We start from the raw sequence: 60,948 nt of genomic DNA on the forward strand, positions 1-60,948 counted from the left end.
AGACATTGATGAGAGCAGCCTGGTATTCCTTAGTCAGTCCTGACTGCTAGTTGACTTAGTAATGTTTCAGGCCTAAAACCACACCTCCAGGTACCCCCCCCTTAGGCTCTTTCTCAGTGAACTCTGGGTAAAATACCTGTGCAGTAGATACCAAAAGTGCATGTTCCTTTAAGAAATAATCACTCCTTAACCACTCCCTAATCCTACCCTGAACCACCTAATTAGCATATTTGGCACATGTTTCACTACAGAATATCCTATATAAACTTTACATGTACCCCTCTAAGGTTGCAGGTTCCCTAAGAACTCTTACTTGCTGAAAAGTGTAATAAATCTTTACCTTGACCTCAACAATGCTTGAGTCCATGAATTCTTCTCCAGATGTTCCATGCAGGGAGTTCCAGTCTTTGAGTCCCTGTACCCCTACCTCTCCAGCCCTTATAACCATCATGGGTCATAAGATTTCCTCATCTCCCTTATCTTGTGTCATTCATTGTCCTCATCCTGTGTCCTTATCTTGCAAGGATCTTACCCTGTCCCTAAATCTTCAACCCCCATAAGAAACCCTAAAACCATCCTACAGGCTGTATAGCTTTCTGTCTGTCTGTATAAAAGTCTGGTTCTTCTCCTATATCAGTGCCTTTTATTTAGATCCTTGCTAAATCTCAGGCCCACTTCTTTGCATCAATAAAGCTCCCAAAGGCTACAGAAAATTCTTTCAACTTAAGCCAGCTCTAACCATCTAAATCTTGTCATTTTGGTGGTCTATATGGGGAATCCAAATATTAATTAGATTCAATGATCTTCTAGTCACTGGGATAAGAGGTAAGCACTCTTTTCTTTGTCCTCTTCCCCAGACCTTTCTGCTCCTACTGTCTCCCTAGTAGTGAGACCCCCGGAGTGCCCAGATATTGCCAGAGGTGTCTGAGGCTCCATTGGGAGCCTGGGTGGTCAATAAGACTGTGGACCCTTGTAGAGGGGGATACCCTTGTCTTGGGTCAGTCACATTTTTTTTCTCCCCTCTGTCCTGGGAAGCTGGGTCAAGTGGCAAGAGGTTGCTAGGAGAATGCTAGGAGGGAAATTTGGAGAGGAGATCTTAAGGAAAAGTGACTAGTGTTACATTGTAACACAGCCTGACTTCAATATAATCTAGAAAAGTAACTTGTGAAGAGAATGTCTAAACAAAACAAGCTTAGTCAGAAATTTGGTCTCTAAATTAAAGAAAAGGCACCTTGCTCTGCTTAAACAGACTTTTTACCCTGGGTTGTTCTCCCTATACCTTAGTTTCCCCTGTATTATTCTTTCTATTCTACCATGGTATGTTGGAGAGGCAGGAAGTAGGCCTCTTTACTTGGTTTTATTTGGGGGTCCCTGTGCCCCAGTTTCTAGGTCTCTGTACCCTGTGTTGCTGACTTAAAACTTTATATGCATTTTCTAGTACATGCAGCTTGAAATTCCTGGGAGAATGGGAATGGAGAGCTGAATGCTCTTTATCTGATATATAAGCTCATGGGAGTAAAAGGTTATTTGGAGTTGGGAACTGTCATCATATGTCTTCAACAAAATGTGAATTTGTAGATAATAATCTTTTCTTTTAAAATGCTAAGAATATTGGGGCTTAGAAATTGAAATGTTACCACTAGTGATTATGAATCCAGATTTTATTTGCTCATCCAACTAAGTTACATTCACCTGATTGGTAATTAATTGATTCTGTTTCAAGTTTTAAATACATGATAATTGCTTGTGGTATGGTTACATTTCTAAATTTTCTTATATTGCATAATCTGGTTAACAATTATATTACCTATGTTATTAGAAAAGCAATTTCTCATAATCTAGATGTTGTTAGATTAAGAATTGTACTAGCAGATTATAAATTGTAAGGTTTTTTTTTAGAAAGGAAAATACTTTTTCCAAAGAAATGTTTTGCAAAATCTTTTTTGTGTGATTTTAAAAGGCTACTAAATTTGCATTTGCAAGCTAATTTGTTGCAACAATTTGATACTGATAACAATTATATCCAAACCTACTGTGAATTTTCTAAATTTCGCTCCTAGGTTTATTGTGTCTTTGGATGATCTTAAATAGGTGCTTTCAGAGAAAGTCATTGGTTTGCACTTCAGGTATTCTGTAGGGCACTAATCTCATGAATGTCTGTCTTAATTGGTTTAAGTCCCACTCTAAATTTTAGGGGTGGACATAGAAGTAAAAAAAAAAAAGCCCCCCCAAAAATCTTAGCAGACTCTGGAAGTTCAGTGATTAAGGAGTTTTGAAACACCTCATTACAACCCTGCTCACTCTCTTCCCTTGAGTCAAGAGCGTATCTCAGTGTGACTATAGACAGTCCTGGAGGTTTTTATTAACTCCTCTCATCCCGGATGAGATTAGGAAAAAAGAATTTTACCCTTTTCCCCAACCTACAAATTTACCTTCCTCCACCTGGAAAAAGGAAGAAGGGGAAGGGGTAGCAGTTACAGCCTGGAAGTATCCAGGTTCAGCACACAACCACAGCCCTGGGCAGAGGGTGAAGGGGGATGGGTCAAGATAAAGAAGCTAGCTAGTCATCTGCACTTGGTAAGATAGCCCATCCTTCTATCAATGATTTTTATTTATGATATGAAAATGCAAGTGATTTCATCTGACGTTTATGGTTTGTATTACAGCTAAAACAATTTGTTATCACTTGTGAAAATTGTAAGATTGCTGGTTATGTTTTAATACTAAAACCTAAAGCTGGTAATTGATTACTGTGTGTTTTGTATGGAAAGGAGGGTTCTGCCTATTCTGAGCAGTCCTCTGGGCTAATGAAAAAGTATAGCCCCCAGCAGCAATAAGGAGCTTGTTTGAGTCATGAAGTTCCTAAACAAAGAACTTGCTTTGGTGATAATTTGCAAATATATAGAAATGATGTCTAGTGACTAGCTTTTGCATGAGAATAAGTTTAAATTGGAGATGTAAGTCCTGATAAAATTTTTGATTAGTGAAACTTGCCATCTGAGATAAAAGCTCTTGGGACTATAATGAACTGTGTTTTGAGTTATCTGATGGTTCATAAAAACCCATCACTAGTCGATAATCCACCATCTAAAAGAAGTGCCACAAGCTATTCAGAGAAAATGTGATTATTACAGGTGGAAATCTTCCTCTAGAAAAGCTGAAAGGACAATCCTAGTCTCAGCCTATGATGGGATCCTCTTGGCTCGGTTTTGTCTTTGTGTTCCTTTGAAAAGGAATGTTTCTCACCTGACTATTCCTGGGTCTGGCTATGAGGTGGAATTGATATTACATTTGCAAAACTATGATGTTTTATCTAGTTACATCCTTGCTTTTCCATTTTATGGCAAAATTTCTGTAATCAAGGCAAGTAGTCAGTCTGAATGGGTAGTTATTCTATACCCCAGTTGGGTAAATTAGTACTCCTGCAGAGCCAAGTAGAAGATTAAATCCCTGGAACAGAACATTCTTTCTGAATGATATGGAAATAATTAGACAAAGGGAAAAGAATTTTGTGAAACAAAAGTACACACACAATGTTGTATCATTATCCCATAGACTAAGGTTGGGATACATCTGAGTTACTATATTAAAGTTTGTGTTTAAGATCTGAGATGTTCAGCCTAAGATAATATTCCTTTTTATATCTTAAACAACTTAGTAAATAGGTATTTGGCCTAGTCATCTGCCTGTTACTAGATACAGGTCTATATGGAATGAGATCCATAAATGTTTCAAAATGACGTTAGAATAATTGGGTTTTGGTACAACTGATTGAGGGACCTAGCTACTCTTCTATTAATTACTGAAACTAGATCAGAAACATCTTCCATTTGAGGAAAAGAATTTCAGTGCAATTTTCTTTAGAGGGAGATAATTTATGGAATCTGCAGTACAAACACATTTTATTATAAGCAACTTATTGATATGCACTGTTTGGGAATTAATTACTTATGGATCCTCCCAGATCTTTTATAACTGAAGTAAAAGTCTCTTATAAGTAAATACTTCTGTATAACAACTGAACTAGAGGGTAGAAAGCTTCTACCTGCAAAGTGTTGTTACTTTTACTTACATGTATATAGTTGGATCCTCAATAGCATCTGATCCTCCCATAGTAACTGGAATCAGAGTGGAAACTTTTGAGAAAATAACAAGATCCGAAAATCCTCTATGTCAAAAGTAAATAATAACATCACGGGGCTCTTGGCTTCTTTTTTTTGTTGTTTTTCTTTTCTGACATCACTTTCGATGTTCATCTACTTGAGCCTTGCATATTGAAATTGTTTGTCAGATTTGTGTCTCCGAGACTATCGGCTGTACACCTGCAGATGGTCATGTAACGAGGATACCTGTTCCACACTCTCCTCATCCCCAGGATGCTCCTTCAGTCTCATTTTACCCTCCTCTCCACCCCCACTCAGGCAGGGACAGCTCCTTTGTCCCTCTCTCCAAAGCATTTTGGTGGATGGTGAAGCAGACAGGAGTGCTGAGGCAGACGAAGCAAGCAGAAGGAAGGATGTGAGATGTGAGATAAGATGCAGGGCGTGACAAGCCAGAAAAGTGTCCAAGAAGACTATACATTGAAGCCACTCTCTGTGGGGACTTGCCTGTGTGCTTTCTAGCTATGCTGCGTTCTGGGTCCCACCTTGAATCACTTCTATTTCTAACCCACTGATTCCCAATTCCCACCCTGTGCCTGGGGCTAAACCTGCTTCCTCAGGACTGGAAGAATAATGCCTTAATTCAAATGGGGAACTCTGTGGGACTAGGCAGAGTACAAAGACTGCTGGGTGTGTCACCATCATTCCAAGGATACTAGCTTACTTACTCCCCATAGCTCTCCCTCCATTCCCTGAAAACTCTGCATGCAATTTATTTGAGCACTCAAAGGATATTACAGGCAGCTTCCTGGATGCAAGACATCCACTCCAGCCTGACATCTCCCCCTACCTCCTCTTGGGGGTCGTGGTTCTTCTCCCTTATTTCCCCCATTCTGACCCCGTTATTGATCATTTCACTCACTCTTTGATTTGGTCTGTGCTCGTTTAACCACTTGGTTCATTTTGTATCTTCTTGCCCGCAGAAATTCCACTTTCAACTTTTAGGATCCCAACCCCTACCCTTGGTGTCCCAAGTAGTTTGCCTCTTTCTACCCTGTACTCAGCTGGCACCGCATTCTGCATTCCCTTGATGATCACCCTCCTCAACCTATTCTTGGCCCCTGAAGTAGACTCTTCGCCCCTGTTCAGCAGGAAGCAGCTACTGAAGACAATTACTTTCGCCCCTTTTTCCCCAAAGATTTTTCCTGACTAGTGGTTGAGTGGAGAAATGATGTGGATACAAAGGTGCTCTACAGGTCAATATTAAGGGTAGCTTTTTCAGTACCTTATGAGTCCCCTCCTAAGCTTGAGGGCATCCTGGAGTCTCTTTCCCTTATCTTGAAATACCATAGAATTTCCCCCTTATCCTGGACCATAAAATCCTTGTCTCCCTCCCATCATAGGTCACAAGATTTCCTCATCTCCTTTATCTTGTGTTATTCATAGTCCTCATCCTGTGTCCTTATCTTGTAAGACTTATCCTGTTCCTAAATCTCTAACCCCCCATAAGAAACCCTAAAATCATCCCACAGGCTGTATAACTTTCTGTCTATCTATGAATATGTTTGATTCTTTTCCTATATCAGTGCCTTTTATTTAGCTGCTTGCTAAATCTCAGGTCCAATGCTTTTGCATCAATAAAGCTTCCAATGGCTATAGATAGGGCCTAAATGAATTCTTTTCTGTGTCGTGGCATTCCTATTGAGTAAATGGGAATCATTGTACAAAATAGGGGTGATTCTTTTTTAAGATATAGAGTGAGTTTCATCTAAGGATATATTTATATATATATTAATTTGGAGTTTTACAATCATTAGCTAGTATTGTTTTTCTAGGGGTGTAAGTGAACTATCATATATTCATTATCTATGTAGGATTCCAGAAGGCAATTATTTTCTCTGTGTCTCGTGATATATTTTATGACAAGGAAGAAAAAAGATATAAATAAAATTTTTAAAGGCTTGGTAAACTTTGTTATTATGATAAGGCTAATTTAATTGGGTCCCAGCATACCCCTGAATTTTCGTCCAATGATCAAAGTACTTCAGTCTTCTCCAGAAGAGTAAAGACTTGTTCAAGCCTAGTTTACAGTTTGGATTGACTGATTCAACAGAAATCTCTAAGCCTTGTTCACTCTTCGTTTATGCTTTTGATTGATAAAATAGGGATTTCTAGGTCTTCTATAATTACATTAATTAGTGTGGGGGTGTATTAAATATTGTTCTGTGATCAATACAATTAATTATGCTAATATTTTTCCTAATGTTAAATCATCTTTACATTAATAGCATAAATATAATTTGATCTTAATGAATAACTTTTAGATATATTGCTATCGCCCTTTTGCTAATATTTCACTTAATTTCTTTGTATCAATATTCATTAGTGATAATGGGTTCTCTTTCTGTGCTTTATGATTCGCTAGTTTTGGTCACAGAATCATATTTATCTCACAGAAAGAGTCTGCTAAGGTACCTTATTTATTCCTCATGATAGTTTATAGTATGTATTATGGGTATTATTTGTTCTTTAGATGTTTGATGGAACATCTGGAACAGATAATGTTTCTTTGGGAGTTTATTTATGGTTTGCCCAAATTTTGTTTCTGAAATTGGGTTGTTTAGGTCCGTCTGCTCTGTATTTATCTTCTATGTTCGGATTTATAAACAGTGAGTCCCCAAAGTCTTAGTGCACTCGCAGCAACTCAGTGCAGTTACACTAAGGCTTTTGGAACAAGCCTTTTGATCTCATGTCACTACATGTGCCTTGAGGGCAGAGACAGTTTTTACCTTTCCTTTGTATCCTAGAGCATTGCATAGTGTCTAGCACATTAAGGAAAATACTTTAAAAGTACTTTTGCTTTTTTGGTTGATTTTTATTTTTTTCATGTGGGTACATATTTGTAGGTATTAATATTTTTTTTTGTAGATTTCATTTACATTTTCAGTTGTCAGTATATCATTAAGCAGGGGTATTTCACATAACTTTATTTTCTAACCATTTATTTTATTTCCTTTAAATTTTAATATTTCTGCTTGATTTTAAATTAATTTGTTGATTACAAGTTTTAAATTTTATGTTAGATCCCTTAATCCTCTTCTTTTTTTTTTGAGAATAAATATACAGATATAACAAGTGCTTTAGTTTCATCCTCCATATATTCTAGGTTGTTGTCTCATTATTATTGCCTTTAATGTAATTATTTTTGTTGTCATAATCTTATTTAATTGTCCTTTAATTAATCTTATTTCATTGATATTTAGGTTTTTTTTGTTCACATTTCTTGATAACAATTGCTATTATAATTATGTTCTATAAAGTATGAATTTGAGCAGCTAGCTGGAATCAGGAGTTCATATCAGGCCTCAGACACTTACTAGTTGTGTGACACTAGGTAAATAAGTCACTTAGCCCTGTCTCTCTCAGTTCTTTATCTACAAAATGAGGTGGAGAAGGAAATGGCAAAATTTCAGTATCTTTGCCAAGAAAACCTCAAATGGGGTCATGGAGAATGGGACAGGACTGAAACAACTCAACAACAAAGTATGAATTTAATCTTTTTACATTTATTTATCAATTCTTTCTAAGGTACCTTGATAAGATGAAAAATAAGCATAGCCTTTAATATCTCTACTCAATTACCAAAGATATAGTGGATTTAATATTTAAAATGTCATTTTTTGGACCTATATATTTTTTCTTGTTTGTCTTTATGTTTTATTTGTTAAGAAACAATCTGCTATAATGTATAGGGAGCTAGACTTTGACTTAGGAAGACCTGGTTTCAAATTCCAACTTGGATGAGTATCCTAGCTTTGTGTGACTCTGGTCAAGTCACTCAACCCAAATCCCTAGGATGTTTTTACTACCTAATAGATGCATTGGGATCTGAAGACCATTGTTAGCTGAGCTCAATTTTATAGGTTACTGCTCTTGGGTGTGGGTGTAACCCATACTCCTTCACTTTCTCATACATTATATTCCACATTTCTCATTAATAACAAGTAATCTCTTGTGATCTGAATCAGTGTTGACTGATATATGAACTTCCTGCCCCCTCCTGGTTATAATGGAGTTTGATGAATACTTATCTGAGTGGGCTAGAAGTAAATAAAGGATCTGGGGGAGGTGGGGGAAAGATTATGCAATAGACTTTTAAGGTTAATCTGCACTTAAAAAACTTCATCTGCTTTACTAATACTTTCTTAAGTTTAGACAATCAACAAATCAATAAACCAAAGCCTGATTTGTTTAGACTGCTAATTGTAAATTACTCTGAAAATTTAAGAATGGGCTCTAGAAAGCCAGCTAGATCAGGTTCCAGTACATCCCTGCTACACCTATAGTTGCTTTAAACCTGTGGCTCCTCTCTGACATCCTCCTGTTTATTCTATTCATCTCTATTTTGCCTTCTAATGTCTCTGAGTGATTTTATTAAAAAATGGGCTGACCCACTCTGTTTCATTATATTTCCTGAGAGACTGAAGATTCATAGAGTTTTTTCTTGCTTATCAGTTTCTTTGGTATGTCCAGAATTCTTCTTTATATGAGAGGCAACGTTGCTCAGAAACTTCCCTTTTAATTTAAGAAAGTGTAATCTTTGAATTCTCAGATTTGGGGTTACTTTCGAGAAACTCCCTAAGACTAGCACTTCCCAAGAAATCTTCCTCTTTTGCTAAAAGTATGGACTCCAGGGTCACATTGCCTGGGAAATAGAAATCTTTTTCTAGTAGCTGTTATCTACCAATACTTATGACACTCTCCTTTCTTTCTCAGTTAATTCAGCTACTGACTTATAGTCCCTAAGTAAGGAGGATTTTGTTATTCTTTTTTAAAGTATAATTCTCAGGATACATGGCCATAACAATCTCTAGTTCCTAGGTGCTAGATAATAACTCTCAGAATAGCTCCAAGGATCCTTGATAATTCCTAGAATCATAGTGATAGGCAGTCCTACTGAGGCTATACAGTGAGATATGGAATGACATAAGTAACATTTACCACACGTGCTGAATGACAATCCTACTAAAGTTAACCTGTGGGCTTAATGTTGACAAGATGCCTTCTTTGTCTGTTGCCCTATAAAGTAAGTGGACACTGGTCAGTAAGTGGGGAACCAATAGGAGATTTGCGATTTGGATAATGCATAGAGGAATGCATGTACCTGCCTCAATGAGCCCCCATTGAGTCTTGGGGGATATAGGGGAGTGTACAAGCTGGAAAGCTGTGCCTGTCTTGACTGGTCCCATTGAGACATAGAAGTCACTGACTCTGCTTCTCGATAGCACCTGCAAGAAGTATGATCAGGGAAGCTGTAGGAGTTGGTACTTCCATTATCAGCAACCCTCTTGAGAAGAATAAACTAGAATAAAATCTATTAAAGTTGATTAAAGTCTACTAAAATAAAGCTAGCTTTTTAAACCCCTTATTGTGTCTCCATTCCTGTCTTCCTGTCTGCCTAGATCAAGAGTGAACCTGTGCTAATACTAGGACACCTGCTAGAAGAGCCCTCCCATGTGTTTACCTGTTAAAGGCTGGATTCCAAAAAAACTAGCATGTTCTCCTGCCCAACATAGTCTCTCCACTCTAACCTTTGTTTTCATACTAGGGGACATCAACAGATATACTAATACTCCCTCAAGCACTCCATCTTCCTAGTTCCTCAATGTAATCATTCCTATTGTAAGGGATGATTGAATTTTGTTTCCATAGAAATCATATGAAACATAATTTGCCAAACCTAAGGAGTCATACATATTTATGGCTAATGTAAGAGATAAACTGATTGTAGTAGAAAGCAATGGGGGAATGTAGCCTAGAAGTTGAGAGCAGATACTATCTTTTGTTCTGAGAAGGTTTTTTCCTGTATATTAAAGAAACTGCCAGACCTGTGTAGCTCACTAAGGACAGGGGCCCATTAACCCAGAAGCAATCTTAGATAACAGGTCTTATGAATATCCTGGGTTGAATCTTCAGTTCACACTTTTGTCAACTCTCTTAGCAATTGAGAAAATTCCTTTCTCATGCTATGGAAATCATAAAATCTGAGTGATGTAGACATCCCAAGATAACCTTAAAAATATTTATGGCTTGTTATTACTCAATAAAATATTAAGAGCATAAGAATGAAAGAGGGAAGTGAATTGAAATGTGGAAATGAGAGATGTAAGCAGAGGTATAGACCCACATGGGATTGGGGTTCAGGTGTTTTCAGATAGTCTGTGAACCCTGAAATGCCTGACCAATGGGATATGGGGGAAATGTAAATTGAAATAGAAATAATAAAAGGGTTTGCAATTATAAGTGTGTCTGCACCTGTTAGGTTACCCTTTTCCACAAGGAGATTTTGGCCAAGTTACCCATCTAAAATGACATAAAATAAAAATGTTTCTTTAATTCACTGAGGCCATGTGGAGATTTTTGGTAAGAAGATTATTTCTCACATTTTTACCTACTCTTTTACTCTACCTGAGCTAAACACAAAAAGGTCACAATCTTGACATTACCATCACCCACAAATGTTCAACTTCCATCATCATGAACTCTAAAATTCCTTTATCTAATTAAGTATCACTTATCTTTCACTTTGCCTTATAGTCCCTAACCCTGTTCCTCACATCCTTTAGGTCTTTCCCAGCCCATTACCCCCTCACTGGCTATAATGCCTTGCCTTCCCTGTCTCAACCTCTTGGTGAATCAGTTAAATTCTATACTATCCTCTACACTGAAGTCTCTTGCCAATAGGTCTCATCACCAATCATGTCTATCAAATGTCCAACTTTCTTATTCCCACTGTCCACTGCCTACTTATATGCTGGTGAAAGGAGATAAAGAAAATCACTAAACCATGCTGGGTGCCCTACAAATTTATGTTACATAATCTTGATTGGGCCCTCATTGAGCAAAGCAATCTTTTTATACCTCCCTAATCAAATCAACATCTCACTCACTACAGTGACTTTTCCAAACCTTTTTGTCCCTTTTCAAGCCATTCATAGCATTCCACTTTCATACCCCAGTGTTTGCACCCCATAATTTTGTCTCATATTTCCCTGAAAAAAAAATGAGGCCATTAACTGAGAGCAGTTCCTTCTCCTCATCTTACATCACTAAGATGTCTTCTCCCACAATTTTTACCTTTGTGAGAGGTTGAAGATTCTAGGCCAGGGGTGGACAACCTGAAGTCTTGAGGCCACATGTGACCTTCTTGGTCTTTGTGTGAGGTCTTTTAACTGAGTCCAGGTTTTATAGGACACATCCTTTTATTAAGGGGATGTGTTCTGTGAAGCTTGGATTCTGTCAAAGGGTTGGACTTGAGGACCTAGTGGGCCACATGTGGCCTCCAGGCTGCAGGCTCCCCACCCCTGTAATCTAGCCCTTCTTCTTGAAGCATGTCTTTTCTTTCCAAGACAAACCCTTATATATGCTTGCTTGATCCAATTCTATCCCATATTTTCCAGTAGGTTGCCTCCTCTATGATCCCCACTTTCTCACCGAACTTCAATTTCTCCCAATCTATTGCTTATTTCTGAGCTGCCTAAAAACATGCACATGTCTTCTCCAACCTCAAAACAAAACAAATACTGATTTATTCATTCCACCTCTACTAGCTAGCATCTTCTCTTTCATGGTTAACCTCTTTAAGAAAGCTTTCTACAACTGAAGCCTCCATTTTTCTCACTTTTTTTTTTTTGACTGAGTCTCTTATCTCACCCATACTGCAAGTTCAGCAGCCACTCATGAGCCTGACCCCACTGCTGATTGCACTGAAGATTTAATATCCTATTTCAGACCTGGACTGTTTCAACTTTGCTTAGGTGTCATGGTGACCCCCCAACTTCTAAGGTCTTGTCATGTTGGGACTGGAATTATTACAGATACATGATCTACTTTATCCCTATTTTGAACTCCTGAACTTCAATGTACCAGCCTCAGGGACTGTAGTAGCAAGGACTACTGTCTCACTGTCTTATGAACCCTCTGCAATATGGTTTCTTGACTTTATCATTCAACTAAACTCTCTGAAGTCACCAATGATCTCTTAATCACCAAATCTTCTCCACCATCATCCTTCTTGATCACTTTCTAACCTTAGATACTGGCCATTTTTTTTTTCTAGACTACTCTCTCCACTCTAGGTTTAGACAGTGTCTCTAGACACTGCTCTCTCCTCTTCTCCTTCTTGTCCAACTGCTTCTTAGTATCTTTTGCTGGATTATCTGCCAGGTCATGTCCACTATCCATGGATGTTCCCCCAGTGTCTGTCCTGAGCCCTCTACCCTTCTTTCTCTAGACTTTCTTACTTAGACATTTTATCAGGTCCCCCTGGTTTAATTATCCCTGTGCAGATGATTCTCCAGGGCTATGTATCCATTTTTAAGCTCTCCCATCACAAACTGCTTATTGGACATTTCAAACTAGAAACTGCCTTTTTCATTATTTGTTTTCTGAAGTTAATTACACAGTATTCAATGGGTCTGGAGCAGAAGGGAAGTAGGTCTTTATGTTCATGGGATATTCTAGTCAGTTCATTGCTGGGCCTGTGGTATTGATCATGGCAATTCAAAGAACTGGACTGGGTAATAGTTGGTCTTAGTGATGGGGTATGGTCCCTGGAAATCCCCCCTTGAACTTTCCTAGAACTTTCCCATATGGCTAAGTCTCTAGTGATGATCTGAGGCATCGACCCACCCTAGTATTGCTTTCAACTGGCATTTCATTCTGGTCCTACCCCAGAATGCCACTCCTTAATTCCTTGTAGACTCTTCAAAGTGGCCCAGGTCTTTGGCATTCACTTGGGGCACCCAGTCCTTTTCTGTTACCTCCCGGTCACCCCAGACTACTTGGCCACTCCTAGATACCTTCCCACAATCTTTCCGTATGTAAGGTCCATCTTGTCCCCCATTAAAATGTGCAGATTCCTTAAGAGTCTGGCCCATTTGTAGTAACAAATATGCTCAGATTCTGTCTGGCCTGCTTGTCAATACAAGTGTCACAAATACGAGTCTGGTCAAAAGGATGGATTCTTAAAATCTTGTCCACCTAGACTGGAGTTCTAATAAACCTTATCTCTGGCTGAAAGAAAGCTTGAGTCTTATTCAAGGCAGGATCCATGAATTGTTTGCCCTTGAATTTGGGGGTCCCAGTACGCCTAGAACTCAACATTAGGATACATCTATCAGTGGTATCAAATAATAATGAGGCTACTAAACCATACATAAGATTCCCTGCTGCAGAAATCCACATATTAACATTAATCTATGTCCTAATGTATTTTTATTTGCCAAATATTTCCCAATTATATTTGTCTGGGTGCTTGCCTTTGACCTAGACTTTGTCAGAGATCTGAGTGAACTTAAAGATTTCCGCGGGGAAAATGTCAAGCTAGGAAATTGTTTCTAAAAAATCATGTACTGTTGGTTCTCTACTTAAAATAGAAAAGATTTCAAGCCATAGTCTCGTTATTTACAAGAAAGATTGAATACTGTTCATGCATGCGGGTGTTCACGAACTATCAATTAGAGATAAAAGGTTAAATTCAGAAAAACCCTTACAGAAAGCATGTAAATCTCTAACATATTTTTAAAAGGTTCACTAATTTCGAGCGTGCAAACAAAACTCTCATTCAGCAAGGTCATCAGCACTAATCAAGGGCAAAAAGAGGTATCATGTAAAAAAGCAACACTGAGTAAAGTGGAGTAGAAAGAACCATTTCCGCCTCCCCCATTTATTTTATGGAAGATGCTGGATAAGATTCCCTTCCTAAAAGATTCAAGTATAGACGTTCCATTCCAAAGACGGAGTATAGGACACGTTTGAGACGATGGGCGCGGCATTTTCCTCTGGACTTCACCCTTGGGCTTCTCTCTTCTACCTACCCTGACGTTTGTCTCCTCCTCCACTTTTACCCAGGGGTCCGCCCAGGCCCACTCTTCCTGCCCTCCTCGGCTGGTAAAGAACGCGGGGCACAGGAGATACTTGGCTGCCTTTACCTCGTTTAAACCCAACAGATTCGGAGATCGCAGGGGACCAATCCCCGTCGAGAACTCCCGTGACAGACAGCGGCGTGCACCAAAGAGAGAGCGCAGAAGTGGAAATAATGAATTCTCGGGCAGCAGCATTCCAGAGAAGGAATCCGGGGACCAGTTCGGGAGTTCGATCCCCATTGTGACGCTAACCCTGGGGCGGGCAGATCAGTCAGATTGACAGATCCTTCCAAACCAATGGCCTAACGATAGCGGCTGAGTGACAGCCATCGCCACCCGTGGAGACACTGGAAAGGTAGAGCGGGGCGGGCAGAGGACAGCAGGGTAGGAGAGGCAAGGAGGTGGCATAATTTATTTATTTTCCTGGAGGAGAAGTTCCGGAGGTGCAGGTGGGGCCCGCAGGTGAGTGTCTCCTGCAAGGGGGAAATTCTTGTGTGCAGGTGGAGGCCAGGGAGGGGCGCGGCTTTGCTTAGCAGGTGAGGCAGCAGCTCCAGCCCGAGCCCGTGCTCCGTGCGCAGTGCATGGCCGTGGAGCTCCTCCTCTCTAAATGGAGGGTAACCTCGCTGCAGAGAGAGAGGGGCGGGGGTGGGGGGGGCCCAGTCACGGGAGACATCATAACCTCTCCGGGAGAAAGAACCAGATAGCTAGCTGGGGCCCCCTAGGATCTCCCTGGCCCGGCCCTGGTCCTATCCCCTCAGCCGGCCGGCCCTGGGGCTGAGAGATGGAGCAAAACGCCAGAGAAGCACTCAGAACACCATTCATCTCCTCCCATCTGAGGAAAAAGGGCAGGAGGTGGGGGAGGGGCGTGCAAGGAAGAGGGGGATGGGAGGAGATCCAAGCAGCCTAGAAAACGAGGCACTTCTTTCTAACCTACAACAACGGCGGGCCACTGTACCGGAAAGTGGATGGGAGAGGATGCGTAATCAGATCTCCTTTCCTGGCACTACCCATGTAACCCCTGCGCAAATAAATCACTGGTCCTCATCTGTAAGGGTGACCTGTAAGATTTCTTCCAGCTCTAAGCCCTGACTTTGTGCTGTACTCCCCCATCTCGGCTTTCTCCTCGGCACCAGGCTCCCCAGATTGCCCGTGGCCCTGCAACCCTTTACAAAGTAAGAAATGAACAAAAACAACTCCCCCTCCAAAAAAATAAACTGGACCGAAATGTCCATCTCCTGTTGAATTCATTCCAGTCACCTTTCCCTGGGATATGAAGGTTGTGGCCTAGCCAGCAGCGTAGCCGGGGTTAGATTGTTTCTAGTTAGAAACTAGGCGGAGAAAACCTGATGCAAAAACACCTTACTCTTTTCCAGCGCATCCCTACATGTTTGGGCCAGTACCTCAAGTTTTAGTGAAGATAAACTGCATCAGTTTGTTTTTCCCCTTGGAATCAATCTTATGTAAAAAATGCAGAAATGAGCAAAATTTAGTTTGGCCATGCATTTACTTTGGGGTTTTCCTTCCTCCTGAATGTAATGTTTGTAGTTGTTCTTTTGTAACTACAGTTCAACTAATGCCTTTTAAAAATCTTTTCCAAGAAATGTTACCAGTCAGAATAAACTTTTGTTTCTCCCAGTTATCTAATTCTCTGTCATCCATTCTTCGTTTTCAAGTAATTGTATCTCCAAAAATTGCCCCAGGATGAAAGTGCTAGTGCTTTTCTTTCACCTTTCAGAACAACAAAGTCGTTGTGTTTCAGTAAAGGACAAATGGTAGATAATCCCTTGCCATCTTTTGTAACTTGGATGAGGTTTCAGAGTAAGCTCTGTGTTTTTCGGGATGGGAGTGAGAAAGTAGTTACTGGGGAGGCAGAGGCAGAAAGTACTGATTCTTTTCCCTTTCAGTTAGGTATTAGAATTTAGAAACAGATTAATGGCATATGAATCTGTATCCAAAAGTGTTTCATCTTGTCACATTTTTAAAAATTAGTGGGCAAGAGACTCAGTGGCAGAATTTATCCCACCTAGGCAACTAACTATTGGGAAGAGAGCTGGAATGGGACAGCCAGAGATGGCAGGATAAGTGTACTGAAGCAGAATTTCAGACAATGGTTGGGGCTTGTAGCCAAGTTTCCAATGCCACGTGAAGGAGCAGGTTAGATCATTTTCTTCAAAGGCTTTGGGCCAAAACTTTCAGGAGGCTGAGCTGTCAGCAGGTTCTGCAAATGGTAAGTACTTGACAAATCAGAAAATAATATTCAAAAATGTGTAGTATTGTCCTAGGTAGCAGCAATCCTATCACTATTCAACTTTGAATACAAAAAACAAACAACAGGGCATGCAAAACATATTCACACACACACATATATATCACAAATAGGAACAACTCTTAGTAAATTAATTAGGGGTATATTTACATTTCTATTGCCAATTCTGATGATTTATTTGAACTGAGGTTTTGAAATTTTAGTATATTGAAGTCATCATTGGCTGTCAGAACATGATAAAATACTTGAATTTTAAAAAATGTGAACATTTATGGACCTCAGCCTTGGGCAACTGACGATCTTAGTATTTTCAAGTAATGAATTTTGAGCTGATTTTTAGAAGCTAACATATTAGCTTCCACAGCCTGGCTCCAAACTAGTTCCAGCCTTATGACTCTCATTATTTCACCTCCAACCAAATTTTACATCTGCAGCTGTTCTCTTTTTCTGACATCATACTCTACTTTCCCAATACATTTTACCCATGCCATCCCACCAGTTTGGAATCCTCTCTCTTTCTCACCCCCAACCCCCACTTTCCATCGTTCCTAGCTCCACCTATCAAAATCCTATTAATTGCTCAAAGCAGATATCCCCTCTTGTACAAAGATGTATTGATCTAGTGATAAGGATGAGGGTCAACCAATGGGCAGCCTATTTGTTCTTCTGCCATCCTGGAAATGTCCTGAGCAGACAAAGAAGACTCCTAGCACATTAGGTGAAGCCTCTGTGGCAAATTTACAGGAAGATTTAGACAAAAATCTCAAAGGATGGAAAGACATGGATGCCCTGTAATCTACATTATTAGAGGTATTGTTTGCAGATCTGTTTGGGTATTTTGAGTGCAGAGATGAGCACATGACCAAGAATCTTTCTCATACTATAAAAACTAAAATTGTCCTATAGCTTAGAATCATTTAGGGTTTATTTCTTTATTCGTTCATTTGTTCATTTGTTTGTTTGTTTATTTAGGGAGCCTGTTGATAATCAGAGACTTTATGTCATAGTGGATAGATTACCAGCCTTAGAGTTAGGAAGACCTGGGTTCAAGGCCTACGTTTGGCACCTACTGGACTTTTGACCTGGGGCAAGTCTTTTAGTCTTCCAGTGTGACCCATACAACTTTCTGACAGTAAAGTTGCAGAGTAGTTATTGATTTGTATCTGCATTTTTAGAATTTTCTACCGTGATAAGTCACAGATTTGGACACCTTATACCCCGTTCAGACAATCAGGACTCTACTTCATCTCATGGTCAGCCTTGTTTGAAAAGAATAAGCCTGAAGTTCATGGCTGGTTGAGACACTAATCTGTTTGTTGCTGTGGTTTCCCATATACGCATATTATACTGATGTTTTATTAACTGTATCCTAGATTTCCTTCTTTCATGTATCCAACCCAATGATGACATCATATCAGCATCACTAGTTACATTTTCAGTCTCTTCCGGCTAGATAGCTTATCTTACTATTTTACTTAAAACAGTACTGTTTAATGTAAAGCATGATATATCAGAATGTGTGTTGGCTTTCATTATGGGCTTTCTCAAGTTAGGAGAGACCCCGGCTGAACAAGACAGCTAACCTTTTCAGATTTATTTCAACATCTGTTAGATTTGGGATAATAATTTTTAAGAGTATTCTTTCTACAACAACATTATGAGATCAATTTTTATATACTTTCAAATACTATATGTTAGCTGTTTAATATCTGTAAGTGATATGAACTAAGAGCTGGGGATAACAAATGTATAGTTCATCTCTGTTCTAGTACCCAACATCACATGGGAATGGGTAGCTCTTTGGAGGACTTATGGGAGGACATAGATGAATTGCAAAGGATTAGGTTCTATGCCCAACATTATTGGATTCATTGAAGCATTGGAAGGACAAAGATTAAAAACAGTTCAGGAAGCCAGTTTTGCTGTTTGTAAGAGGTTCTGTAACCCTAAAAATGGAGTGATAAACTTCATTTTGATGTCTAACAGATGTCCTATCAGGGATAAATTAAAGAGTGGCTTATTGATTTGATTTTCTATTTATTGGTGCAGCGTTATGTTAGATACCATTTAGGTAATTATAATCAGCAGACTTTCTCAATACAGTCATTATATTGCTTTGCTGAAAATGGTTATTCATCTTCAGTATGAGATCTGTTGGATTTTGTAATGTCTCTTTCCTAGCATAGAGGCAAAGTGTTGTATTGGATATCTGAGTTCAGAGTCAGGAAGATCTGTATTCAAATGCTGCCTCTGATGCCTATTAGACAAGTCAACTATTCATGCTTTGCCTTTGGCAAAACTCTAGGAGTCATCTACTGAGTCTTGTATTGGTTACCATACATTGTTTATGTTGATTTTTGGTATTGTAATCAAAAAACAAGGCATTTATTAAATGTCAGGCAGATGCCATGCTAGATACTTGGCACATAAGGAGAAAAATACTAGTCCCTGCCCTCAAAGAGTTTACATTGCATTGGGAAGAGATAACATATAAATATAAAAGTATACTGAAGATATACACACACACACACACACATATGTGTAAAGGATTTAAAAGTAATGGGTGGGGTAGGGCACTACTAAGGGGTCAAGAAAAGCTTCATGTACAAGGAACACTTAAATTAAGCTTCAAAGGAAATTAAAGATTCTGGAACATGGTGAGTAGGGATCTCATTACTGGCATGAGGGAGGATGGTATGGGTAAAATTGCTGGTGCCAGAACAAATTAGAACCAGAAACTGAGGTAGAACCAGAAATTTAAGAACCAACAAGCTTTTATTGAACCTGGTAATGTGAGAGCCCCACTCACACCAAAGGAACAAAAGGACAGAGCTTATATGTATTTCAGTTTGGGCATGAGGTAAATTGGGAATCTCTTGATTGGACTGGGCTTGTTTCTGGGGCTAGTAAGACAGACTCTCCTTCAGGTTAGCTGTCTTGTTAATAGATAGGACTGTTTTGAATATTTGCTGTCTCAGCAGAAAGGAAGGTCAAAGATAGGGTGGGGACTGCAATGCAAAGGGTCAGAGAAAAGATAGAGGAACTGCAGACAAAATGGAGTTCCTTTAGCTTTCTTAGCTACCCACAGGGAGACTGCTGATATTACCTTTGCATCTCTTGAATTCTCCCCCTTCTCTCCTCTGACACCGTCACCGCCTTACTGCAGGCTCTTATCACTATCACCTCATAGTCTGTCTATTGCATTTGTCTGCTGCTTGGTCTCTTGACTGCAAACAAGCCTCTCCCTGCTCCAGACCATCTCCCACTCAGCTGTCAAAATGATCATTCAGCCCCAGCCCACCTTTCCAAAACCCATATACCTTACATTTCCCAATTATTTTATAGTCTAATGACACTGGCCTTCTTGCTGTTTTTCACACAACATACTCTGTCTTCCAACTCCAGGCATTTTCACTGGCTGTCTCTTAAACATGGGATTTGATCCCCACTCATCTCTGCCTCCTGACTTTCTTGGATCCCATTTTCTACAGGAAGCCTTTCCAGATTCCTCTTAATTCTAGTGCCTTCCCTATGCTGATTATTTCCACATTTTCCTAAATATAGTTTGTACATAGTTGTTTGCATGTATTTTTCCTTATTAAATTGTGAGCTTGAAACAGGAACTGTCTTACTTTTCTCTGTATCTTTTGTATCTTTGTATTTGGAATGGTACCTGACACATAATAGTAGACCCTTAATACAATAAATTGATTGACTGATTGGCAGACTGTGCAAAGGAACAGTGATCAGAGACCAAATGTTATATGCAAGGAACAACAAAACAGTCAGTTTGGCTGGACTGAAAAATGTGCGAAAGGGAGTAATGTATAATACAGCTGGAAAGATATGTTGGAGCCAGGTTGTAAATGGCTTAACAGAGAAATTCATTTTCTACCCCAGGGCTTCTAAGGAGTAACTCAAGTTTATTGAGTTTTGGAATGACAAAGTCAGACCCATACTTTAGGAATATCACTCCATATGTCACAGCAATATGGAGAATAGATTGGAGAGGGGAGAGACTTGAGTCAAGGAGATCAGTTAAGGCCTATTTCAATATTTCATGTGAATAATGATAATAAAGGTTTGGGCTTGGGTGGTGACTGTTAGAGGAAAGAAGGGGATTATGTAAGACATTGTATGATAAAATGAACCAGCCTTGTCAGTTGGTTACATATGTGGGCTGATAAAAGAGTGAGGAGTTGAGGATGACTCCAAAGTTGTGAATCTAAGTAATTTGAAGTATAGCAATACCATTGATAGAAATAGAAAGTTTGGAAGACGAGTGGATTTTCTGGAAAATCAGTTTTTCACATGCTAGGTTTGAGATATAAGCCATCCAGTTTGAAATGCCAAATAGCCCAATATTTTCTGATACACTTTCTTCCCTCTAAATTAGTTTTAGTTCTTGTGCCAATTCTAAATGAACTGGATCTGGTGATCAGTTTCCCTATGTTCACAATCATGCAAGCATTTTGACTTTATTTTTCCATCTCTCTGCCTCACTTTGTTGTTGGAGAGACCTATGGCAATATATTTTTTTTAAGCACAGAGTGTGGGTTTTATAAATTGACCATACTAAATTGACTTGTGGAGAGCATTGCTGGTACCCTGCAGTTGACAGTGGGGGAATAAGTGCTTCCTTTTCTTCCAAAGGAGGATTTGCAGCTAAAAGGAGATTTTGTAAGATTTCTTGCCAATCAGGACTTATTAGTTTCTGTAGGTATAGGAGACTGCTGTGAGGTGTGCACTGTTGAGGACCATATAAAACAAATGAGAGACCCTGGATTCTGCTTTCTAGGAGCTAAAACAGAAACTTACCTCCCATGGTAAGAGTTACCTTTAAGTAGAGGGGGCTACACTTCCAAAAACAGTTTTGCTTCAAGGTCTTTTGTGGCCAAGAGAAATGAAAAGAAAGGTAATAGTCTTGAGGTTACTGAGAGCCACTCTGCAAATTGGATAAAATAGGAACAGCTTTTAAGTTAAAATTGCTTCTTTTCTATGATATATCTTGAGGGCTGTAAGAATTGTGTTATTTATCCATTTTGATGTTTTTATATAAAATGTTGAATCAGCCAAGTTCCTAGTGGCTGCTGTGGCTTATCACAGTAAGGATAAAGTAGAACTACACAATTTAAACAGAAGACTTCATCTTCACATTTTATATAAGGTCCATATTATTTTTTGTGTATATAGCATACCAAGATCCCATTTTCTTCTGCCATTAAAATTACTTAATAATTCTTTTCTATAGAAAGTGTCCTTGTCTAGAAACACAATTATTTATATTGCAAATATTAATATTCTATGTATTTTAAGTGTCCTCTTGGACACTTGGACAGCATATTTTTGATAATAGTAGAAGTCAGTATAGGCACCAGTATAGGAATCAAGCTATAGAAGTTTGTCAAATAATTTGCTGACAGTTCATTTTGGTTTTAACCTTAAACATCTCTTGGGAGTACTTAAAAGATAATTCATTTTAGGAAGTTTACTTATTGGTTCATTTTCTGCATTAGCTTTTGTGTACTCTGTACATTTTTGTAAAACCACATCTTTATTCCCAAAGTTTTCATTATCTGTCCTTCTGAATCTATAGTTTTCACTGACCTTCATTCTAGCAGTGCCTCATTGCAATTCAGAAGATAGTTATTCCACATGAATGCTTAGAATAAAGAGAGCACAGTAGGAGAATTTTTCAAAATGATATTAACCACATAAGAACAACAAAACAAGGGAAATTGTTAGAACCCAGAAATAAAAATAAAACCACCAAATCCTTTGAAATAGTAATAATGGAATATTATTCAGAGTTTTTCCATAAAGAGTTGGCTTCTGCTAATAAAGACTAAACTGGGGAGGCTATAAACATTGCTATTTAGGGATGATGTGAATTCACTGATTCCACCTAGTGTCTCTTAAATCCCATCATTATTCCTCTATGGAAGAAAATACCATTTAAACTGTAATTACCTGAGAAACATTTTTCAAACTACTGAAAATGAATAGTCTGCCTACTGACAGACATCAGCAAATTTAAGAGAGGAGAAGGAATCAAAGGTAGAGAGAATTGTTAGTAGCAGTACTATTGCAGAAATACCCACAACAATAAAAAACACTATTTGGAAGATCTAGGAATTTTCTGTTCTCCTGTCTTCAGGCTATCTTCATGCTTAAACCTTCATATCTTTATACATACATGCATAGACACTTAAAAATGCACATGTGCATAAAAGAATTCTGTATGCAGCTCTATCATATATATTTTCTGTTTGTGTCCCCTCTGCTTATCACAATGCATGACACATAGTAAGCATTCAATAAATGACTCAATTCCTTCTCAAATAAGAATCAGAATGTGACCTCTGAATTTTAAAAGTTTTCTTTTGTAATAGAAAGTCTTATTAAAATAGAGATAGAAATATTTCTCATGTAAAAGAAAGGCCTCTAGTGATATAATTATGCTCCTTTGCCAAACTCATTCAACATCAGGTATCAATCTTTGCCATTCTCCATCAGCCATCACTTTACTGCACTCCATGACAGGTATCATTCTCCACTTCACCCTGTTAGAAATTTGTTTCAGGCATGTTTCTCTATTCCAAGCTGGTCTCCGAGTGTGATGTTCTTTTACATATTAGGTCACCTAGGATACTCTGAAAAAGTACTTCCTAGGGATACTGTTGTTACAGTTTGTTCAGTGGTTTTATAGGCAATCTCTACCATTTCCTGGAGAGTGTCCGTGGTTAGGTAATAAATTTCTCCTAGGAAGAAAGGACAATAATTATTGTGTTGTGTTTCTATTTCTTCTCCTTCTGTGCTATAGACTTTAGCTGTATGTATTATTGTCAGAGCCACTTGTTAATTTCATCCTCCATCTACTGGAGTCACTGTATCTCTTATTCATGGAGGAATCCCTCGGCATAGAACTTCTTCCCAATTGATATCCTTATCTAATAGCTATGAAGTTTAGGTCAACTCTCTCATTTAGGCTTCTCAGCTAAGCTTCTTATCTGATGATTTATGAAGTTGCCTTCAAATTTATCAACCAGACAAGCACTAGGAAGTACAGAACCTTTCAAGAACATGCTTACTCTTTGACCTTTGCTTAAACCTCCTTTGTTACCACTTTCTCTAAACCAAACTACTGTCAATTTTTCCTTCTTCCTCAACTCTCAGAGTTTACTCTGGTCAGAAATTTTTAAGACCTAACATAGACCTAAACCCCTGAGTTTAGTTAAACTTTAGTTAAGTTTCCCCATAATCTCTACATTTTACACTTGGTATAGGGCTTGAGAGACACCGTGTTAAACAGACTATTTAACCATAACCAAGCAGAATCCCTTCTTTATTTAAAATAGTAACCGCCATTCTGGGGAGAGAATTCTGAGATATGGTTTAGCTTGGTTGACCTTCATCTTCATGTCAACTAACCTCCACGGTTCTTCCCCACTCCCCAAATAACACATCACAGCTTGGTCTCTAATTCTCTGTGCCCTCTATATTTTATTAAAAAAAAAAAAAAGACTTCCAAAAAAGGATATTTTAGCCTACCTTGACAACATTTTTCCAGTCTTTGTGCACCTTTACTATCAAGATTTTCCTTAACAGTTATTACTAACTCCTTACAATCCTTGCCTAACAATTAATAATCAGATTCTTCTAGATGGATCCTTGTACCTTTCCTAAGTAGAGTTCTATTTCATATTTGGAGTTTTCTATTTGTTTGCTTCTATCCCTGCTACTGTTGCTTTAATCTTGGTATAGTTCAACCCATTACTCATTTCTCCTATTCTCCTTTGAATACTTCAAGTTTATCATATCTCTTTTAAGTGGCATAGGTCAACAGAATGTATAGTAATATATTGAGCAGTAACAAACATTAATGGGAAGGTTACTTAGAACTTTTTATCTGATACACCTCTGTTTTTACTGTTTTTTTCTTATTTGCAAATAATAAAGGGGACAGTATTCCTGAAATGTCTGATTGATTTAGGATGCAGTCTTGTTTTGTTTTATATTTTGTAGTTCTAGGAAATATAGATGAGTTTATTGCATCATCTTGCTCATTCCTCAGAGGCTGGTTCATTAAAGTCTGTTAGCTGGAGTAGTGTGTTTTTAAATAAAAAGTGAAGCAATCTCTAGCACTTCAATTTCCTTATCTGCCAGATTATGGTATGAAGTCTCTTTATCCAATGGTGTAGACTATAGATTTTATTTCATTGTTTCTAACCTTCGTTCTGCTACTTTAGCTCAAACACTCTAGGAAGAAAAGTATTTTTTAAAAAAATAGTAGGAAGCATGGATAACAGCCAATAGTTATTTCTTATAGAAAATTATAAGAGCACAGTTACGTACTTGATAGTTCAAATCTTTGAGTGCTTTTGTTATTATCTGTTTGTCTTTTAAATTATGATGTGCATTAATGGTGTTTTGGTATTTAGGCCCTAAAGTTTTGACCTAAAGGGTAGTACAGTGAAAAATGCTTTAAAATGATTACCTGAGGAATTTTTTTAAACTTTAAAAAATGTTCATTTTTGTTCTTTTTTTTTTTTAGCTTTGACTAAGCCAGAGGTTTCCAAACTTTCTTGGCTCACATTGCCTTTAGTGGCTCAGGAATATTTTTGTGGTACTAGTAGGCAAAAGAAATACTTAACAGTTATATTTACTAAATAGGTCCAAACCACTTAATATGTATTCATGCCCTAACACTTTAGAAGCTGTCTAAAAAAAAATACAGGTAAATTGAAAGAAAAATTGTTTTTCTTTCATTCTTAAATACCCACAGTTACTAATGGGATGTGTATACCTGTTGGGTACTGTATAACTTCCTAAACCTTGGAATCATATTGCACATTACTACATTCATTTTCTCTTCTAAATTGATTTTTTTTTTATATCACTAAAGCCACAGAACCCAGTTTTGCAAGGAGAAAATGCAACAAATGAGAGTTGAAGGAATTACTAGTGTTAACTGGAAGTACATGTAAACAAAAACATCACACATTCAAAACTGTTGTCAAAAGGACTTGGTGCAGTCTTAAATTAAAATTCTGAACTCCATTAAACTAGTACGTTTCTCCCAAAATTTAAGCTATTTCCCAGTGCCCCTGCAAATGAGCTACAGGATGGAGGTAGGGGCTGCTAACTAATTAAACACGTACCTTAGCAAGTGTTGCAATGATGACCAGTACCTAAGGTTCTGTGGACCAGTGCTGTCAAATCATATTTTCATATTCAACAAACTTGTGGTGATTCACTCACCAAATTCCCATATGGTAAAAGAATAGTAATAGAATTTTTAATAGAATAAAAGAATAGGAATAACAAAGTAAAGTATAGTTGAGTCAGGCATGATCCTACTAGGGTCATGGGATGGTAGGATTTGACATTTAAGGGAAATCTGCTAAATGAATTCTTGTGAGGCAACACTGAGCTGCAGCAAAGCTCAGTCTTACTGACCTGTTCTGTCATGCATGACTTTATTATTAGTGACATAGAGTACCTGGAATGACTTTCTGCCCAGGGTGCTAAAAATTACAGAGCCTTTAGATTCAGAGCTAGAATTTACTGTGACTTCTCCAGCTTCTGTAATTCACAAAGTTCTCTTTAACTTTCCCAGTGACTTTATGAAAACTTATTTCAAATATCTTATAATTTTTTTATTTCATTGTCAACAGGAAGAACTTATGTTTTTATTGTATTTTACAGATTTAAAAATGTTGTCATTATATGGTCACAAAACATCTACTCATCCAATTGACTTTCCGTTGATATCAGTGTCAGTTATATTTTTACAAATGGATGATTTCCCATCAGATGATAGGTTTTAGAGCTAGAAGCAGTCTTTTAAGACCATTTAGTTCAATGGCTCCCAATAATTTTTACCATCAGAACTCTTTTTAATATCAGAAATGCTAATGCTTCCACATAATAGTAATTGTACTATTAGTATCTATTAGTCTTGAAAATAGGAATATAGAATTTTGTGATGTCTGTCTACATATGTTTTTATGTAAGTATATTGGTGTGTATGTAGATGTGGCCTTCATTTGGAAACTGGCATCCAGAGGATATCCAGGAAGGTCTTCAGCTCATGACATATGAGGATTGTTTGAAGGACCTGGGATGTTTGTCTTAGAGAAGAAAACTTCCAGGAGACATTATAGAGTCTTGAAACACCTAAAGAGCAGTCATGTGGGAAAAGGTTTATCCTTGTTCTGTTTGGTCTTAAAAGCCAAAATTATGTCCAAGCAGTGAAAATTACAGAGGCAAATTCAGTTTCCATATAAGAAAAACCTCCTGATAATTAGAGCATTCCAGAAGTAGAATGGGTTGTCTGGGACGTAGTGTTTTCTGCCTTTTAGTGTTCATCAAACAAAGTTTGGATGGTCATTGGTGGGGATTGCTGTAAAGGGAATTCATGTTCAGGGATGGGTTGGATTAGATGGTCTGAGGATTCTTCCAACTAAGAAATTCTTTGAAAATACTAGATTATAATAAGCTACTATGAATTTGATAATGCTTTTAAATTTACATTTTAATTACATCTTTATCCATTTGAAAATTAGTGCATATTTACTTAGTCTATCGAATACATGTTTGTGTGTGTGAGAATTTCCCAAATCAGTTTAAGAAACATGTCGTCCAGTAAGTGGTACAATGCTAGGTTTTAGAAGATAAAGAGAAACAGGAGCACGGTAGGCTCTGTGCTCAAGGAGGCTGATATTCTGCTTCTCGTAATACTCTGCAATGTGGGAGGAGTTAAAATGAAAATGAGGCCCAAAGAGTTTAAATTACTTTCTTAAGGTCTACAGGTATTAAGTAGCAAAGATAGACTAGGTCATTTTACTCAAAATCTAGTACTCTTTTTCATAACCCCTTCAAACCTTTTCCAGAGGGGTACTAATTTTGCAAAAATTTTCCTGGTTGTATTCTTTTTCAGAATTGTCTTGTCCCCAATTTATGATACCTGTGCACAAGCATAAATGAGAAATTGTTGACTTCTTTTCCCTTTAATCAAAAGTTCACATCATTTAAACACCTCCTCAAAACCAAACAACCAAGCATTTAATAATTATTATTATATGTATCTGCCATAATGTTAGACTAGAAAAATATTCTATTAAATTACTTTGTCCCTTAAATTTATAATAACAGTGAAGTCTATGACCCTTAGAAGAACGATATATAAATAATGCGTACACATACATAAATACATATATACTTACACATATATATGCATATACACATGTGTACTCGGTACACATTGTACCCTAGGTTAGTAGAGGATCTTTTTCAATATTGTGAAAGATTCTCTTGAATGGTTCCCCTATTGGCTTGATTTAGGTAGAATAGAACTTATCATGAATTGCTGGCAGTTTACAATGAATTTGAACTTAGTAAAATATCAGCATTTCAGAAAAAAATGATGTGTCTGGAAACACCTGGAAGACTTTAATTTTGTGAAAAGACAGCGTTGTGTCCATTTTCATCCTTTTTGTTCAGTCGTTTTCAGTTGTGTCCAACTCTTCATGACCCAATTTGGGCTTTTCTTATCAAAGATACTAGAGCTGTTTACCTTTTTCTTCTCTAGCTCATTTTACAAATGAGAAAATTGAGGCAAACAGGGTTAAGTGACTTGGTCAGCATCACACAGCTAGTATCTGAGGCCAGATCTGAACTCAGGAAGATGATGAATCATTCTGACTCCAGGGATGGTACTGTATCCACTGTGCTACCTAGATTTCATCCTAGCTACCTCCAAATATACCGGGTACAAAAGCTGTACTATGTAGTTCAAGAGCTCCACTGCCTGGTCATCTTGTTACAACTTTGTAAACTGCACAGAGTAAGGTAGAACCAATAGTCGTTAATATGACTTCTTACTATTCCCCTTTCTCACCATTTGAATAATGGATTGTGCTAGAAGTTGGAGGAAAATCTTCCATCCTTTAGTCACTTCCTTAGAAAAGAATATACCCATTGTTAATAGTTCATATTAAGATTTTTGTCCCCTAATACATTGTTAAATGCATTTCAATGGCACTGGTCTTAACCCTATTAGCTTTTCATTTATACCTATCCCTGGCCCTATTTTGAGTTCAAGGCATTGTGAAGTTCTCAGAAAAAAAGCAGTTGCAAGTCACTCCTAATGATTGATGGTGATGATGATGATTAAGTACAAATATATGTTATACAGAACTTTGTGTGAATGTTTTAGGGGCATTAAGAGAGAGTAGGAGGTCTAGTAGGAAACTCCAAAGACATCAGGAATTATTGAATACACACACACACATATATAGACATGAGACATACATTAACATATATGTATATTATGGTGTATATGATATAATATGTCTATACATATATGTATTCATATATGAAATGTACATATATACATGTACAGGTTTATGTGCTAAGATGTATATTTTTGGTGGGAAGGAAAGGAATATTAATTCAAATGGAGTTACTGACCTTTAATATAGAAGTGAGCATTTGTTGAGGGGATGGGGAATCTCCTTTCCCATGTTTATCACACACATATGTGTGTATGTACATATATATATTTATCCTCATCAAATCATGAGAGGCAAGTGACATAATAGATGTATGGCCAACATTAGAGTCAGGTAGACCTGGGTTTACTTCTGGCACATTCTGGCAGTTTGACCATGGGCAAATCACTTAATCCCAGGAAACTAAGACTACTGATTTTCAGACAAATAGCCCATTTTCATTGTTGGAGAAAGGCTTAGAAAAACGACTCGAATTGGAGTCAGAAAGTCCTGGATTTAAATTCCATCTCTACCATTCACATAGTCATATGATCATAGGCAAATTAAGAAATCAGTTCAATGTTTTAATAATCTGTAAAATTGAAATGAAAATACTTATACCTACTCTAGGTTACAAATTGTGAGAAAAATGCTCAGTAAACAGGAAATCAAAATGTAACTAAATGTGTACTATTATGATTAGTCTCCAACGGTGGTTTAAGTTTTTGTTGGCCATTTGGCCGTTCTTTATCTGAAAACTTACTTTAAACACCAAAGTACTAAAGAGGCCTTTTAGGTAGTGGTATCAGCTCAAACTTAGCAAGTGCAGTGATAATTGTTCAGAATTTATTCCATGTGAAGTTAAGTTTTCAGGTTTGTTTTTTTTCTATGGAGCAGGGTAAGAATGGAGGAAGAACTAGACTTGTGCTTTTATTGATAAAGGGAATTCCTAGTGAGGAAATTTTCTTGAATAATGCAGATCCATGCCAACTCTGCAACTTAAAATCTAAGGAGCCATCTGGGTCACTGAGAAGTTAAATGGCTCGTCCAGGTCACATGGTCAGTACGTAGCAGGGCTTCCTAACTCTAAGGCCAACATTCTACCCACTGGGAGTAGCTCGTCCCATTGGAACTTCCAATATAATCCTAAAATTATACTATAAATTGAGATATTAAAAGAATAAAGCTGTGTTTCTCTTCTCAGTGGCCAGTTTGGCATAATGGTTCTTCATTGTTGTTGAACAAAGTTTATTAGATGGAAATATACACCATATGTGTTGGAGATTGATTTGGGTTTTTTGATTGATTTCTTTACTCTTTTTTCCCTTTAGGATCCAACCTGTGCTTCTAGCTGAGTAGAGAGCTATAATTTAAAAACAAAGTGCTGACTAGGGATTGTCTTTGGTACCTGCACTTTCTAGAGATCATTCAGTACATTCACATTGCTGTGACGGTAAAAATTGTATTCAAGTTGGGAAAATGAAGCAGTTGAAAAGAAAAAGGAAAAGCAATTTTAGTGTTCAAGAAACTCAGACCCTTTTGAAAGAAATTAGAAAGAGGAAAGAAGTAATATTTTCCAAGCAGCTCAATACAACAATTAATGAGATGAAACGGAAGGCTTGGGAGGAGATTGCTGAGTGTGTGAATGCTGTAGGGGAAGGAGAACAAAGAACCGGGACTGAGGTGAAAAGGCGATACTTGGACTGGCGAGCACTTATGAAAAGGAAATGGTTGAAGGCAAACATAAAGCTGGTAGACTCTGGCTTCCCCCTTTCATCGGCAGAGTTCAATGACTCTCTCACTGAAGAGTTGGATGAAAAAATTTTGTTTCCAAATGAGTCAAATTTGGACTGGCAAAATACAGCTGATTTCAAGGAAGCAGATGGCTCCTTAACACAAGTCAAAGAGGAAGAAGAAGAAGAAGAGGAAGAGAAGGGTCCACAGAATTTTGAAGTAAGTAGTTAGTATGGTTCTGTATGCAGTGTTACCTAATTCTTTCTCAGCTGGAGAAAAATATATTTATATGTATGATCATATTTGTTTTTACATACACACTCATATATATACACATTCCCAAATACACACTTTTATATATGCATAGAAACATGTTTCCTATGGTAGTTTTCAGATTTTCATTATAATTCATATTTTTGCTTTGACATCTGGGGAATTTTAGCATGCAGTTTTATTTTGTGTGGCTAAGCAATACAGATTTTAAGCAGTGTTGGGAATTAAAATGCTTTCACTGAAGTTGTAAATAAATACTTAAACAGGCCTCTTTTCTTTTCTTGCAGTTTGAAATGGAGGAGGAGGAAGAAGAAATGTTATCCTCCGTGGTGCCAGATTCCAAGAGGGAAAACGAACTTGATGATTTCCCCCACATCAAAGAGTTTGGTACTCTTTCCTCAATACAGCCTCAGTCTGCCTATGATGATTCGTACTTACTTATAAGCTTGGAGAAACAAAAGCTTGAGATAGAAAAGCAACGGCTAGATATTGAGTCAGAAAGACTACAGATAGAAAAAGAGCGCCTGCAAATCGAGAAGGAACGGTTATGGCACTTAGACATGGAGCATGAAAGACTCCAAGTAGAGAAAGAGCGGCTGCAGATTGAAAGAGAAAAATTGAGGCTGCAGGTTGTCCATCTGGAGAAACCTGCTCTGGAAAATGATCTCGGCCAAGCAGAAAAAAACATTCTGCAGCCCCTGGATTTAGAGACTGAGAAATTGAAACTTGAGAAAGAACGCTTGCAACTGGAAAAAGACAGGTTGCAGTTTTTGAAGTTTGAATCTGAGAAACTTCAGATTGAGAAGGAACGCTTACAGATAGAAAAAGAGCGGCTACGTATTCAGAGGGAGGGACACTTGAAATGAATTTTCTAAGTTTCCATAAGTAATGGATATCTTCATGTAAAGGTTTATAAGTCATAGGTAGGATTTCTCTAAATCAAGTAGCAACAAGACTGTTGCTTTTTTTTTTTTTGTAGCTGTTTTTCCTGTCAGTTTGTTAGTGTATTTAAAATGAAGAAAAATTGTGGTAGGCAATAACTCATTGTGACGAAGTAGTACATATTTTATGTGGTATAGCTTTTTCACTATAGGAACATGAATGTACTCTTTCCTTCCATTCAGTAATGTTACTTAGGATGTTGTGTAATATGTGTCAAGGATTCATAAGCACCTTCATGTCTCTAAGGTAATTGTGTAATTTCAATAGTATATTAACTTTGCTCCTAAACTTATAGAAAATTGAAATAAATCCACACTGGTTTATGTAGAGGTACTTAAATGACCAAAACATTAAATATTATATATGTAGAAATGTGTAGTTAGTTATCTTAGGGTGTATTGAATGATAATAATTCTTCCCTCCCCCCTGCCCCTTCAGTTCACAAACAGCCATTTAAGACTCAGCAGTTCAGGAATCATTAGAGATTTACCTAAAATGACTCATATTCAAAAACTGTTCAACTTATTCTGATGACTTTGGATATTTTTGTCAGTGTCAGACTTGTGTAGACACAGCTGAAGAATTAGTCCCCTTTCATCTTGAGTCTTACAGACATCTGTCTTCTGTATTAACTAAAAACTTGAGTAAGTAAATGGGTGAGCATGATAGAAATTTTGCAGTTGTACATGAATTTAAACCCTGCTGCAATTTTTAGGCTTTTACAAAAAGGAGTTGGGGGGAGGGGCATAATACTTGCTAAGACAAAATGGATTTCTTCTCAAAGCCCAACCCCAAGAAATAATATTTGTTTCATCAGCTCCATTGGCATTTAGTTACTGAAGCTAAAGATTTATTTAAATTGGTGAAAACCCTCTCCCTAATTCTGGAGGTGCTTCCTCCATGCTCAGGTCATGACCCCTGGTCCAGCCACAGTTGGTAGGTTGGGGTGTAGAGCTATTGCTTCCTGGGCTGGTTCTGGGAATTGAAGTCTTCCATTGATCAATTTAGCACCTTTCATGAGCACTACATTCACTTTACAAAGGGTGGGGAGAGAAAATGGAAACATCTTTCAACTAGATCTTTTGTATTTTCTGTTTTATAGAACTGAAGCCTAGCACTTAATTCATCTCACACATTGACAGAACTTGACTGGCTGTGTATTTGCTCCTTGTGAAATCTAGAATGGCTCGCTGATATGTAAAACTAGGACATATGCCATAGGTTACACCTACATAGGTTATATGTGTATAGGTATATTTGTACTTCCTGACTCTGCAAATAGTGTTATTTTTCTATTGTTGAGACAACCACTTCTGCCATAGAAATAAATTTACTTATACTGATGGCCTTGTGGGTTTGTTATTTCAAGTAGGATGTCCAACTAAGGTAAATGGGATTGTTGTGCTGGGGACACAGATCCTGGAGAGAGTGGGGGAGTAGTCTTTAGGATTGTTTCTTTAAGCATCGAAAGAATAAAGAGCAAATGGCTCCCGTTCTCACCACATATGAGAATCACAGAATTTTAGAGTTGGAATGGACCACAACCACCATTTAGTCTAACATATGCATAAAATAGATTCTTCACTGTCATGCACCTGGCAAGTGGTCATCCCGCTTCTAGAAGATCTCCAATGAGAGGGAGGGAAACCACTGCCTCCTAAGGCAGCCCATTCTGTTTATGGAGAAGTCTAATCATCAGGAAGTTTTTCTTTTTCATCAGGCCTATATTTGCCTCTGTTCCATTTCCATTCAGCACTCCAGGTTTACTCTCTGGGGCCAAACTGAGTCTAACTCAATAGTGACATCTATCTCCCAGGGTTGTTATAAGGATCAAATGGAGTAGTATTTGTAAAACAGTTAATAAATGCTTTTTTCCTTCCTTTTTACTGCTTTTTCCTAGCTCCCTTCTCTTCTCTTTGCTAAATCAGTTTTTGCAAGAATATAAAGTTAGACTCCTTGAATCTCTGGAGTACTGGATTTTAGAAAAAATAGTCCTGTTCCTACCTCATTTCCCCTCTTCCGCCCCCCCCATATTAAACTCACCGTGATTTCCAGTTATTTACTCCACTTTTAGAATGTATTCCCTGGAATGAGGAAGCTTCATGAAAGGTAAATATTTAATGCCTATTCCTTTTATACTTGCTGGTGACTACCCTCATGGTTGACTTGTGAACTCTGATGATCAACCGTCCTCCCAGAATCACAACTCCAAAAGATGTTTTGTTTTTCTTTTGAGAACAATACTTTTACCTGGAGATGTTGACACCATACTTATGCAATGTATAATACAATATCTTAGCACCTTTTTGAACCCCTTATGAATTATTCATCTTGCATCACAAAAGTTACTTATGCAAAGAAAATGGAAGGCATATGAAAAGAAGAAGATATTTCTTCCCCATCTTTTCCACCCCAATCCCTTACACTATGATAAATTACAAGTGCCTCCTAATTGCCCTACTAAAACTTTGGAATACTGAATGTTACCTTAATTTGTAGCCTCATTGTTTGGGGGGCAATCAGGCTACAAGGGATTGAAGAAGTAAGTTGGCTGAGTTTCCACAAGTATGAACTCAGAAGCTTAGCTCTTCTCTTGAACTACTGGTTATGTTGGTGAAACACCCTACATAATATACCTATTACATTTGTCAGTCTGACAACTGATCTAAATGGCTACTTCTATTATACCCAAATATAAATCACTCCCAATTTGTATTTTTTTCCTAAATAATGAAAAACTAGACTCAAAAAGAACACTTTGGGTCTTAATTGTCTTTTTATCTACATGCTGCCCCAGCTCTCAATGATTGTATATAATGTTATCTTCAACTACCACTTCTATATGGGTAAACCTGCCATGTAATATCCATCATTGACCTCTTATTTCTGCTTCAGACCTGTATTTCTTCTGCCAAAAAGACATTCACTTGGGCGTCTTGCTGTCATCTAAAACTCAACAAAACCAAAGGGTAAACTCATCTTTTTTCTCCTAATTGGCCCCTGTCCCCTCTGCCTTCTTGTCTGTGGTGGATGAAAGACAAAATGACTGAGGAAAACAAAGTTTCAATCTTACAAGCATATTGACTTATTAAACAATGCATACCAGTTGCCCAAAAAACCAGGACCAGAGCTCTATAGCTTAGTCCTGGACCATGAATACAAGGCAGGAGAGGCTTTTATACATAAAAACAATCAAGGTCAAATAACTAAAAGGAAAATACCACATTAGGTAATCTGATTTCTAATTGGATGAAAGGTTAGAGACTTTCCAAGTTGGGAGGGATAGAGTGAACAGGTGCAATTCCCTGAATTGAGCAAATGAGGTGTCCCATTCTCAGTGTCTGCAAACAAAGGAATGTGGAAACAGCCGATCAGTATGGGGACAGTTTTAAGACACGACATAAGGGTTGCTTGAGATGTATGCTTGTGAGAGAACTTGGATCAATCCTTGGATCTGTATGAGTTTCTGATGAGCATAACCCAGGACCTTGGTGAAGGATGTCTGAACAGCAGGTAGTGGCAGTTCAGTTTCTCAGTCATGCAAGGCTAAATTCAAACAAGGCAATAAGGCTTTCTCTCAATTTCCACAACTGATTACATGCTCTCTTAATCCCCTCAATTCCTAATGTGATCTCCCTTGTATCATTTCTGACTCCTTCACTTATCATGTTCAACCTACTTCCAAGCCATAACTTTCGAACTGTCTTGAATTTGAACTTTCCTCTCTATACCCAATACAGTGAAAAGAGCAATGAATTTGGAGCCAGAAACCTGGGCTAACACAGTAATACTGCCACTAATGACTTGTGATCCTCTTCAAGGCTTAATAGCTCCATGGACCTCATTTTCCCCATAGATAAGAGAGGATGGGATTAGATGCATTTTGAAATTGTTTCCTGTTCTAGTGTGTGTAAAGGGGGTGGGAGTGCAGAGCCAAGATGGTGGAGTAAGGCAGGAGTTCACCTGAGATCTCACAAATTTCCCTTCAAACAACTTTAAAGTGACACCTTAAAACAAATTCTGGAATGCCAGAACCAACAAAAGGATGGGGTGAAACAATTTTCTACCCCACGACAACTGAGAACATTGACAAAAAGGTCCATTTCACTGAGGTGAGAGTAGAGCACAATCCAGCACAGATGGCCTGGACAAGTCGACAGTAGGCTTTGTCCCACAAGCCAGCAGTAAGGCCCTACCCCAGCCACCCAGGGCAGGCCTTGCGGGTGATTGAATCAGCAGCAGTGACTCTGGGAGTCCTCAATCCATGAAGGAAAAGGAGTGAGAGAACCGGTCAGAAGGAGTTTACAAAGACCGCTTTCCTGACACTGGGTGCAAGCTTATTTTGCATTGCCCAAACCAAAACAAAACAACAAAATAGAAAGTGCTCTGCTTCAGAGTTCCAACTCTATAGTTCTTTCCCTGGATGCGGATGGCATTTTGCATCAAGAGTCCTTCGAAAATATTTTAGGTCTTTGCATTGCTGTTAATGGCTAAATCTGTTACAAATAATTCTCACACACTGTGGCTGTTAATGTGCATAATGTTCTCCTGGTTCTGCTCACTTTTTTAGACTCAGCATCAGTTCATATAGTCTTTCCAGGTTTTTCTGAAATCTGTTTGTCATTTCTGATAGCACAATAGTATTCCATTACATTCATATACCACAATGGGTATATGCACATTTTTATAGCCCTTTGGGCATAATTCCAAACTGCTCTCCAGAATGGCTAGATCAGCTCACAGCTCCACCAACAATGAATTAGTGTTCCAGCTCTCCAACATTGATCATTTTCCTGTTTTGTCATGTTAGCCAATCTGATAAGTATGATGTGGTACCTCAAAGTTGTTTTGTTTTGATTTGCATCTCTCTAATCAATACTGATTTAGAGCAACAACTTTTAAAAATGCCTCAAATAAAATTCTGAGTGTGAGTAAAAAAAGTCATGGTATCTCATTTTTGCAGCCCAGGACAGCTTAGAAGGACCAAAAGAGAGGTTTGCCTGAGAACACTGGAGGGGAAGCAGGTTCTAGCAGCACCTGCAGTAATTAGCAGCAGAAGCAGTGGTGGTGGTGGCACCAAAAGAGGACTAGGATTCTGGACAGAAAGATATTACCAAGGTCCCTTGTGATACCGATGAGTGCAGAACCAGGCACCATCAGACAGCTCTGTCACCCATTACCCAATTCTGACTTGCAATTCTAGAGTGGAGAGGAATGCTTACTGTCTGAGATTGAGAAGGAGCAATGGCCCTTACACAGGACCACAGTGCAGACCAGGAGTGCAGTGACCAGAGCTCTCCTTGGATCACATCATCTTGGAAACTAGCACATTATGGGAGAAAAGGACTTGGAATGTAATATTCTGGAAGGCAAAGGAGCTAGGATTATAATCAAGAATAACCTACTGAGCATTATCTTTCAGGGGAAAAGATGCACATTTAATGAAAGAGGACTTTCAGGCATTCCTGTTGAAAAAGACCAGAGCTTTTGCAAAATTTTTTGCAGAAAATTTCACTTTCAAATACAAGACTCAAGAGGAACATAAAAAGGTAAATACGAAAGAAATCATAATAGCCTTAATACAGTGCAACTGTGTATATTCCTATATGGGAAAGTGATATGTGCAACTTCTAAGTAACTTTATCATTATTGGGACAATTACAAGGAATCTACTTCGACAAAGAGAGTGAATGTGAGTCTGAGAATGGAAGGGTAAGAAAGAGAGATGTACCAGAAGAATGGAGAAAATTATCTCATGTAAAAGAGGCACATAAGGCAGAGTTTTTATAATGGACGGGAAACTAGAGATGGTGTGTGTGTGTGTGTGTGTGTGTGTGTGTGTGTGTGTGTGTGTGTGTGTGTGTGTGTGTGTGTGTGTGTGTGTGTGTGTGTAGCAGGCAATGCTATATATTTAGGGAATGAGTTATAACTTACACCTAAGCCAGTTGCATCTGATAGCCAATTACCAGTGTGTGGCCTTCAGAGCTAAGCATTAAAGAGGATGAGCTTCTTTCTTGGTTGGTTCATTGTAGAAGGGCTTGGGAGATGAATATTAGAAAAGGTGTTCCTTTGAGGTATCTTTGTTCAGTAGGGAACTTGTCTAGGAGTATATCTATACAGATATAAGGTAGTGGTGGCCCTCTGCTTACACATCTGTAATGACTTGTTATTTCTTGCATACTCTAAGTTCCTCTGTCCAGCTTTCAAAGCCTTACATGATCTGATCCAACCTTGTTTCTTCACAATTTTATTTTGCTACTGTTAATCTCTGACAAAACTCTTCTGCTTATCCCAGACTGATCTCTTCTTCATACCTCAAATATGCCATAGGATCATGGGTTTTGATCTGGAAAGGACCTCAGAGGCCATCTAATTGGAGCTTTTTATTTTACAGATGAAGACACTGAGGCCCCAAGAGGTTAACTGACTTCCCCAAGGTCAGTTAGGTATTCCATACTCATGCTCATCTCTTTTATATTAGAATTCACTTCCTCTCAAACTATCTAGTCAGTCAACAGTAAGTCAACAAGCATTTATAAATTTTAAATGTTTCAGGCATTGCTAAGTGCTGGGATACAAAGAAAGGCAAATGATAGCCCTTGCTCTCAAGGAGCCCCCAATTTAGGGGCAGAAACAAAATGAAACCAGCTATACAAACAAAATATATTCACAGTGAATAGGAGAGGGAAGCAACTAGCCTTGAGGGGCATTGTAGAGGGTGGGATTTGAGCAGGACGTAAAAATGAGGAGAAAGGGAATTCCAGACCTAAAAGACAAATATAAAAAATGCCTAGAGTTAATACATGGAGAGTTTTGTGTGAGGAATAACAAGGAGGCCAGTATTACTGGATCACAGAGTATGTGGTAGGGAGTGAAATTTAAGAAAACTGGAAAGCTGTGTGGGGCAGGAAATGAAGGGACTTAACTACTAAATTGAGGATTTTGTATTTAATCCTGGATGTGATAGGAAGCCACTGGAGTGATTGAGCTAGGGACTGACCTAGTCAGACCCGAGCTTTAGGAAGATCACTTTGATAGTTGAGCAGAGGATGGATTGTAGTGATGAACCAGCAGGCTATTATAACAGTTTGGACAAAATGAGGGCTGTGGTGGTATCAGAGTAGAGAAGGGAACATATGGGCGAGATTTTATGAAGGTAAAATAGATAGGCAACAGATGAGATAGGGGAGATGAGAATGTGAGGGATTTAAAGATGACATCTAGATTTCAGGCCTGGGTGACTGGAAACCCTAAAGAGTAACAGGTAAGGTAGGAAGAGAGTAGTCTTAGGGGGGGAAGATGTGTTCAATTTGGGGTATGTGTAATGGTAATTTAAATGGGGAGATCTTTCATATTTATTAATAGACCCATGTGACCTCTCTGGGTCACATGGAAGCCTGAGTCACATGGAACCTGAGGTGGGAGGAGTTTGCTGAATGGGGGAACAGGAAGAGGGGCTACAGCAGAGCAGAGAAGAAGTTAGTCCTGAGAGCAGTCAGAGACAGGAAGGTTGCAGGCGGCTGGCTAGGGTGAGTGAAAGGGCTTGTTTGTGATTTTATTTAAGGAAGCTGGTTTGTGGGAAGCCCAGCAGGGGAAGGCTTGGGGACAGTGGTGTTCCCTGCATTGTTATTGTGTATAGATTTTTGTTACTATGATGGATTTGGCTTTCTGGTGTCTGAATAAATGTTTTGGTCCTATCTTCCATGTGGAGAGTCTGCTGTATTTCCTGATTCAGAATTGTGCTGGAATATTCGAGGCCACCGTAGGCACTGTGAATAACATTGGTGCTGCAGTATGTTGAATCTAACATATGTATGAGACATCCAGTTAGAGATGTTCAGTAGGGATTTGGAAATGTGAGATTTGGCAGTCAGTAGAGAAGTTAGGGTTGGAGGTGGAGATCTGAGAATTGTCAGCATGGAGATGAGAATTGGATCCATGGGAGCTAATGAAATCACCAATTGAAATAGTGTAGGAGGAGAAAAGAAAAGGTTGGACATTCATAATTAGTGGATGTGACCTGGATGATGAAATAGCAAAGGAAACTAAGAAGGAGAAGTAGGAAAGATAGCAGGAGAACCAGAAGAGGATAGTGTTGTGAAAACCTAGAGAGGAGAGCATCAAAGAGGGTGATCTACAATGTCAGATGTGCAGAGAAGTCAAAAAGGATGAGGATTGAGAAGAAGCCATTAGATTTGGCAATTAAAACCCACATAAATCATCAGCCTTGCTATATATTACCAACAGGATCCTACAAGAAGAGATAGCTAGAGATACCCCATTTAAAATAATTCTAGACAGTATAAAATATCTGGGAATACATCTACCAAAAGAAATCCAGGATCTATATGGACCAAACCTGAAATGTCCCAGGCTTTCTTCACTAATTTAAATCTCCCGGACTCCCTACACTAACTTTCCCTCCCTGGGCTTCGCTTGGAATCTTACCTCAAGATCTAAGTCTTTGTTGGTCCTCAGACTTCTCTGGCCCCTCCTGTGGGGGAGGGGAATAACTAGACAGAACACCCGAGTTGGCAGCAGTTCACTCTTTAATGGCTACATCACTCTCCCTGGGATCCCCCCAATGCCCCAGTATATCTTTAGGCACCCGAGCTCCTCCCATGTTCCTCCCCATAGGCGGAGCCTATCCTGTTACTGAGCCATTCCCAGTACCTCTTAGCTTACTAGACCAGCTAGCATGCCACGTAAGCAGGTTAGCACCTCCAGGTGTCTCAACTTTCCATACAGGAGGCCACGGTCCAGAGCTGGGCCCTAACACAAACCATGAAAAAAAATTTGGATATAAATTAAATCAGATTTAAATAAATGGAGAAATAGTAATTATTCATGGGTAGGCAGGACCAATATAATAAAGGTAATAATTTTACTTAAAATTAATCTATATTCAATGCCATCCCAATTACATTACCCCCAAAATTATTTTACAGAGCTAGAAAAAAATAATAAAATTCATTTGGAAGAACTAAAGGTAAAAAATATCAAAGGAATTCATGGGAAAAATGTAAAGGAAGGAGGTTTAGCAGTACCAGATCTTAAAATATAAGGTAGTAATTCTCAAAACTATCTGGTACTGGTTAAGAAATAGAAAAGCAGATCAGTGGAACAGAGTAGACATAAACCACAGCAGCAACCAACTATAGTTACCCAGTGTTTGAGAAGTGTAAAGACTTGAGTTTTGGGGATAAGAATTCATTATTTGGTACAAATTGTTGGGAAAGCTGAAAAGTAGTCTGGCAGAAATTGGGCATAGACTAATATTCTACACCATTTACCAAGATAGAATCAAAATGGATATGTGATCTAGATGTAAAGGGAGATAGTACAAGAAAACTTGAAATTACCTGTCCAAGGTTGAGACTTTGAAAGGCAAAACTGAAGATATAATAAGACGACAAGGGATTCAACAGAAGAGGACAGTGTAAAATTTAACTGGTTGATCAAGGAATTAAAATGGTGAAGGAAGGAGAGTGCCGGTAATAGAAGGGGATGGCCTGAAAGAGAACTGAGGGGTGAAGGATGGAAAGCCAGGGTATGAAGTTATAAGATAGAGGGAGAAGTGAAATGATAAAAGCTTGTTACCTAGTAAGAGAATTTCAAGGTTCATAAACATGAAAGTGCTACATTTGTGGGGGATGCCAAGATCAAATGTATGACCATCTTTATGTATGACTGAAGTGGAGTGAAGCAGGTCATATGAAATTAATAAATTGAAGAAATGTGAAGTAAAAGTGTTTTAAAAAGTGTAAATATGTATGTTGAAGTTTTCTATTATGAGGGCAGGCATTGGGGATGAAAGCCTCTGAGCTAGACACTGAATTCACTGAGGAAAGAAGGAAAATGCTTTGGCAGTCTGTATGAAACAGTTATCAGGATTTTGACTGAGTAGCAGGTAAGCATTTAATAAACTTCAAAAGAGAAGTTACTAAGTGTAGCTTCAGTTATTACCTGTGTGAACTTGGGCAAGGTCATTTCACCTCTTTGGGGTCTCATTTTTCTCATCTGTAAAAACTATTAGTTTCTTTTCATCTCTAAATATATGATCATATGACCATGTCTTATATTTTTTTCTATTACACTAAATAGAGTATCCGTTTTGTAGTAAATATAATGCTAAGTGTGTAATACTAATAAATCATTGCTTAAAATATAAGCAGTTACTTCTAGCTTCTTAAAATTTACCTATTCATCACCTGAAGTTTCAATTCTATTTTCTGAACTGAGAGTAAGCAAAAAATAGATGTCCATCTTCCTTTGCCCAAAATGGATTAATTCATTTTAACTTTTTTGCTCCCTAATTTAAAAGTATCAAAACAACTCTATGCAAATTCTCATGGGGAAAAGTTTGACCCTATTCTAGAAAGCAAGGCTGGGTCTTTAGCTCCCAAAGATAATTTTGAGACTATTATGGAGGCCTGGAAATTAAGATCTTGACTTAAAAATTATCCTTCCTAACAAAGGATTTGGCTTCTCAGAATAATAGAATAACTTTTTTTTTCAGATCTGGAACAGTTGCGTCAAAGAAGATATGATTGTCTATAAGTAGCTTTGTGGATTTTTCCCTTTATCCCCAAGGAAATAAGACCATGTCAAACTGATTAAATATATATATATATGCTGATTCAAAATGTCTCTGGGGATTTTTTGAGTCCTATGGATATTCACATTTGTCACTACCATGTGAGAGTACTGTGCAGAGTCCAAACTAAGGAAAAATCCCTATTGGTAACAGAGTTCTTCAGATTCTTATTTTCAGGTGACATACTACTTACATCAAACCAAGAAATACTCTGAAGCTTCTTCAGTATAATCTACAGCAATAAGAAAGCTATTTGCTTAACTATTAACATTTAAAAATCAAAATGGATACAAAATGTACATTATCCAGACTGTGGAATATACCTAGATGGGCAATCTATTAAATTAGTCTAATGATATGTGAATATCTTATGTAGATACTGAAGATGGAAACTAGACTGAGCCTAGAATTGAGTAGAAGGAAGAAATTAAGCCAGATAACATTTGGGAAACCATGCAGTTTTCAATGATCCCTAAATACTTTCTGTCACAAAAACCCATCTCTCCTGGAGGTACCCTTTTGTCCTCTCCCATCACCATCCATTATTGAAGTTAGTACTGGAAGGAACCTTGGAGATTATCATCTTTTTAACACAAATATTTTCCCCTTGATTATAACAAGTCATGAAATACTGTCATCTCAGTGGAAGTAAAATATCAAATACCCCAAAATGCAATTGAAAGCAACTTGATGGCTCTAACTAGGTGGTAGAATGTTACCAAAGATTTCTTGAGTTAACAGTGGTGAAGAAGTCATCAAAAGCAAGTATTATTGGAAAAGGAGGTGGGCTGACAAGAATGTCTATAAGAAGTGGATAGCCTGAGCGATATATTGGTATACCAAAATAAAGGAAGACCTCCAGTGTATGAGATTCTCTCTGGAGGATTTATGCACCGAGGATGAGAAAGAGGGCAATGCAATTATTGGAAAAATATCCATACTGTGGGTAGGCAAAGATCCATCAACGTACCAGGAATTAAAATGAAAAAATGGTGTGAATATGAGCATCTCTCAAAATGTTAGAAAAAGCAGAAAGGAAAGGGGAAAATATTTCAGTAAACTGAGAAATCTGAAATCTTTGAAAAAGTGAAGAAAACATCCTAAATGTATAAATTATTCATATAAGTTTAATTAAAAAATCTAGAAGACTTGATCAAATTATTAGTAGAAGATGCAAAGGGAATAGGAGGTTTGGGTCAAAGAAGGCGTTAGCATGAACACTATCTATAGGGCTCCATTATGTGTATGTGTGTGTGGGGGAGGGTGATTTCCTGTGAAGCTTAGTAAGTTATTTAAATTATTTTAATCATTAAAATGATAAAAATGATGAAAATTAATATTTGCATAGACACAGTTTGCAAAGGTCATTATATATATTGTCTAATTTGATTCTTACAACAATCTTATAAGACGGGTGCTATTATTTTTTCCATTATAGAAGTAAGAATATGGGCTGAGAGAGTTTGGGTGACTTGCCCAAGGTCACACAGGTAATGAGTATTTGATTCAGACTCAGGTCTTCCTTATAAGCCAGCACTCCATTTACTATATCAATGCCACAGAAAATCAAACTGAAAAAGTTAGAGTCAAAGAATTTCATTAAAGTGTATAGGTCAAATACTTAAAATTTGTATGTTTCCCCCAGGCACACAAATTACAATCCATCCATTTCTGCCCATCTTGTGGTGACTCTAGTCTATTTTTTCTATAAGTTTGCCACTATGGGTAACTAGACAGCAAAAAGGTGGAAAAGCTACTCCTTCCTTGGTCTCTGACCAAAGGCCTGGTATGTACACAGAAAAACAGGGTGTAGGACAGCCCTGCGGTTAAGATGGACCAACACAAGTTGTTTTTCATCCTACATGTCTGATTAAACAAAATTTAGAACTTGAATATAACATACCCACTTCAGGTTTCTAGCTAAAGGAACCTTCTGTAATCATTGGTGTCTACTTTGTTTCTCTAAGAAGATTGAAGAAATCTCTTTCCCTTAGGCATTTATTATGAGATGCAGAGTTATTTGTTCAACACACATACATTTAACACCTTCTGTGAGAAAGGTGAGTTATATGATAAGGGTAATAGACGACAGTTAGATGATCCAACTTACATACTGGATCTCCAAGGACCACAGCCTCGGGGCTCAAAACTTAATTGAGTAAGCCAATAGTTTGGTTATTCAGAGATGGAAATAACAGGCTCAGGATAGATTCCAGTATTTGGCAGGAACATGCTTAGTATATATAAAGGCTCAATGGAACCAAATAAATGAATGAATGCCTGAAAGATACTGGGTAAGCTTTAAGGGACATACAAAGATAAATGAGACATTCCAGCTATTTTCAAGGAATTTATAATTTAGGAATGGGATTTGATATACTACTAAGTATACTATAAAATAAAAAAGGATACTGTGAGTTGGTTGGTTGATTGGTTTTGTTGTCCTTTAATCTTGAAAAGGACCAAAATGACATCACTATGCTAAAGTCAAGTTTCAGTGTGTCCAGCTGTGGCTGATCAGACCAGCATGAGCTTAGAATGCTGTACCACAGGTACAGCACAAATAGTCCATGTGAACATTTAGGGTGGATACTGTAAATCTGCACATCCTGCGTTGTTTTCTTTGAACTGTTTCAATTCTGCTTTGTTCATAGAGCACAGCACCCTCTCTGATGTGGGCATGCCATGCTGAGTGGTCCTGTGCCAGTGAAGTGAGTTATATAAGGCTAATAGATGACAGTTAGATGTCACACAATCAATTTCAAAGTTCTTGAGAGGGACCTTGAGAGTGTCCTTGTATCACTTCTTCTCACCACCGTGTGAACACTTGCACTGTCTGAGGTCTTCATGAAATAGTCTTTTTGGAAAGCATACATTTTGCATTTAAACAACATGGCCAGCCCATAGGGGTTGTGCTTTCTGAAGCAGAGTCTGAATGCTTGGCCGTTTAGTTCGAGTAAGGACCTCAGTGTCCAGTACCTTATCCTGTCAGGTGATTCTCAGAATTTTCCTAAGACGATTCAAATGGAAGTGATTCAGTTTCCTAGCGTGGCACTGGTATACTGTTCAGGTTTCACAGGTATACAACAATGAGGTCAGCACAATAGCTCTGTAGACCTTCAGTTTGGTAGTCAGCCTAATACCTCTTCAAATCCATTATTAACTCAAAATACATTTTTGAGTAATTTTGAAGCTTGATATCCATCCAAGTATCTGAGATACTAGTAAACTTGAGGTTTTCCTGTCCTGATTCTACCAGTTTCTTGTGATACTAAATTGAAAGGGAATTCAATTAAATCCTTCATTAATATTCACATTCATTTCAGCAATTGTGAAAGCACTAAATAGAGAATTGAATTCAGCTTGGGTGTAGATCAAAGATTACAAATTACTTTTGAGCCAGAATGGACCTTATAATTTAATCTCGAACAGAATTTAGTATTTTTTGCTTAAATCCACCTTTCTTCCAAGCTTCCCTATTAATATTGAGAGTACTACCATCTTTTCAATAACCTCACCTATCCCATCAGTTGGTAAATCTTGTCATTTTTACCTTCAAACAACATCTCTCACCTAAATTCCCTCTTCTTCACTTACATTGCTACTACCCTAGGTCATTCCCTTATCTAGAATTACCCTAATCAGGATGAATTCAATAGCCTCCTATTTGGTCTCCCTACTTTAAGTCTACATTCAAGACACCTTTCACATAGCTACCAGAGCGATTTTCTTATAGTGCATTTTGTCTGACTATCACTCTTAGACCCAGTAAACTCAGTGGTCTGTTACAGGATCAAATAGAAGCTCCTGTTTGGCTTTTAAATTCCTTCACAAATTGACCCCAACCTACATTTTCAACCTTTTTATGCATTATTCCCCTTTATACATTGAGAGAAATGATTATTAAATAACTAATTGTTAATATTGGGGAGAAAAAGGATTTATTCCTTTCTGAAAACTTATTCCCTACAAGGCCAGTCCAGCATAAGAAAGACATTGTCGATAATGAGATTTCCCTTCACTTTTGTTCAGACCCCACCCTAATTAGAATAGGTTCATTTCTCATTGTAATTTTCATTCTTCTCATTACATGTTAACCAATTAGAGTCAATTAGCCTCCTTTAGGAACTACCACTCTTCCAAGGGCATATAAGCTTTGAGCAGATTTCATGAGGGCATCTTTGGCATTCAAGAGTGTCACCGACCTCTTTTTAAATCATATGCCAGCATAACTAATAAAATGATAAATTCCACAGAAATTATGTCTCAAACTTTTTATAAGTCACAACATGCTGCAATCCAGGCAAGCTGACTGTATTTCTATCCTTCACATACAGCAACCGATCTCCAATTTTTGTGCCTTTGCACAGTTCTGTCCCTCATTCCTGAAAAACCGTCCTTACTTTGGCCTCTTAGAATAAATATCTTGTTTCCTCAAAACTCAGCTCAGGCACCACCTTTTATATGAAACATTTCCTGATGCCTCTAGCCTCTAATATCTTCCTGGCCCAAATTACTCTATATTGATTTTGTATGTGCTTATATATGGACATCCTCTCTTATGATTAAATATAATCTCTTTGTGAGCAGCAGCAGCAGTTTTATTTTATTTTATATATTCCCAAGTCTAGCACATTGACTGGCACATAGTAAATTCTTAATAAATACTTGTTGATTGATTTTTCTTATACATCAGAAAGTTGAGGTCTAGGTAAATTAACTAAGATAATACATAGCAAGGTATTCATTTAATCCAATACCAAATTTTGAGGAAAGACCATAGACTTAGAAAGACTTGGACTTAGAAGATGTGGCTTTAAGTCCTGGTTGTGTCACTTTAATAGAATGCCACCATGATCATGCCAATAAGTCAAGTCAGCAGGCTTTTATTAAGTGTGTATTATGTGCCAGACCCCCAGCTATGTGCTAGGGTTACAAAGAAAGAAAAACAAAACCCATCACAGAGATTAATTAATAGCTAAAAATTAACTTCCATTTCACAGAGGAAAATGTAGTAGTCCCTCCTTTTTGTAACATATAGATAGTCCTTGGGTTAAGAACACCTGGTTGTTGAAGACCTTGGGCATTTAATAGACCTATCACTGAACTGTGATGTATCACAACTATTACAATTAGAGTATTTAACTATGACATACTGAATTCCCTCACTTTCAGTCCCATTTCAACAGTAGCTAAAATGTAATGATGGCACCACCTGGTGATGGCTTTGAGAATTGTCTGACCCAGTGTCTCCCCACCATCTCCTTTCTTCTCTCTGAGAGACATTTCATACACTGCATTCCCCACCCTGCATTCCTCTGCCTTTCAGATGAATAACTCAGCTGATTCTACATCAGACAATTTTCTTTCTCATATACTCTCTAATATTTTTCTTTCCTTCTAACTACGAAGGGTGCTCCATCTTTGTAGAGAATTAGAAGTAGAACATTTTTTTCAGTGGTGTCACATCCCACAATATCCAAGGACACCTATGAAGTAGAATTTATCTCCCTATAATAAGATCTCTAATTGACTTTTTTCCCTGCTCCATATGTTTACATAAAGATACCTGAGGCTCGGGTGTTACACCTGGATTTCTTCTATGATAGTCTCTATAAGTTACTATGTATCTTAACTACTCTTTTCTTTCCTGTATCCTACCTACTGTTGGTATAGATTAATGTATATGGACGATTTCCCCTGCCTCCTCCATTTTCTATTACTACTTCTCTTAATCAGATTTCTTTTTCTTTTTATTTCTTTGGAAAAATACTGTGTTCTAAGGCAGTTGTCTTATCTAAATTTGAATCTTCTCTAACACCTAATCTAGGGTTCTGCACACAGTTGACACTTTTTAAAAAGTTTATTGAATTGAATTAAATGCTTATTCAAGACTCACTAAAAAAGAAGGAAATTGGAAAGCATCTCTGGGGATTATGTCCTGGCCAGGAAAATGAAGGGGAGAGGGCACAGGTGGTGTTTTGGGTACTGCTTCAATTAAATAGGGACTTCAAAAGAGAGAGGAAGATAATGGGAATCGAATAGCAATAAAAGGTAGTATTAATGAATGGACTTTGTACTTAAAACTTTGTACAGGGGTTCACACACTTGGCCAGATAAGTCATCCATGTTAAGAACTTTAGGTCATGACTCTTCTCTTTTCCATAGATCCTAAATTTAATCAACTGCTTAGTCTTGTTAATTCTACCTCCAAAACATCTTTCACATTCATTCCTTTCTCAACACTCATAGAGCCTTTCCTCTAGTTAAGGTCTTCATTAACTCAGTCCTGGAATATTGTGTTATCCTTGTAACTGGTCTCTCTGCTCCCAAGCCCTCCCTCCATGTAGCTATTGAAGTGATTAAAAAAAAAAAGGTTTTTATTGATGTCTTTTGTGCTTGTTTTTTAAAACATTGCTACAATTTCCTTTGGTATTACTCCCCCTCTGCCTCCCAGAGAACTAACCCTTATATAATAAATGGTATTTTCAAAGTTTAAGAAAGAAAAAGAACAAAAATCAGTAAAACTGATTAATATGTTGAAAAATTCTGAAAATACGTGCAGTATAAAACACTTATGAACTTTCACCTCTAGAAAAGGATGGAAGGGGCATGTTTTCTCTTATGTCCCTTTTTGTGCCATACTGATTATTTATAATTTTGAACAGACTTGATTTTTTTCCATTGTTGTTCTTTTAATTTACCTAGCTGTAAGCATTATACATATTTTTTTTCCTTTGGTTTGCTTACTACACTCTCCATCAGTTCATATAGAACTCTCCGTACTTCTCTATATGCATTATATTCATCATTGCTTACAGTATAGTAATATTCCATTACAATTATGTACCATGATTTATCATGCCATTCCTAAGTAAATAGATATTTATTTTGGTTCCAATTCTTTGCTATCACGAACAAGTGCTGCTATAAATAAATTGGTGTATGTGGGGACTTTCTTCTTATCAGTGGCTTATTTGGAGTGAAGCCTAGTAGTGGAATCTCTGGGTCAAAGGATATGGACATGTTAGTCAATTTATTTGCATAATTCCAAACTGCTTTCTATAATGTTTGTCCTGATTGCTTCATTAACAATGCATGGGCATCTATATCCTCTAACTATGCCAGCACTGAGTATTCCTATCTTTTAGCAGTTTGTGGAATAATTGAATAGAATACTGAAACTGGAGTTAGGAAAGCCTGTGTTCAAAACTGACCTCAGACACTTACTAGATGTGTGACCCTAAGCAAGCAATTTAAGCTCTGCCTCAGTTTCCTCATTTGTAAAATATTGATAAGAATAACCCCTATATCCCAGGGTTGTTTTGATGATCAAATTAGTATGGTACCTGACTATATAAGTGCCTGACTATATAAATGCTATTATCATTGCCAATTTGTAGTCTAAGAGGTGAAACCTCAGAGTTGTTTTGTTGTGTACTTCTCCTATTATTGGTGATCTGGAGCATTATTTCATATGGTAGTTACTAGTTTTGAGATTTATCTGTCTGTCTATCTATCTATCTATCATCTGTTGTACCTATTAATTATTCATATGTCTTGGTTACTGAACCTTGATCAGAGAAATCTGATACAAAGATTTTCCCCCATTTGATCTCTTTCCTTCTTATTATAGGTGCATTAATTTTGTTTTTGCAGAAGCTTTTCGGTTTCATGTGATCAAGGTTATCTATTTCATCTTTTGTATCTGTCCTTGTACTTTGGTTTCCCATAGCTGTGAGAGATTTACGATCTATTTCTCCTCTAATTTTTCTTTAATAGCACAATCTTTAATATAAAAGTCACATATTCTTTTCAAATGTATTATGGAATATGTTGTAAGGTGTTGGGCTAAAACTAATTTCTGCCAGATTGCTTCTCAGTTTTCCCAGCAGCATTTTAAAATGAGGAGCTCTTTTCTGAGTATCATATTTTTCTATTTATCAAAGACTGTTTTTTTGAGTTCCATTGTTTTTCATTCACCTTTGTCTATTTGGTCCCATTGATCTACCTCTCTATCTTTTTAAACTAATATCAAATTGTTTTGATAACCACGGCTTTATTATATAGTTTAAGGTCAGGAAATATATTCTTCCTTCATGCTTATCTCTTTTCATAATTTCCTTTGAGAGTCTAGATTTTTTGTTTTTCTTTTTTCCAAATGAAATTTGATATTTTATTTTTATGTAAAACATCTCTTAGATAACTTGATTGACATATTATTAAAAGTGTAACTTTGGCATTATTATTTTCATTATTTTGGCACAGTCCAGTCCTGAGTACTGAACATTTCTTCAGTTATAGTATTTAAGTTGTTCTTTCTTCAAGTCGCAGTTTATAATAGCATCTATGCAAGTCTTTTGTGTACTTTGGCAAATTTTTATACGCTTTGTATTTATTTGGAATGGGATTTGCCTTTGTACTATTACTTCTTGGGTTTTATCATTATTATATAAAATGCTGTTGGTTTTTTGAGAATTTGTTCTGTAGCCTGCAGTTTTGCTAATACTATTGTCTAAGAATCTGTTCTGATTTCCAAGGATTTGTTTAGTACATCATTTATTGGTAACTAGGGATAGTATTATCCCTTCTTTACTTATGTTTATGCCTTTAATTTGTTATCCTTGTCTTATTTATACTTCTAGCATTTCCAGATTTATATGAAATAACAGTTCAAAGAGTGGACATTCTTCTTTTATTCCTGAATTTGCTGGAAAAGATTCTAGTGTATCCCCATTGTGTATGACGATCCCATCTCATAGATACTTTTTAGATATAGATATCGATAGATACTTTTTGTTGTTCTATGCCTATATGTTTTAGAATTTTTAGCATAAATGAGTCATGTACTCCATCAATATCTTTCTTCATTTATTGAGACAATCATGTGGTTTTGGATAGTTTTGCTTTTAATATGATTAAGTATATTGATTGCTTTTCAAATGTTGAACCATCCTTGAATCCCATAAATCCAATTTGATGATGATGAATTATTCCCTTGAAAAATCATTATAGTCTATTTGACTGGGTTTTGTTTAAAATATTTGAACTGATATACATTAATGACGTCTTTTCCTGCTTATTTTAATCCCTCTTTTTTGCTTCCCCATTCATTCTCCTATAGGATCTCTTATTCCTAAGACAAAACAGGAGTTATATTCCCATCAGTGATAACATTTGACTTGATCAAGATACCTTGCATATTCCCCTCTTTCTTTGATTCCCCTCTCTCCTTTTATATGACCTCTCCTTCTGTAGCTTAGTCACTCCCACAAAAACATTTGATTGCCCTGTAAGTGGGGTGGTGAGGTTTAGTTCATAACGTTTTAGGCCTCTTTCTCCACCATTACTTGTATTTGCCTTTTTATTTTGAAAGAAATGTCTTAATGGTTTGGTCTCTCTGTTGTTATTTTGTTGTTGTCCTTGGTTGCTGCATTTATTTACCCTTCTTGTATTTCTGTTATCTTGGAGTGTTTAAGAAACACATAATTTTTTCAAGTGTGATTTTTTTATTAGTTAATTCATTTATTTTAAGTTTTCAACATTCACTTCTATAAGCTTTAAATTTTCTCCCCCTCCCTCTCACCTCCCTCCCCAATGGCATGCAATCTGATAGAGGTGCTACACATACCTTCCTATTATACACATTTTCACATTAGTCATGCTACATAGAAGAATTATAATGAATAGGAGAAACCTTGAGAAAAAACAAAATGAAACAAAAAAGAAAATAGTCTGCTTCCCTCTCCATTCAGACTCCATAGTTCCTTCTCTGGATGTGGATGGCATTTTCCATCATGAGTCCTTTGGAAGTGTTTTAGGTCCTTGCATTGCTGAGAAGGGCTAAGTCTATCAAAATCAGTCATTGCACACTGTTGCTGTAACTGTGTACAATGTTCTCCTGGTTCTGCTCATTTCACTCAGCATCAGTTCATACAAGTCTTTCCAGGTTTTTCTGAAGTCATTTCTTATAGCACAATAGTATTCCATTACATTCACATACCACAACTTATTCAGCTATACCCCAGTTGATGAGAATCCCTTCAATTTCCAGTTCTTGACCACCACAAAGAGCTACTATAAATATTTTTGTTCATGTGGGACCTTTTCCCCTTTTTATGATCTCTTTGGGATACAGTCCTAGAAATGAAATTACTGGGTCAAAGGGTATGCACATTTTTGTATCCCTTTGGATATAGTTCCAAATTGCTCTCCAGAAAGGTTGGATCAGCTCACAGCTCCACCAACAACGAACATATCTTCTCCAATATTGATCATTTTCCTGTTTTGTCATGTTTAGCCAATCTGATATGTGTGAGGTGGTATCTCAGAGTTGTTTTGATCTGCGTCTCTCTAATAAATAGTGATTTATAGTATTTTTTCATATGACTATGGATAGCTTTAATTTCTTCCTCTGAAAACTGCCTGTTCATATCCCTTGACCATCCATCAATTGGGGAATGACTTGCAGTCTTGTAAGTTTCTGATTTTCTTTTGAGAAAAGCTTTAATAGTTGCTTTTTTAAAGTGAGAATTTTAATATATCTTCTCATTACATCAAAAATGAATTTTAACATTTCCTTTTTAACCCAAAATCTCTTTCTCTCTCCATCTCCTCCCCCACCATGATAAGGCAAGCAATTTGATATAGATTATACATGTGAAGTCATGCAAAGCATATTTCCATATTAGCTATGTTGCAAAGAAAAATACAGATTTAAAAAAAAGAAGAAAAAAAAGTAAAAAAAGTATTTTTCAATATTCATTCAGATTTCATCAGTTCTTTCTCTGGAGTGGTTAGCATTTTTCCTCATAAGTACTTTGGAATTATCTTGGATCATTGTAATGCTCAGAATAACTAAATCATCCACAGCTGACCATCATGCAATATTTTTGTTACTGTGTACAATGTTCTCCTGGTTCTGTTCACTTTACTTTGCATCAGTTCATGTAAGTCTTTCCAGGTTTTTCTGACAACTTGCTCATCATTTCTTATACCACAATAGTATTGTACCACAATCACATACCACAACTTGTTCAACCATTCCCCAATTGATGGACATCCTCTCAGTGTCCAATTCTTTGCCACCATAAAGAGGGCTGCTATAAATATTTTTATACCTATGGGTCCTGTCCTGTCCTGTCCTTCCCTTCCCTTCCCTTCCCTTCCCTTCCCTTCCCTTCCCTTCCCTTCCCTTCCCTTCCCTTCCCTTCCCTTCCTTTCCCTTCCCTTCCCTTCCCTTCCCTTCCCTTCCCTTCCCTTCCCTTCCCTTCCCTTCCCTTCCCTTCCCTTCCCTTCCCTTCCTTTCCCTTCCCTTCCTAAACCCAAATCATTCTGGCTCTCAATGACTGGCCAATAGGTCCCAGCCAAAAACTCATTTGATCATTGTTTGGGCTCTGATGGTCAGAGTGAGAATAAATAGCAATTGTTGCTGTTTTGAGCAGAAACCCTGAGAGTCTTCCCTTTCCAGACTAATTTTTTTTTTTTTTTACTAGCTTTCTTACCTAGCCTTAATCACTGAATGAATGTTGCCTGAGACAAACTGAGACCTGGGAAAGACTTAACCTTAAAAAAAGCAATGTCTCCCACTGCATCTGGATTCATCTCCAGTCATTCTGATCTATAACTTGCCATTGGACCCAAATATCTACAGAGGAGAGGGTAAGTCTGGTTCATACAACCCTAGCTCACTTAAAATCCAATTCACCTGTAAGTCATGAAATCACCTTCCTGATGTCATGGTCCTCTTTGATAGCAAAGGACAAACACCAACAATAATTCACTTAATATCAAGGTCTTTGAGTTTTCTTCCTCCTGAAATCTTTGGTAATTTCAGTCTTTCCCCCTTACTTTCCTGTATTGCTCACTGTCTGACTCCCTTACCTTTAATTATGGTTTCCCTACAGACTAAACCTTAAAACCCTCTTAGCTTCCTTCTATGCTGTGCGATACTACACATTTCTCCAGCCTAAATCTCTGATCTAAATGAAATTTTCAGGGTCAAAACTGGCTTCAGATGGATGACAGACTCTTTTTCTTAAGCTTAACCAAGTGTCACAGACCTACACATATGTGTTCTGCTCAAGTTTCAGGGGTATGCTGATAAATGTTTAATAATCAACTCTCTAGAAAAAAGATTACAACGCACTTTAAGTTTAATATGTGTTACTACATTCTTCAACACTTTCTTATGTCTAGAAATCAGCAAAACAATAAATCAAGCTCTTATACTTGCATTTGCTGATTTCCAAGGTGTAAATACACTGATAATTTACTCTAGGTCCTCTTTAGCCAGTTTCAGCCGGCTCCAATACATCCCTGCCCAATTTCTTCTGTTTCTCAATACATTAACTCAGCTTTGCTGCAGTACAGAGCACTGCCATGTTGTGTCCTAGCCAGAATATGCTTATGGTGCTGGGTTTTCCTTGGCCCTGGGAGGCAGGAATCATTGAGTTATGTTCTGTTGCAAGTGCATAGGTCAATTTGTACAACTCTGTCCATCTGGTGGGTCTTTGGAGAGGAGAACTGAATGAGCAATTTAGGGGGTAGGGAATTAATTAGACTGCTCTACTGTTCAATGAATTGGTAACTTGTTAGGGTTCTTTGTGTCTAAACTTGAGGTGTCAAATACATGGCCTGTGGGCCACACATGGTCCAAATATTTTTGAATGTGACAAGAATTAGATTAAAATGTAATTGGGGAATATTTAACAAAATAAATAAAACTATACTAAAACACAGATAATTAATAAGTGATTTTCTAAGACATTATATGTCCTGTAGGAATCCATAGTTTAGTAATTGCCATTTCTATTTAAATTTCTATTTATACCACTGTCCTAGTCCGTTGAGATGCCTGAAATTGCTTTATATCTTAAAAATTGTTCCTATTTTGGAGAAGTTTGAGAAGTCTTAACAATTGGAGAAAATGTCTAGCCCTCTATCTTCTTGGTCACTTGACTCAGTTATCCAAACTGACCATCTTAAAACACAAACCTTGTTATGTCACTCTTCTAAAAAATCAACAATGGCTCCCCATCGTCTCTAGGCTAAAATGCAAATTCCTCAGCCTCATATTTAAAGTCTCATATAATATGGCTCTCATCTATCTTTCCAGGCTTATTTGATATTACCTTCATACCATCTCCTTTACCTGCAAACTGTCTTACTTGTTATTTCATATATATATATAATATTCTATCTCCTTCCTCAATGCCTTTTCATAAATCTGTGTTTAACCTTCTCTCCCTCCTCAAAATATTTTCACAGAATCACAGTCTCAAACTTGGAAAGGACCTCATTGTCTTTATATAACTCTCCAATTTTGGAATTCATTTCCTATCACTTCTACCTTTAAGAATCCCTACTTTACTTCAAAGCACAGTTTCAGAGCCAGCTCTTACATAAGTCCTCTCTTGATCCTGAGCTCAACATAAGAGAAAAAACTTCTTATCAGTTATGGCTATCTCCACATGATATGGGCTGCCTTGGGAAAAGAGCTGGATGTTCCTTAGTGAACTTTGAGACTGAGTTTAGAGAATTGAATATTGGGTGCATTACAGAGAAAATACCATTCTAAATATAGTGATAAACTAGATAGCCTTGGCAATCCTGTATTCTCTGGGATGTTTGGAGTTCAGACACTCAGGACTCTTTCTCTCTCTCTCTCTCTCTCTCTCTTCCTCCTCTTCCTTCTCCTCTCTTCCCTTTCTCTCTCCCTTCCTCCCTTCTTCTCTCTCTTTCCTTCTCTCCTCATTTTGCTTAGGAGTCTTATTTATGAGGATTTAGTGGATGTCAGGTTGCAAGGACTAATATTAATTATGGTTGCTTTTAGTATTTAGCATTGCAATCAAAGGTATCACAGTCTGCTTCTCTCCCTAATGGGAGACACTAAAATGACCAACTAAGTAAAACTGATATAGCTGAACAGTTGTTAAAAGATGATCCCCCACCCCTCCACCCTTCCTCATCATTTTAAAGGGACAGTGCTGTCAAACATACCAAGTCCATCAGCTATATATAGGTACATAAATCTGGCCTGTTTTGGTAGAGGTACAGAAATAGTCTATGCAAAACAGAAAGGTCTTCCTGACATCTTACCTTAAATAGGTCTTTTTTGTCAACAGCATAGTGTAGTGGAGGGGTTCTTAATCTGAGACCTAAAAAATTAAATAAAAGGTAACTGTATTTAAATATAATTGGTTTCCTTTGTAATGCTAAGTATTTTATTTTATGCATTTAAAAATATTGTTCTGAGAAAGGGGCTATAGGCTTCACCACATTGCCAACAGGTTGTTGACAAAAACGTAGGTTAAGAACCCTGTTCTAGTGGGATATATACTGGGTGGGATTTCATGTTCTGGCCCTGCTGGGCTGTCGCCCAAAATATTACTCAGACTTCAACTTATGTCCACTTTGTTCTGCAGTGGAATAACTGTCCCCTACCTAAGCCTGTAGTGATATTGTAGAGACTCGTTCAATAAAAATCATACACACACATATTATACATATATGTATAACATTGAAATTTTGCAAATTCTTTACATAAATAATCTCATTTGAGCCTCACAACAACCCATTTTACAGAGGAAGAAATGGAAGCTCAGAGAGGTTGTGAGAGTTTACCTGAGATTATATAACTCATTAATATTCAAGGCAGGATTTGAACCCGGATCCTCTGATTGTAAATTTATTGTCCTGCCAACCATGATACACTATTTCTCAATAATCACTGTATGAGCTTTTGGGGAGCAAGATGATGGACAAACCCAGGGTACTGGTATACATTTAGCTATTCAACTTTCACTTACAATTAGCTTTCAGTTTATTGAGAATATCATTGCTATATCTTAGCACAGTTGAATTGCTTTTAATTTCTAGACCTCACATTATCAGCAGTTCCATTTCTCATGCTGCTGAATTGTGGAATAACTTGTCATGCTATTTCCATATTTTTTAATTATACCACTCAATCATCAGTTAGCTGGCTCATACAATTGTCGACAAGAATTGCCAATCCATTTTATTTTTTATAATCAAATAATTTTGGTTCAGTAATTCTATTGCTCCTGGTTTATGAACAGTCTTAAGATAAGTCATTCCTAATGGATTGCATCAGAAAGGAGGGCAGAAAAGAAGGAAAAAGAATTGTTCATTTGGCTTCACCACTGACCAGACTGCTCGAGTACTTGCCTTTGCAGGATGGAAATGTGTCTCCCTAAGATGAGGGCACATTAAGGAAATAAGGCATCTAAAAGTTTTCAGTTCAGAAGCATTAAGAACTTCTTCCAAGGTCATTTTTATAAGCCAGGGAGGTGTCCAAGTACAAATTTCCTCATAGATAAACTGGCTCATGGGATTTAAAGAGAAGACATTCAATTAATTTAGAAAAGTCAGAAACTTGTATTGTACAGCTAACTTCCAATTGTTGCCAAGTGGCTGGCAGAAGATTAATGTAGACATATCCCACAAAATATCCTTAATTGGTTCCAGAAAAAAAATATGGTGGTAGGTGCAATAATATTACTGAGGGCAGTCAGTTCCACAAGAATGATGTCTAAAATGGACAACTGGCTGAAATAGAGAATAATTCTTGACTTTCAGGTGTGGCTTAGTTGTGATGTATTAATGACAAAATGTCATTATATTCAGCAAATTTATTTGGGATATGACTGAACTTATAGAGTCAGTGGTGGTTAGAGAACTGGGTTTAGAGTCCAAAAGACTGGGGTTCATCTTCTGTGTCTCACAGTTGCTAACTGTGTAATCCCTAGGCAAGTCACTTAACCTTTATGTGCCTGACTAAATCATACACGTTTTCCAACTGTGAGTTCCCCAAGGTGATGAACTCATAGTCCCTTCATATATTTGCATATGATTGAACTTAAAGAGCACCAAACAAAGCTCACATTGAGGTCTCAGATTTGCTGTTTTCTTTTTGTTGGAAAAGGGATACTTTATAGTCACATGTTTGTATGATATGAGGGAAGGTTTATTATTAAGACCTGTGCCAGTAGTTTTCTAAAAGTTAGAGAGGAATAATTAACAAAGCAGAACTAGTTGTCTGTCTACACAACAATAAGATAGGATCTGTGCTCCATTATGGTCCACATTCTATTCATTGGTGAACTCTCTTGTTCCATTTCTTTCTGGGAGATGGGTTAAGAGAATGAAAGCATATGCCTTTTGTCCTTTCCCTGAAAAATGTCACCATAGTTAGAAACCACTGTAGCAGGGGAGTGTTCTCTTACTACTACAGTCTGGATTCTTCTTTCTTTACTGAACTTTCTCCAGCTTGTCCCCCAATTGCTTAGGAAGTCTTGTTGAACATAGCACCCCCTGACCTTGATCCCTGCTACTTTTCCCTAGAAGAATATGATTAACATTTGGTTAATAGTTCTTACCCAAGAGGTTTCATAACAGTTTGGTGATTGGTACTGCAAAGCAGCACTGAGAATCATACACAGACACTTTGTTAAGTATTTTTTTTAATGAGATATGCTTAGAGAAGCAGGTACAATCATCTGGAGTTCCTTGAAATAATATCTGATATTTTTGTAATGTTTAAAAGCTTAGGGAATGCTCCCTTCACAGCCCTTGGAAGTAGGAAATGAAAGTATTACTAAAGAGATGTCAGAACAAAGAGGAATATAAATCCAATATATGGATGACTACTTGCTGGATATGTTATAATGAAGATTCCTTTGGGATCTGGATTGGACTAAGACAGCTGTTGGGAATCTCTTTAACTCTAAAATTCTGTGCTTCTGTGACAGAATTTGGGCTCCTTGAGGGCGAGGACTGTTTTGTCTTTATATCCTTTGCATCTGGCACAGTACCTGGTTCATAGTAAGCTCTTAATAAATGACTCTTGAATAAATGCATGTCACCTTTAATGTGGTCAGTTACAATTGAGATGAAAGACAAGTTTATTAATGGAAACAGGTACCTATGCTTCCTAATGTGAAAGACGGATTAAACTTGGTCATCTTGGGCCAATAGGGCAGAACTTGGACAAAATGAATAAAAAATATAGGGAAGCATATTTTGGCTCAATACAAGGAAAAATTTCCTAATAATTAGAACTGTCAAAACTGGAGTTAGCTACCTCAGGAAGAAATTCCCAGTCATATATGATCTTCCACTGGAGATTAAATGGCTATTTGTTAGGCATATTGTGAAGCTAATGCAAGTGTGTTTGGACTAGGTGGCCTTTGATGTTCTTTCCAACACTAAAATTCTATGATATCATATTGATCAACTCATTATATGTACACAAAGTGGCGTATCAGGAAGTCCAAGTGGCCAGTGCAGAATAATAATTTACTTATAAATCTAGAATGTTTCAACTCTGATTCATACCCATCACCTAGACTCTGGGCACAATCAAAAGAGAGGGCCATACCTAGACCAACCTACCTGGTTTTGCAAGCAAAGGGATTCTTATGAAGCCACCAGACCCAATGCCAAGAAAATCCTATAGCTTCCCATGAAATCACTGGTTTCTGTTCCTTGAGGTTGACCTTTCAACTGGATACTTCAAATGTTAGCTCTGAAAGATTCTGGGTGGCTAGAAATGGTTTTGGGATAGTATTTTTGCTCAGCAAGATGAAGAACCTAAGCAACCCAGTACCAATCTACTAGAAGACAGATGTCAAACTGCTTATGACACAAGTGACCCAGGAAACCAATCCCTTTAGAGCCTCAGTGGGGAGGCATTGTGAACTATTCAGCCCAGATTCAATGAACTGACAGATATGGTTGCTGAGTTACTATAGTGACCTTTGAAAATTTGTCATGAATAGAAGAGGTGCCATAAGGCTAGACAAATACATCAATTTTCAAAAGAAACAACAACATAAAGTCTTAAAAATAAGCTATTGAACTTGACTTCAACTTTTGGCAAAAATATAGAGAGATTTATAAAGAGATATTTTGTGAGCATTCAGACAAAATATTCATTGATACAGAAAAGTCATTGCAGCTTTATCAAGAGGTTCTGGTCATGCCAAAATAACCTTCTTTTTTCTTCCTTCCTTTCTTTTTCTCTCTCTCTTTCTCTCTTTTCCCCTTGCTTGCTTCCTTCCTTTCTTCCTTCTATAGATCAGGGAAATACCATAAGCAAAACATGCCTGAATTTCAGCAAAGCATTTAACTAAAACTTACATTATATCCTAGAGGATAGTCCAATTAGGCTTACTGGGAATGATGTTAACAACTGGACCCAATGGGAAGTAATTAGTGGATTAATTTCGACATGGAGGGAAGACTCTAGTGCAATATTCCAGGGATTTGTCCTTGATCTAACATACTTTTAATGAATTCTTTGAAGATGTAGATGATGTCCTTTTCAAATTTACTAATGACAGAAAGTTAGAAGTGGTACTTAAGACATCAGATAATGGATCAAATCAAATCAAAGAGATCTTAATAATCTAAAATGATAGACCAAATCTAATATACTAGAATTTGGTCACCTCAAATCTTATGCTTTGAGCAAAAATAAGATCAATACAACAAGTTCAGGTTGAAGGAGGTATGACTAAGCAACAATCCATGTAAATCATATCTAGGGATTTCAGTGGGATGGAAGCTTAATATATGTCAACTGTGTGATGTGCAATTAAAAAAAACTAATGTCATGTTGGGCTGTGTTAAGGGAGGCATAGTGTTCAGATACCTTGACCCAGTGAAAGAACAGATTATGTTTGCAGTATCACCTTCTCTTTGCCATAGTTTAGATTATTGACAAACTGGAGTGCACATGGAAGAGCAAGATGATGGATAAAGGAGATCCTGAAGACAATACTGTCATGTTGAAGGAACAGAAGATGCT

At 37.5% G+C, this 60,948-nt stretch overlaps 1 protein-coding gene and 1 long non-coding RNA gene across 4 annotated transcripts; one reads left to right on the plus strand and one right to left on the minus strand.

Annotated features, from left to right (window-relative positions):
• The first annotated feature begins 14,032 nt into the window (after positions 1–14,032).
• MSANTD4 (Myb/SANT DNA binding domain containing 4 with coiled-coils) lies at positions 14,033–32,859 on the plus strand. 3 transcript variants are annotated; one of them, XM_072611220.1, is made up of 3 exons: positions 14,033–15,198; positions 29,899–30,520; positions 30,862–32,859. In XM_072611220.1, exons 2-3 carry the CDS (start codon positions 30,047–30,049, stop codon positions 31,438–31,440), a joined length of 1,053 nt encoding a protein of 350 aa, XP_072467321.1. In that variant the 5' UTR covers positions 14,033–15,198; positions 29,899–30,046; the 3' UTR covers positions 31,441–32,859. The 3 variants fall into 3 exon arrangements, with proteins under 3 accessions (XP_072467321.1, XP_072467319.1, XP_072467318.1); XM_072611218.1 differs by having other exon boundaries at positions 14,278–16,253; XM_072611217.1 differs by having other exon boundaries at positions 14,278–14,488.
• LOC140505340 (uncharacterized) lies at positions 22,708–59,750 on the minus strand. Its single transcript, XR_011967456.1, has 3 exons — positions 59,532–59,750; positions 56,214–56,272; positions 22,708–23,053 (listed from the first exon to the last, which is right to left on the minus strand). It is a non-coding gene; the product is annotated as an uncharacterized lncRNA (long non-coding RNA).
• Positions 59,751–60,948: the final 1,198 nt, after the last annotated feature.

The sequence above is a fragment of the Notamacropus eugenii genome, chromosome 5 (assembly GCF_028372415.1).
Source record: "Notamacropus eugenii isolate mMacEug1 chromosome 5, mMacEug1.pri_v2, whole genome shotgun sequence".
Taxonomy (NCBI): Eukaryota; Metazoa; Chordata; class Mammalia; order Diprotodontia; family Macropodidae; genus Notamacropus; species Notamacropus eugenii.

What these genes read in the sequence shown, in the direction of transcription:
- MSANTD4 (XM_072611220.1), top strand. Translation starts at nt 30,047, where the DNA reads ATGAAGCAGTTGAAAAGAAAAAGGAAAAGCAATTTTAGTGTTCAAGAA. An exon ending in AGGGTCCACAGAATTTTGAA is followed by an intron (nt 30,521 to 30,861) that starts GTAAGTAGTTAG and finishes CTTTTCTTGCAG; the next exon opens with TTTGAAATGGAGGAGGAGGA.